The sequence below is a fragment of the Diabrotica virgifera genome, chromosome 3 (genome assembly GCF_917563875.1).
Source record: "Diabrotica virgifera virgifera chromosome 3, PGI_DIABVI_V3a".
Lineage (NCBI taxonomy): Eukaryota > Metazoa > Arthropoda > Insecta > Coleoptera > Chrysomelidae > Diabrotica > Diabrotica virgifera.
Window position 1 is genome coordinate 177,415,042 of NC_065445.1, and position 72,089 is coordinate 177,487,130.

The window sequence follows — 72,089 nt, forward strand, 5'->3', positions numbered from 1 at the left end:
ATATATACCACAGCTTTGACCAACTAATATTCTTTATAATTAATGTTTTTAATTTTAATTTTAAATGAATCACTTTGACATTTATGTCTTTCCGGTAAACGTTTACAGACTTGTCACTATACTGGCGCTCGCGAATTTATAAATATCCCCTCTACGTACGAGCCCACAGCGTATAATTATTTAATATTATATTATTAGCGCCATCTATTGACAACTAGATTAAATGTTATGTCACCGACGAAATGTAATCAACGACGTGCGTTTTTTCTGTCACATACAATTTAATGCGTTAGAGAGAAATCGAAAAACTGTGACGCACTGACCCTAACAACACACAACATTCCAGGAATGTACTACCAAAGTTCTATCAATATTTGAATGTCCTGGACATTTAGGGAACATTCGGTGAACATCTGTTTAAATTATTCCTGGAATGTTACCATAAGACATTCTGTGAACATACTACCAATGTTCCTATATTTTAAGTTGCGAAATAATACATACGTGTAACAGATACAACATTACTTATAACATACCAGACAAACTAAGTGACACTTTAGGCCTACAGTGCAATAATATGTCAAATTTAAAGAGTTTCCCAAGTTCAATTAATACAATATTATAAACATACAAATGTAATAAAAATTATTGTTCGCGAATATTCAATTTGGAATGCGATTTTGTTAATAAAAAAAATACTTATAACTTATGCAAAACCCAAGAGAGGCATTTATATTTATTTCTTTTGCGTTCATTTTCAAATTCGCCGTGCATATATTTTTGTGCATGGCGCTTGAGAGGGCATCACGTGACTAAAAACGACCAACCAACGACCTCGCTTCGGCCATCTTGGCATCTTCATCTTGGCCACCTTGCTTTGCCGTGGGTGGATCGTTGTTTGATTGTTTGTATTATTTGTGCTTTTTAAGAATATTTTTTTAATTCGGATACTTTTATAATAGCTTTAATAGTATTATTAACATAGTGAATAAAATGGTGTCCTGTTTTTAACGCAGTTGGAGTAGCAGAAACAAATGTAGATAAAAAAATCTGCAGGAATAACGTTTCAATTATGACAGAAGCTCCAAACAAATGACTGCGAATGAAAAGGTTAGTATGCAAATATGTAAACGAAGGCATGCCCTGTATTTCAGAAAATAAATTAATACTATTAATACCCTAATAATACTATTCATAAAAAATCTTTTAAGTAACCTAGATATAACAAAGTGAATAAAAGGCATAAATCAGAAGAATTATTATTTTATTTTATAAGTTAATAATTGGTCATATCCATTTATTATTTTAATAATAATTGTGAATAAGCCACAAACTTCGCTTATTCCTAACTAAAATAGTAAATAGAGATAATAACAATAGGATTTGTAAAACTAAAGTAATTCTTTTTGCGTTTTTGCTAATGTATGCCTTTATAAATAGGATGGTAGACCACACACTATAATATGCAGTACCAACTAATGAATACACAGAATATTATAGTCGATTTGCTAAACTCAGTCTCAGTACTACTGAGTCTCAGACACAACTGGCTAGTGATTTTAGTAAATAATTTTGCCAATTTGGTAAAATTGGCAAAAAAAAAATAACTAAATAGTTAATAATTACTGTAATTTTGGCAAAATTGGCCAAAAACAAAAAAAAATTACCTACTAAAATCACTAGCCAGTTGTGTCAGAGTTTGGGGAACCGACTATACTAATAAACAATTTCTAAGCTGTTTTATAATATTTTGTGAGTCCATTAATCATATTTTTTATTTAAAACTAAAATTTGTTAATAATGCTTAGTAATGCATATATTTTGTATTTTTAGCTTTCCAGAAGATCCTGCGAAGAAGACATGAAGTATAGATCAGATTTGTTAATAGAGGAGTATGTTCAAAACACTTTTTAGAAAAAGATATTGACAGAACTTCACTTTCATCTGTTCGTTTAAGAGACTGTGCTGTTCCAATAGCTTATGTCACACAGGTATATGCATTTTTTTTCTTGGTTTTAACATCTTTAAACGCGAAATACGCAATAGCTTATCGAATTGATGCCATGTTATTTTTCTTTATTAAGGTCTTTGTTTATTATTGTGTATGTGTATTAACAACAGAAACATTTTTGGTTATTCTTTATTTTATTTTATATTTTGTCATCAAGTGTTCAGTCAATGTATGTAGTTTTCTTATGTACACCTTTATGGGTTTATACCTGGTATATTTCAATAAATAAATAAATAAATAACCTAATTAATAATACAGTCTGTACAATATAGATACTGTTGTAATTCATTATCTACATCGGAGATCTAAGTTGACATGGTTGCCCAACTGCAAAAAATTTTTGAATTCATTTTAAGTCAAATATATCACATAATTATTGCGAAGTAGATTATACAACAAAACAGATTAATATTCAATGTAAATAAATAAAAACATCAGAAATAGAAAACAAGAATTAAGGTATAATCTTATGTTACAGTTATTAAGGTACCAAGGGTATTATAAGGATAATAACGCTTGAGGTCAATGGTGTTTTTAACAAGGGCCTGAGGGATATACGTTGACCGAAAGCGTTATTATTATAATACCTGTGGTGCCTTCAACGTTTAATGTCTGACTAAATTATTCTTTATATGCGAAAAATTTGAATGAATTTTGAATTGATTAGTTTTTAAATAAGTACATTTACCAGTAACAGTAGTAACATAATTGTGGTAACCATAGTTTTACTTAGGTTGATATTTGTCAACTTGACAGTATCTAAGTCGTTATTTAAATTTAATGCCCAAGGGCGTTATACCGTACTTAACAGACTTAGAAATGTCATTATTTGTCAAATAATGTACCAGTAGGACATTAAAGTAAATAATAAAAACAATAAATATAATGAATACTAAATACTTATTTGTTTGTGAAAAATCTATTTCTTTGTGGCTTTTTTGTAATTAACTATTCTAATGAGGAAATAAGCCACAATTTACTTGAAAAAATAATTTTATTAAGGTTTCTACTTCCACGTCGGATGTCGTTGTCAAAATACAAAATGTTCATTATTATTATTTTATTTATTAAATATTATTTATTATTTATTTAAATATTATTTAATATTTATTTTTTTATTATTATTATTTATGCGTATTATTACCTGTAAATAATATTTCTTCTGATTGTTAATTGTAAAGGATAGAAAAATTACCTTTTATTTTATTTTCTTTTAGAATCAGCTGAGAGAAGTGGTCTACAAAAAACCAGAAAGGAAACGGAATATGTGGCTACGAAAAGCAAAAGAAAGGTTTACAAAGCAAATGTGAGACATTTTTTTATAATATTTAGGAATGTCAGTAAATTACATTAAAAAATGTATGTAAAGATTTTTTGCAATAAAAATGTTTATATTTATCAAGGATGTATTATTTGGTATGGCCACATATCGTCAGTGATGTGACAATACCTCCTATCTGTTTTTTTCAAGAGATTTGTAAGATAGACTAAAAACTTGTTTCAGCCACCTCCTGTTTTCATATATTTTTTGACTTGTTTTGCAGTAAATTCAACTATCTATTTACTACAAAAAAGTCAGAATACGTACGAAAACAGAAAGTGACCTTAAAAAATGTTTTTCGTCTCCTGCAAACCTCATGAAAAAACATATAGGAGGTATTGTCACATTACTGACGATATATTTCAGTGAATGTCTAAAAAATATACTGTGAATGTTCAAAGAACGTTCGTAGACATTCATGGAATGTTCTAACAAGACATTCAGTCTAAAAATATACTGTGAATGTCCAAAGAACATTCATGGAATGTTCCAACAAGACATTCAGTCTAAAAAATAGACTGTGAATGTCCAAAGAACATTCGTAGACATTCATGGAATGTTCCAACAGAACATTCTAAGAATATTTAAAATGCTGACACAGCACTTTCCTGGGACTTTCCAGGGACATTCGTGTGCATTTGGGGACATTCCAGGAATGTTTTCAATGTCCTGTGTGTACATTCTAGGAACATTCATGGAATGTTTTGTGTTATTAGGGGAAAAATGCGCATGAAAAGAACCATACGTTCTCTAAAGCTTTTCCTTTAACGTAGATTGTTTTGTCTTCATTCTTGTGCTTACTGACAATCACGAGTTTTGTTTTTTTTTGTTCAGAGCCATTTCATACTTCTCACAGTATTGTGCAGTGCGATAAACCAAACTTTGCAGCCCTTCTCTGCTGTCCGCAAAGAGTATTGTATCATCGTCTACATGTCTGACTGAATACTACCTAAGGTTTGTTCCAACACGACCAAGAACCGTCACATTGACGTTTCGTTAATAGATAATTATCGTTCCATGGGATCGAAATAATACGTTCCATGCTACTGTGCAGGACGGTGACGGTGATCGTTACATGGGTTACATGTACGGTTCTCAGTCGTGTTGGAACAGACCTCTAGTAGTGCAAGCACCGTGTTAGTGTTAACATCTGGGGGAGAGTTTCGGGCGCCATCTGGTGGATGGACCCAGCCGGCGGGAAATTCAATAAATTTCTTCTGCGAACGTTGGCTATTCAAAAAGAATTTAGGCAGCAAATTCAAAAATTGTTTTGAATTTTAGTTAAGAGCGCCCCCTGGTGAGTGGGCTGGTATACAGCCAACTGAGTGGGCCAGTATGAGCGCCAAATTCAAAAATTAGGATCTGAATTTTTGACAGTAAATTCAAAAAGTATGTTTTGAATGTGAATGAAAAATATAGTTGTAAAATAACAAATAAAAACATTCTATGCCAAAAAATATATTCTCTGACCAAAAGTATATGCACTTATGCATTATAAAAAAATTATGTTCTGAATTTTAGTTTAGAGCGCCCCTGGTGAATGGGCTGGTATATAGCCAACTGAGTGGGCCAGTATGGAAGCCAAATTCAAAAATTAGTATCTTAACTTTCGGCAGTAAATTCAAAAAGTATGTTTTGAATGTGAATGAAAAATATAGTCGTAAATTTAACAAATAAAACTTATTCTATACCAGAAAATATATTCTTTGGCCAAAAATATAGTATACACAATATAAAGAACATTTTGCATTTTTATAATATAAAAATGCATAAGTGTATTATTCTATATTTTTGGTGAGAGAGAATATTTTATATTTTTTGGCCTAAAATAAGTTTTTACTTGTTATTTTACGACTACATTTATTTTTCATTCACATTCAAAACATACTTTTTAATTTACAGCCGAAAACATTTACATTTATATTGTAACAAAATAATTATTGACCTACCCTCGTATACCAGCTCCCGTCTCCGGACAGACAGAACACTATCGATGTTTCGAGATACGCCGATGCAGCGACGATGACGTGCAAGCGGTCACATGGACATAGCTGGAGATATATAGATATTTCTGGAATATCTGTATCGCATATATAAATAGGACATATTTGTAAATAGAGTTAGTCTTAAGCTAAAGTTTGTAAAGTAAACTTGTATAAATAAATAATAAAGTCGTAAATAAATTACGAACCGCTAGTTTGATTGTAATTAGAAGTAATTACACTGATAACCGCTACAGTTGGTGTTAACGGTGTGGAGTGTAAATAAATGAAAAGTGAAAAAAAAAGACTTTTGAACTTTATTCGTCGGAAATAATCGGAGTGCGTTAATTTTCGGAAAGACTTTTGAACTTTATTCGTCGGGAATAATTGAAGTGCGTTGATTGTTCGGTATTCGGAAAGACTTAGACATTTTGAAAAGTACGTGTGTGCCGACCAAAGATGTTGCTACAAGAACTGACCATAAAACAGCTCCGTGAACAATTAGAAGAGTACGAATTAGACAGCAGTGGGTGCAAGATAGTCCTACAAGCACGACTCAAGGATGTCCTCACGAAGAACGGAGATGACCCAGAGACGTTCCACTTCCAGTCAGCAGAACAAGTAATCTTATCGAAATTAAAAACTGTTTCTGAAACGATCGATGAAACTAGTAGACAGAACAACGAGAAACTTGAAGAAGTTAGTAGACAGAACAACGAGAAATTTGAAAGTGTTTCTCAAAAGATCGATGAAACTTCTAGAAAAAGCGACGATAAATTCGAAAATGTTGCTAAAAGATTTGACGAGACTTCTCAAGTAATTAAAGAAGTTTGTAGACAGAGCAACGAGAAATTTGAAAGTGTTTCTCAAGTAATTAAAGACGTTTGTAGACAGAACGACGAGAAATTTGAAGAGGTTTCTAGAACATTCGATAAGATACAGAAAAGCGTAGACGACAGTAAAGAAATGTTAGAAGATAAGATCAAACAACTAGAGACTATGGTAACCAATACGAAAGTGCTACCTTCAGTTAATGCAGTAGTTTTGGCCGTAGAAGAGAAGATCAAAGAATTAGAGAGCATGATAACCGATACAAAAGTGCAACCGTCAGTTCATGCAGTAGCTTTAGATCCTGTAGTGAAAGATGAACTACCGAGAGAAGAAATGTCGCATAATATGAGATTCAAATTACCACCATTTGATGGAAAGTCCTCTTGGTCCATATATCTTAGACAGTTTGAAGCTATTGCGACCGCCAATCATTGGACCGAACAAGAAAAGGCTGTTTCCTTGACTGCTGCTTTACGAGGTGATGCTGCAGATATATTAAGGTCAATTCCCAAGGGTCAAGAAAATTGTTACCAGACCTTGTTCACTCGTCTAGAAAAACGCTATGGAGATGCCCATCTACAACAAGTATACAAAGCACAACTGCGAAGTAGAAGTCAACGAGCAAGTGAGAATCTGCAAGAATTTGAAGCAGATGTGGCTCGTGTGGTGCGGTTGGCTTATCCAGAGGTGCCAGACAGCGTTTTAGAAGAAATTGCAGTAGATACCTTCGTCAATGGGCTGAAAGATAATGAACTACAGAAAGCTTTACGACTAGCAAGACCGAAAGTTTTAGATGAAGCACTTGCTATTGCATTGGAACACGAAACGGCTAGTCAAACTTCACGAGGCCATAGAGTAAGAACCATTGAAGAAAGTGACGAACACAACGATGAACGTCTGGAGGAAATGATACGGAGAGTATTAAGTAATCAGATGCCAAAGAGACGCGAGCCTAGATGTTGGAATTGTGGAGACGTAGGCCACATTCGTCGTAATTGTAAGAAGATCGTACAGCCGTCGGAAAACTAGAGCGGGTCGACACCAAGGGGCAACTGCCGACCTCGAGAACTAGAGCCCCCATAGTAACTGTCAACCTTACGTCCTCCGGTGGAATCCACAACTTATACATCGAAGGTCGTATCAGTAATAGATGTAGATCATTTTTGGTGGATACAGGTGCAACGAGAACTATCGCACGTCCAGATGTAGTACGAGACCATAATAAATTATCACCTGCAACAGTAAAGCTTAGAACAGCGACTGGTGAGCTAATTAATACATATGGCGAGGCTAATATGTCAGTATCCATTGGCCAGACCACAGTTGAACATCAAGTATTAATTGCCGAGATCTCCGACGAGTTCATATTGGGGATGGACGTACTACGAAAAGTGGGGGCAATATTGGATGTTCAAAATGGAGTTCTCAGGATCAACGGTGAAGAGTTGCCCTTTCACGACGACAAAGAAGATGTCATCCGCTTACTAACTACATGCGACGTAACCATACCCGGTAATAGTGAGAAAATTCTGATGACCATGCTTGATGGACACTGCCGAGAGGGAAGTTTAAGGATGGTCGAAGATGTAGAAAATGTCGAGTTCCTAACGGCGAAAACTTTGGTAAAAGTTCGAGATGTCATCCCTGTAAGAGTTATGAATTTAAGGGAAACTGCTATTAAGTTAAGTAGAGGAGCTTTGATCGGACAGTGTGTTCCCGTGGCTTCAATTTGCTCTATGAATACCAATGAGAAATCATCAAAGTCAAAGTATCCAAAAGACCTTGTCGAGATGATCATTGAAAGATGCCAAGACCTTGACTATGAACGAACGGAAAAAGTAAGGTCTATGCTGATAGAGTATCAAGATGTTTTTGCTATTGATAAGAAGGATAAGGGCAAAACAAGCATAGTAACGCATAAAATAAATACCGGAGACGCTCAGCCAATCAGACAACGGCCTAGACGACTTCCATTTGCGAAAAGAGATGAAGCCGAAGAGATTATCAAGGATATGGACAAACAAGGGGTAATTGAACCATCGAACAGTCCATGGACATCACCAGTAGTTCTGGTAAAGAAGAAAGATGGTTCAACGCGTTTTTGTATCGACTACCGCCAGCTCAATGCGGTAACAAAAAAAGATAGTTATCCTTTGCCCAGAATAGACGATACATTGGATACTCTCTCCGGTTCTCGTTGGTTTTCCACACTCGATTTAAAAAGTGGATATTGGCAAGTAGACATGGAGCCAGCCGATCGGGAGAAAACCGCATTTTCGATAGGATCAGGGCTTTGGCAGTTTACGGCTATGCCGTTTGGTTTATGTAATGCCCCTGCCACATTTGAAAGATTAATGGAGGCAGTTTTAAGAGGTCTAACATGGAAAACATGCCTGGTTTACTTGGATGATGTAATTGTGGTTGGAAGGTCCTTTGATGAACATGCCAAGAATCTAATAGAAGTCTTTCAACGATTGAGGGCAGCGAACTTGAAGTTAAGTCCGAAGAAATGTCACATGTTTCGACGAGAAGTTAAGTATTTGGGACATATTGTATCGAGTAATGGTGTAACAGCTGATCCCGAAAAGATTGAAGCAATTAAAGATTGGCCAGTACCAAAAGATAAACATGAAATTAGAAGTTTCCTTGGCCTATGTACATATTACCGACGATTTGTCAAAGGATTTGCCAATATCTCCAAGCCCCTAACAAAGTTGACGGAGGAGGGCAAAGAATATACATGGAGTGAAGAGTGCCAAAAAGCTTTCGAACAACTACAAATGGCTCTGATCAGTGCACCGATATTAAGCTACCCGGGACAGGCAGGAAAATTTGTTTTGGATACCGATGCTAGCAACAGTGCTATAGGAGCTGTTCTCTCCCAAATCCAGGACGGACAGGAAAAAGTCATCGCTTATTTCAGCAAAGTCCTGTCGAAACCGGAAAGAAACTATTGCGTTACCAGAAGAGAACTGCTGGGTGTAGTGAAGGCTTGCGAACATTTCCATAAATACTTGTATGGCAGAAAGTTCCTTCTTCGCACCGATCACGCTGCTCTAAAATGGCTCATACAATTCCGTAATCCAGAGGGCCAGATGGCAAGATGGTTAGAACGATTACAAGAATATGATTACGAGATAGAACACAGGGCCGGAAGAGTTCACTCAAATGCTGATGCCCTTTCGAGACGACCATGCAGTGCGAATTGTAATCACTGTGCCAAATTAGAGGAACGATTTTGCCCCGTGAGACGAACCACCGTAATTAATGAGCAATGGCAGCCCCAACAGTTACAAGAAGCCCAAGAAGACGATCCATGTATAAAAAGAGTATTGGATTGGATGCGTCGAGGTGAGAGACCTAGTTGGCAAAACATTAGTGCATGTAGTCCGGAAGTCAAGGCCTACTGGAGCCAATGGAATTGCCTGATACTAATAGATGATCTTCTGTACAGAACCTTTGAGAACGATGATGGTACAGAATCTAAGCTTCAGTTGATTGTACCTAAAAGTAAAGTGTCAGAAGTATTGCGTCAGTTGCATGACGGTACATCAGGTGGACACTTTGGTATTACGAAGACTCTGCAAAAGGTTCGAGAACGGTTCTATTGGGTGAACTGTAAAGATGATGTAAGAAGATGGTGCCGAAAATGTGAACTGTGTGCATCCGGTAATGGTCCGGTTGGTAAAAAGAGAGCACCCATGAGACAGTACAATGTTGGAAGTCCTATGGAAAGAGTAGCTATCGACATTGCAGGTCCATTTCCAGAAACCGATGCTGGAAATAAATACATCCTGGTAGCCATGGATTATTTTACAAAATGGACTGAGGCCTATGCATTACCAAATCAAGAAGCTGCTACCGTTGCAGAGGTACTTGTTAAAGAATTCTTTAGCCGATTTGGTGTTCCCTTGGAGATCCACTCCGACCAAGGGCGAAACTTTGAGTCAGCTCTTTTCCAAAACGTTTGTAAATTGATTGGTGCCAATAAGACCAGAACAACACCCCTGCATCCTCAATCAGATGGGATGGTCGAGAGGATGAACCGAACGATGGGTAAACACTTGTCCAAAGTTGTATCTGAACATCAGCGAGATTGGGACCAACACATTCATTTATTCCTGATGGCCTACCGCTCGGCCGTAAATGAAACTACAGGTCAAACACCAACCTGCCTGATGTTGGGTCGTGAAGTTCGGTTGCCCTGCGACCTAGAGTTTGGCTGCGGACCTTCCGAGGAACATGTTGCAGGCGAAGACTACGTTGACCGCCTGAAATTACGAATGAACAACATTCATGAACTTGCCCGACAACACATTCAGATAGCCAGTGACAGAATGAAAGATCAATATGATTCTCGATGCAAGAATGAAAGCTTCGAAGTAGGTGATCTTGTCTGGCTTTATAATCCGCAACGTCGTCGAGGCTTGTGTCCTAAACTGCAAAGACAATGGGAAGGTCCGTATGAAGTTAAGAAGAAAATAAATGACGTAATATATAGAATTAAGAAGTTGCCAAACGGTAAACCAAAAGTTATTCACATAAATCGTCTTGCACCATATGCTGGCTCAAATGAAACAGAAGAAGCACGAGTCCTCCAACAGGAGATGAAAGATGTCGCACAGCCAAGTTTTAATCAATTTATGTCAAATTACGCAGAAAGAAAGAGTGCTAGATTCGGCGTGACCACAGAAGTTCAGCAAGATCTGTTTGGTGTTCCAGAAAACGTCTCTCTAGCCCACTGTGTTGCACAAGACCTCGAGATGACTAAAGGAATCTCGTCCGTATTCAATAGAAAGTTCGGCCGCCTGGACGAGTTAAGGAATCAACAACCTAAAATTGGAAGAGTATTGCGATTGGAAGATGGTCCTCGATCTTTGCTGTATATAGTGACCAGGAAGTCTTATACGGACACGCCAAGCTACGAGAACATATGGCGTGCTCTAACTAATTTGAAGAAAATGGTCTGTAATTATGACATCAAAGATTTGGCTTTACCAAAAATTGGCCATGCAGTAGAAAATCTGGATTGGAAGATTGTGAGAAGCATGCTGGAAGTGATCTTCAGAGAAACTGGCGTACGGATTACTGTGTGTTGCATGAACCCGAAGATGTCATACCCTTCAAAGACAGTAGACTGTTACTTCTTTTCTAGGGGTGTATGCAGAGCCGGAGAATCCTGTAGATTCCGCCATCCTGGGCCATCTAGAGTTGCTGATCGGGACGCTCAGATCTTAAGAGGGGAGCAGTGTAACAAAATAATTATTGACCTACCCTCGTATACCAGCTCCCGTCTCCGGACAGACAGAACACTATCGATGTTTCGAGATACGCCGATGCAGCGACGATGACGTGCAAGCGGTCACATGGACATAGCTGGAGATATATAGATATTTCTGGAATATCTGTATCGCATATATAAATAGGACATATTTGTAAATAGAGTTAGTCTTAAGCTAAAGTTTGTAAAGTAAACTTGTATAAATAAATAATAAAGTCGTAAATAAATTACGAACCGCTAGTTTGATTGTAATTAGAAGTAATTACACTAGTCACGCTGCAATATATTATAAATAAAAATGTATCATAAGAGAGACGAGAGACTCATACGTTTTGGTACAGGATAAGTTTTTATTTTTATGGCTGTATCTGTCTTCCACTACATTAAAACACTTTTGTCCTTTTGAAAACAGAAAAATAAAACAGATATTCTTAAAAAGTTATTTATTTCTGTAAATTACTTTATAAAATTACTTGAGCAATCAAAATTTGTATGGAATTACAGAAGTATCATATCATAGATATATTTTATACGTGACTGCTACCATTCTGGTCTTCACGTATATCCTTGTGCAGGGATCCACGTTATACTCAATGGAAATGGGTCCCATTTTGAGCCTAGGCATCTATTGACTCTGACCTACTAAATGATAAATGGAATTACTCACGAGCAAGCAAGCAAAAAGTAAACACACCTGCAGAGACTTGCATGCCCATACCCTAATAGCACACGACGTCCTTTGGACGTCCAAAATACGTCCATTTTTGGTCCTTACGTCCATGGACTATAAACGGACGTCCTTTGGACGTCCCATTTTGGACGTCCTTCGGAAGGAATAAATATGGACGTCCTTTGGACGTCCGACGTTGGACGTCCTTCGGACGGAATAAATATGGACGTCCTTTGGACGTCCGACGTTGAACGTCCTTTGGACGTCCATACTGGACGAAATACGGACGTTTTATGAACGCTTATATATTATATTGGACACATTATACCAATTACGGGATCAAATAGCAAAATAATTCAATAAAATATTAACTTACGCGTTAACTTTACGTTAATGAAATACAGTCAAACCTGTCAGTAACGGCCACTAAAATGAAAGAACTATTGGCCGATATAGAAAGGTGGCCGTTATTGCCAGTTTTTGTAGTCTAGATATACAGTAAAACTTGTGTTACTGGCCACCTGTACTAACGGCCAGTTTAAATATTCCCCAAACCAATTATATCTAGACTACAAAAACTGGCAATACCGGTCACCTTTCTATATCGGCCAATAGCTTTTTCATTTTTAGTGGCCGTTACTGACAGGTTTTACTGTAATTGGTTTGGGGAATTTTTAAACTGACCGTTAGTACAGGTGGCCGGTGTTTGCAGGGGGCCGGTAACACAGGTTTTACTGTAGTTTAAATCGAAAAGATTAAATCTTAATTCAAAATTGTATATACAATTATTACAATTATAAACAAACTATATAGTTTAATATCCAAAAAATGTTTTTGATTTTATGTAATGTAATGAAAATCTTATTTGTAAATTATTGGTTACAATGTTTAACAATAGGAAATATTCAAGAATAAATAAAATAAAAGTTTAATCCTAACAACACAAAACATTCCAGGAATGTAGGTACTACCGTTCTATTCCGTGAACATCTATCTGATTAAATTATGGGTGGAAAGTTACCACACCACAAGATATTCTATGAACATAGTACAATGTCTTCCTGGAGGGGTAAAATTTTCCATTACAAGATTTTAAGAGAGGCTATTTATTGTACTGTTCAATTTGCGTTCATTTTCAAATTTGCCGCGCGAGTATCTATGTAGCGTCTCGTGGTCATTGGTCATCACATTTCATTTTCATAACTATGGAGACCAATGATGGAGACCTACACAGAGGAGAGGAATCGAGATAGGACGACCTTGAAATTTTTGTACACGATTTTGCCTGTTTGCTTGGTTTCTCGCTAGGGCGGCGGTGGCGTAGAGATAGATGCTACTTTTGCATTGGAGTAAATGTGAAAATTTCGAAAATAATTAATTATTCGTAGTTAATATAAGATTATTGGTTTTGGTGATTAATATTATTTAAATATGAGTGCCAAGAAAGCTTACACTAAAAGAACTTGCTTCGTACCGGGATTTATATCGAGTTATCGTTCCGATAAAAAATTCAAAAGGGAACTTAATGAAGTTAATAAAGACTTTTTATAAATATTTGTCTTTATGTTATTTATAACCTTCATGGATTATACCTATTCGTTTGTATGTTATTTCCTTCGGTGTAAATAAAATGTGTGCCTATTATTGGTTTTTATTTTAACCTGAAAATTATAGTGATAATAGTAGGAGGATCTTTGAAAGTTTTTCTGTCGAAACAATGCATTTTTTGAGACAAAATATTTCACAAAAATTAACATTAATTTTATAAAAGTCAGACTATCGTCTGCGTAGTTTATAGACATATATTTTTATTAACTAAATTTAAACATCTGATAGGTAAGCTTTCAGAATATAGATAAATGATAGTATTCAAAAGAAAAAGCAGTTTAAATTTTGATAAAAAGAATAATTAAAAAAAATTGATCAATAAACTTCAAATTATTTAAATAACTTTTTAAATTTTTTAAAAACAATTACGTACAGTTAAGTAAATTTTTTCAACTAACAAACTTTTTGATATCAATTACAAAGATATTAAAAAATTAATTTGCAGTTGAAATACCATTGATATATAAATGTGGCAGTTAGATAATGTGACAAAATATTTCCGCTTCAAAATAAGCTGTCCTACATATTAAAGTAATGACAAATTTAAATTTGATGTCACATCTCCATCTACAATGGTATAAAAAGAATACACTTTTTACCACACGTCGATATGTTATAAGGTTAAAATAATTTATTTTTGGCTTAAAACATATTCAGCTACAATCCACCAATAAATTAATTTCTAATTACGCTAAAAACAAAAATAAAATGAGTTAAATATTAAATATAATTCCATAAGAGCTAATGTATTTGTAGCACCTATTCGAACACTTGCGCCTCTAGCGGCGATTGCTGAAAGTTGAATTAGAGGTTGAAAAGTTAGCCCACAAACGATGCATTGCGTTTCCACTCCTTCTTACAGGTCTCCATATTCATAACATAACCGATAACCTAAAAATTTAGTAAAGTAAAAATTTTGATTGGAAAAAAATGCATCGATAAGGGGGTGTGGGAAATGGAAATTAGTGGCTTTTTTGCTGTACTGTCTGCTAGTTTTTGCTCTGGGCTCTGGCTAGATCTCTTGTTTAAACAATTTTGTAAGTATTATAAAATCCGTTTTCAATTTTCTTTATTCTTTATGAAACGAATCATTTATACATGCATATTATTACCTGTAAATAGGTACCTATTTCTTTTGATTTTTAATTGTAAAGAATAGAAAAATTACTGTTCATTTTAATTTTTTTTAGAATCAGCTGAAAGTGGCCTACAAAAAAAAACCAAGAAGGAAATGTATAGCCTTGTGGCTATGAAAGGCAAAAGAGAGATATAAAAAGTGTATTGGCTAGTTGGAAGAAAGTCCACATTGTCCATGCATAATAAGTTATTACTTTATCAACAAATATCAAGAAGATAGCAGGGTCACGAGCATCAACTTCATAAGTTCAAGAATATCGAGGAAATCCAGCTCCTCGATACTACTGGGCAAACTAGAAGATTGAAGAGGACAAATCCTTTTGAACTAGTTTGAGTGATAGGTGATAGTGAAAAACGGAGCATAGTGCTTGTGTGCTGTGCCTGTGTATGTTAGAATAGTGCACGATCTTGTTAGATTAGATAAGAGACGCTATGGGGTAAGCTCTTCATTTTAAGAAACAGTAGTAATTTAGGTTAAATTAAAATTGCTCATTGGTCAGTTATGACCAGATTGTTTTTTTATGTTTGGCAAAAAGGACTTAAGTCAGAATTGCACATTGATAATGTTTTGATGATTTCTGGACTAGAAAAAAACTGTTGTAGATGTAAACTGTATGTACAGTAGAATCTACTACAGTACTGTAGAAATCATCAAAACATTATCAATGTGCAATTCTGACTTAAGCCCTTTTTCCCAAACATCAGAGAATTGTAATGTACAATAATTCTCCTATCTGCTTTTTCATGAATTTTGTAGGAGACGAAAAACCATTTTTAGGATCATCTGCTTTCACATGTAAATTTTGACATGTTTTGTAGTAAATAGATAGTTGAATTTACTACAAAACATGTCAAAAAATATATGAAAACAGGAGGTGACTATAAAAAAAGTTTTTAGTCTCTCTTACAAAACCCATGAAAAAACAAATCGGAGGTATGTCACATCAGTGACTAAGAATGTCTAAAAAATATACTTCGATGTCCCAAGAACCAAATATAACCTACAGTCCATCTAATTTACTTACTGTTGCACGTCATTATCTACGCCAGAGATCTAAGTTGACATAGTTGCCAAAGTATAAAAAGATCCTGAATCCATTTTAAATCAAATATGTCACATAATTATTGTAAACGTGGATTATACAACAAAACAAATTAATATTCAATGTAAATAAGTAAAAACTTAAGAAATAGAGAACAAGAATTAAGTTATAATCTTTTAAGATTTGCAGTGCAAGAGTTTTTGCACTGCATTGTTAATAATTAAAAAACGGCTCCGAACTCTTGGCAAAAAGCCGGTAGGTTTCTTTGTATAAGTATGTCTACAATAACAACTAAAAAAGTTGTCAGATACCTCGATTATTCCAAGTCGTTATAAAATTAGGTGAAATTTATATTTTTATAGTAGAGGATCTTTTTATAGTAAAGTAAATAATAAAAACAGTAAATATAATAAATAAAACAGATACTTATAGTAAAGAATATAAACAAATATGAAGTGTCATCACCGTAACTGTCAAATAAATGTTACCAATTTATTCTAAAATGTCACCTTCGTTCGATTACAGTTACAGTGTGATCCGAACAAATCTGCTTCATAAAAACGCTTTATAATCCATTTATACAAATTAAATGAAACATATTATTGTGTATTTCTTTAGGTTAACATTAATAGAAATCTTCAAATATTATTTCTACGCGTATATAATAAAATATGTCTAGTGGCTGTAATTCCAGTGTACTCGGCAAAGTGATTCTAAAAAAGAACACACCTACCGCCTAAATATTTCGTGTTGGTATCATGCGACCTCACAGGCTACGACGCGGATGACGCGCAACAGTTAGTAAATTAGACGAAGTATGTAGATATATACAGGGTGTAACAAAAATACAGGTCATAAATTTAATCACATATTCTGGGACCAAAAATAGTTTGATTGGACCTAACTTACCTTAGTACAAATGTACACACAAGAAAAGTTACAGCCCTTTGAAGTTATATATATATATAATAGCACCAAGGGTCTTAGAGGCCCATGGCTTGAAAAGTTTGTTTTTTTTCTTCATTTTCACGTTTCTTTATGTACTGAGATCTTCTCTGGCTTGATATGTGATTTTTCTCCATTCCTTCCTGTTATTCATTTTTCTTTTCTGACCCTGTAGCACCATTCTTTCCAAATCTTTTTCGACCTCTTGCTTCCATCTATTTTTCGGCCTTCCTCTTCTCTTTCTTGAAGCTGTAGTGTAGTTTAGTACCATTTTTGGAGTCCTCGTGTTTGGCATCCTTTCAATGTGACCTCGCCATCTAAGTCTCTGTACCTTTATCACTCATTTGAAGTTACAAGATGAAGTGATTTTTTCCAATATATCGCAAACTATTAGAGATTTTTTATTGAAAATGGACATGTGGCATTATTATGGCAGCAGTATCTTACGAAAAAACTATAGTAAAATTTGGACACCCCATAAAAATTTTATGGGGGTTTTGTTCCTTTAAACCCCCCCAAACTTTTGTGCACGTTTCAATTTAATTATTATTGTAGTACCATTTAAACACAACGTTTTAAAAACTTTTTTGCCTCATTGCTTTTTCGAAAAGTCAATTTTTATCGAAATATTTTGAATATTTGTCAAATCCACCACATATTTGTATATGGTTAAGTACGATTATGGAGACTTGGTAATAATATGCAGACTTATTTATGCTTTACATTTTTAGGGATATTTTGAACCATATTAAAAAAGAAGCCAGATCTCGATAAAATGTGCCTTATCGAAAAAATACAAAGAGGCAAAAAAGTTTTAAAAACATTCTGTTTAACTAATGGTACCTCAGTAATAGTTTAATTGGAACGTACACAAACATTTGGGGGGTTTAAAGGAACAAAACCCCCATAAAATTTTTATGTAGACATGTTAAAAAAGAAGTCACAACTCGATAAAAACTGCCTTATCTGAAAAATACTAAGAAACAAAAATATTGAATTTAACTAATGGTACCACAATAATAAAATTGAATTGGAACATACACAAAAGTTTGGGAGGATCTAAGGGATCAAAACACCCATACAATTTTTATGGGGTGCACAAATTTCACCATAATTTTTCTTTAAGATATTCCTGCCATAATACTGCCACATGTCCATTTTCAATAAAAAATCGCTAATAGTTTTCGATATAATCGAAAAAATCGATTTTCATTTTGTAATTTCAAAGGGCTGTAACTTTTTTTATGTGCATATTTGTACTAAGGTAAGTTAGGTTCATTCAAACTATTTTTGGTCCCAGAATATGTGATTTAATTTATGACGTGTATTTTTGTTACACCCTGTATATACAGCCGATTACGCACCACCTTAAAAATTGGGCATTTTTGATGTCTCGAATTTCCTAAACATGTTGTTGCATCTAAGTGATTTTTTTATAATATTCTAGCCTAGGCCCTAGGCTATAGGTTAAGTACCTCCTTATGCTTGTCATGCACGGGGAGCTATACTGTAATATATATTATATCACATCGCACTCTATAGTAATGAGTGAGCCTGCACATATGGAACCATTTGTTTTCTGTCTGCAGGCTCACTCATTACTATAGAGAGCGATATGATATAATGTACATATATTACAGCATAGCTCCCTGTGCATGACAAGCTTAAGGAGGTAACCTATAGCCTAGGCTATAATATTATAAAAAAATCACTTAGATGAAACAACAGGTTTAGGAAATACGAGACATCAAAAATACCCCATATTTAAGGTGGTGCGTTAATTTCTTGGAGAAGTGTATTGTAATTTAATGTAAATAATGTAATATCCAATAATTGTAATTTAATATAAGATGTAATATAAGTTCCTTAAAAATATATTTTTTATTTCCCACGACATTAGATGGATGTTCGGCAGCAAGACATTGGACCAAACTGGGACGTCCTATGAAGGCCCAATTGACGTCCACCGAACGTCCCTTCGGATGTTAAGTGGACCTCCATTGGGCGTTTGGCAACGTGGCATTTGGACCAAAATTGGACGTCCTGTTAAGGTCCAATTCACGTCCCCTAGATCGTCCGGTTAAGGTCCAATTTACTTCCGATTAAGGTCCAATTTACGTCCGATTAAGGTCCCATTTACGTCCGATTAAGGTCCAATTTACGTCCTATTAAGGTCCAATTTACGTCCGATTAAGGTCCAATTTACGTCCGATTAAGGTCCAATTTACGTCCGATTAAGGTCCCATTTACGTCCGATTAAGGTCCAATTTACGTCCTATTAAAGTCCAATTTACGTCCGGTTAAGGTCCAATTTACGTCCGATTAAGGTCCCATTTACGTCCCATTAAGGTCCAATTTACGTCCTATTAAGGTCCAATTTACGTCCGATTAAGGTCCAATTTACGTCCGATTAAGGTCCAATTTATGTCCGATTAAGGTCCAATTTACGTCCGATTAAGGTCCAATTTATGTCCTATTTACGTCCGATTAAGGTCCAATTTACGTCCCCTAGGACGTCCGATCAAGGTCCAAATTACGTCCGATTAAGGTCCAATATACGTCCCCTCGGACCTTAGATGGACGTCCAATGGACGTTCGGTAGCGCGACATTTGGACCAAAATAGGACGTATAAAGGACGTTCCTCGGACGAAAACGGACGTCCCTAAAGTCCGTGAAGGACGTCCAATGGACGTCCTTGTGCTATTAGGGTATGGCCATTCAGGCATACAATTCATTGGGGTGAGAAGGATTGGTCTGAGTAAATCAGGGACCACTCCTTCGAGCTCCAATGCTCCCCAGGCTTTCCTCCACCCCTCCCACAACACGCTGATGCGCTATAAGGTTTGTTCCAACACGAGCAAGAACCGTCACATTACCGTTTCGTTACTAGATAATTAACGTTCCATGGGTTCCATGGGAACGAAATAATACGTTCCATGGTACTGCGCAGGACGGTGATCGTTATATGTACGGTTCTCAGTCGTGTTGGAACAGACCTATTGAATCGTCAAAATGATTGCCATGTGAGAGTGCAGGGATAAAGAACCCTCATATGAAATATTTACCGAATATTGCTGAACCGTGTGAGGCACTTTAGTCCAGCTCCACTTAACTGATGTATCATCGATTTGTTAGGCGCAAATTACCCAAATGTGTGTGTGTGTGTGTGTGTGTGTGTGTGTGTGTGTGTGTGTGTGTGTGTGTGTGGGGGGGGGGGGTGCGCGCGCGCGCGCCTTAACCCTTTCAGTTATGAGTTTTTGTTTGCAAAGATAAACATTTAAAACTTTGAGGTTGAAATATATGATGTTTTTAAAGATTTATAAACAAAAAATTTTACCCATAAACATTATTATGCCTAGCCTAGTACAACGTACAGAGACGATTACGGTGATTCAATGTAAAAAACGGGAATTAGCTATCGTATTGGGGCTTAAAAGTTGATGTTCATTTAAACGAACATGGTGACTGAAAGGGTGAATGTTATGAGCTTTATTTTTCATCTATATTATAATGTCATCATGTGTATAAAATCATCAACTTAAATAATAAAGAGAAAAGTAAAATATATAAGCATGCATAATAAAAGTGAACTATGTAACTATCTACAACAGAGAGTGAGATAAGGAGGCACCATTTCTCCCAAACTATTCCCCTTACTCTACAACTAGAAGATATTTTTAAGAAATTAAAATGGAAAAGGTGCATAAACATCAACGGATCATAATTAAACCATTTGAAAACATATTTTTATTAGAAACATGTCCAAGAACTAACTGAATGTTGAACATTATGTATACACAGGCCACGTCATCAGACTGTGAAAACCAAATCCAGATGCTGAAATTAGAAAAACACAACTGGGATGGGCCGCTTTTGGTGAACTAGAATGTATTTTAAACAACACCCCCATTTCTATAAACATAGCTGTATAACACATGCATACTACCAGTTTGTACATACGAATTGGAGACTGTATCAGGAATATCATGGAAGAAATTTAAAAAATGAAATGATGTTGGGCTGGTCACATAGTCAATTATAATGATAGCAGGTGGATAGAGAGAATTGTAGAATAGAGACCAAGCAAGACGAAATAAGCATGGGAAGACTCAAAAGAGATGGGTAGATGGCATAAGAACAGTGGCAGGCAAACAGTGGATCAGAATGGCGCAAGATAAAAAAGGATGAAGCAATTGTGAGAGACCTAAATTTGGGAGTTGATGGAAAATGGTTGGCAAAGAAGGAAATATGTAAAACAATAAAAATAATGATTGAGATTCATACGAGTCCAGTAAATGAAAAACACAATTTTATTTGCTAAAAACAAAATGAAAATATTAGCTGTAAATTGAAATTATTTAAAAAATGCAGACACACTTTTTGTAAAAAATGTAGGCAAAAAATATGATAAGCATAAAATTTTATGCTATAAATTCGATTTTACTTATACAGTGAGGACATTTGAGTTGGAATAAATTAATTTTCCCGGTGGGAAATTTCTAACGCCATCCATCTGAGCATAATAACGTAATCATTGAATTTTTTAAATGGAAATAGGGGTCGCGTGATAACTCATTCGAAAGGCTAATCAATTCTATATTCACTAATATAAACATTAACATAATTGTTTATACAGTGTGCCCAAATTTTTTTTAATTACATAAATTAATTGAGACAAAATGAAGAATGTTTACAATTTATTTAATTCAAAATACATTTTACTGTTGCCCTAAAGCAGAGAAAATATGTTTATTTGATAAATAAATATTGTTTTTCGCTTAAATTAAACATTCAAACTACCAAAAGGCAGGTGGTTGGCACTTTAATATTTAATTTAAGCGATAAACAATATTTATTTATCAAATAAACATTTTTTCCTGTTTTTGGAAATAGTAAAATGTACCTATTTCGAATTAAATAAATTGTAAACATTCTTCTTTTTATCTCAATTAATTTAATTCAAAAAAAATTTGTTTGACATTATAAATAATTATATTAATGTTTATATTAGTGAATAGAGCATTGGAGAACCTTTCGAATGAACTCTCACACGACCCCTATTCTCATTAAAAAAAAAATAGTCAATTACGTCATCACGCCCAGACGGATGACGTCACGGGGATTATGATAAATGATAAAAAAATACAATTTAAAAATAAAAATCGACCATCGAAATAATTCGAAAAGGTTTCCGGATTTACCTCCATAGTCAGCCATTCTCGAGAAAATTAATTTATTCCAACTCAAACGTCCTCACTGTATACAGAAAAACAGAAAATCATAAAAGTACAAAAAATCTTCAAATTGTGGACAATCCCGCTTTTGTTCTTTAGGACCTCCTAATGTTTAATGAAAGAATTTAATATAAATTCATACTATAATGTTTTAGATTCTTAATTACAATATCTTTAAGTTTTTGTGTCATTTCATTTGTTTTTATGTAAAGAAAAAATGTATTAAACAAAAATGTTATATTTAATGTTTTGTTTTATTTTTAAATACTTTTGATATGCATTTGCATAGAGTAAAACCTCTGTTAACCGAAATAATCGGGGGGAGGCTGTTTCAGATAACAAGAATTTCGGTTAAAAATAAGTGTTTTTGTATTCTTCTTATATCAAATTACATAGTATTCTTGGTCACAGTTGACATTAAAAAATACTATGAGGTGATTTTGTAATATTTTCTTTACTATGTAAATTCAGAATAATACTTTACTAAGTACTACAGAATAGTACTTTTTTGTTTATTTTAACTGATTTGTGTAATAGATGTAATATGTGTAATGGATAACTATTAATATTTCGTTTTTGTTTAATGTGTAATTAAGATTTATTTTACTCTAGTTTAGTAGATATTACATATATTGATTTTATACTGTATGTTTTGTAATGGGGGTAATCACACCCGGGTGTCTGCGTAACTTGGAACCATATGGGAAACTTTTTTAATATCAATTTTACGAAAAAAGTCATTCTTTATAAAGTGCTCTGCATAGTGTAAAACCTAAGATGCAATCATCAGGTATGTCAAAAAATATTAATTTCGCTCAAGAGCAAACTACCTTTATATTTCAAAATATCAAAAAATTTTATTATGAAAAGTTATTTATAATTAAAAACCATATTCAAATATGCAATAACAGCCTTCTACGTGAAAAAAAAATTCTGAGATTTTCTTAAATTACCGATTCCGAACATCATTTTTATTTATTAGACATGTAATAACTCTTTTATTAAAAATTTTAGGAAAAAACTTATTCTTCATAAAAATCTCTGCATGGTCTAAACCTCAAGATAAAACCATCAGTTTTCCAAGTTTGTTAGTTTTATACGAGGTGTGTCAAATACTATGAATTTAGAAAGAATATAGAAAGAATTCTTTCTAAAGTCATATTATTTGACACACCTTGTATAAAATTAACAAACTTGGATAACTGATGGTTGCATCTTGAGGTTTAGACCATGCACATATTTTTATGAAGAATAACTTTTTTTCCTAAAATTATTAATAAAAGAGTTATTACAGGTCTAATAAATAAAAATGATGTTTGGAATCAGTAATTTAGGAAAATCTCAGAATTTTTTTTTCATGTAGAAGGCTGTTATTGCATATTTGAGTATGGTTTTTAATTACAAATAACTTTCCATAATAAAATTTTTTGATATTTTGAAATATAAAGGTAGTTTGCTCTTGAGCGATATTAATATTTTTTGACATACCTCGTATATTATTGATAAAATTTGATTTCTGATGATTGCATCGTAGGTTTTAGACTATGCAGAGCACTTTATAAAGAATGACTTTTTTTCGTAAAATTGATATTAAAAAAGTTTCCCATATGGTTCCAAGTTAAGCAGGCACCCTGTATAAATAAATAAATAAATTGCATATTTTAGTTGTATGAAAGCAATGTTGACAAATTAACATTGAATTATTTCTGTTTTGATATAAAAATTTACCTTTTATTGACGTAATTATTGAAACTGTAACTATTGACCCATTTCGGTTAAGCAATGTTTCAGTTAACAGAGGATTTACTGTATTTATCACAAATAAACTTTTTTCATGATTTAGAAAAGACGTTTGTAATTTGGTGAGGAATTAACCTAATAATTGTTTTCATTACTTTATAGTTCAATTATTGATATATACGTTTGTTTTGATGAGGTTAATTCCTCACCAAATTACTTAAGTGGAACGTTTTCTCTACTTCCTGAAAAAAGTTGATTTGTGGGTTAAAATTTTTACCTTTCAGTACAGTGGATAATATCATTATATGAGCATAATACATATTATAATATTATAAGAACTATAAAAATATACCTCACCTACATTCTCAATTGTCATAATAGGGCTTTTCCGAGGGCTTTTCATTCACAGTCATTTATTTCGAGCTTCTGTCATATGTCCTATAATTCATGTATATTAATATTATACACAGATTATATTAATATTATATGAGATTCCTATGATGGATGCTCCAAACTAAGCTTCCGCCATAGGAATCTCATATAATACTAATATAATCTGTGTAAAATGTTAATATACATGGATTATAGGACATATGACAGAAGCTCGAAATAAATGACTGTGAATGAAAAGCAAAATTATTACAATTTAGAATGTAGGTAAGGTATATTTTTATAGTTCTTCCACTCTGACTTTTCACATGCGTTGATATCAAAAAATAAAGCGAAACATACATTGATGTGTGGCATTGATATGTACTACTCTCAGAGTGTCTGTGAGTTAAAAAGAGACCTTGTATGAATAGTAGTTCGTCAATAATTTCGTGCATGGGAAAAGTTAGAGTGGAAGTACTTTATAACATATTACCATGCATGTCAATAAATTGAGATTCTTCAGTAGCCTTTTCATCCTGATAATCTGAAATTTAAATACAATAATTATAAAACATGACAAATAAATAAATCTATTTGAGTAAAACATAAATATCTGGACCTTTTATTATTATCAGAAATGAACTCAAATAAGTAATATATTGCGGAGAAATCCCAACAAAATTTCTAATAATGGAATAGTAGTATTACAATAATTATCTTCAAAATGTCAGTCTAGACGGTCCAGTTGGCAAAGGCGCAGTCGATTGACAAGTATAGTGGTTTGCGATCGATGGTTCAAGCCTCAGCCAGGTCAAGAAATTATTAAAAGGCCGACGCCGTAGTATAAAACTCGATAGAGTCTACGGCTTGGTCTGGAATAAACTGGCATCTGATCGGCCTATGGAGAAGCGGTACGGCAAGGGATAAGGGCTTGCGGCTTGGTGATACTCCTCCATAGATCCCTACCGAAGGGCGTTGACGCCTAAGAACGGTGTATATACGGTAAGAACAGTGTATATATATCTTCAAAATAGTTGTATTAAAAATAAGACAGATTTTAGGAATATAATTACTAAGGCAGATTTTAGGAACACAATTACTAAAAGTCAAGTAAGAGATTTGATGATTTTAAAACGTCGATTCGCTAATCTGAGACACAACTATCTACATTAAAATTACAATAAAAATGTACTATACAGTAGAACCCCAATTATCCGTGCTCCTCAGGCTAGAGGTGGCACGGATAATCCAAACATGTATTTCCTATGTATAATACATATCTGTATGCCAGAGGTAAAGGGCATTATGTCACAAATTTGTAATTTTACAGAAGCGTAATTTTACAGGATGTACTTATGCTAATACACATTATTTATTTATTTATTTATTTATTTATTTACGGGATTACCCCCATTACAACACATACAGTATAAAATCAATCTCTGTAATATCTACTAAACTAGAGTAAAATAAATCTTAATTACATACTTATTAAACAAAAACGAAATATTAATAGTTATCCATTACACATATTACATCTATTACACAAATCAGTTCAAATAAACAAAAAGTACCTGCCAAGCTCTTTTAATCCGATTCTTAAAACCAGCCAAGGAGACACCAAACATTTCCAAGTTATTCTCGTTTATAATTTTTAGTGTTCACATTATGTCACAACATTATATAAACCGAAGTTTTTTATTTCTGTATAAGTTTTTTAACTGTGGTACACAGCCAATCACTGGGACTTTATAATTTGGTTATTCGAAAGGTTATTCAATTCTCTATTCAGTAGTATAAGCATTACCATTATTAGAAAGGACTAACTTTTCAATCTAATAGCACATAAAATAACATCAAAAATATTACTCTATATCCCACCAGATTGAAAACAATGGAAACATTACCCTTATTATTTATACAGAGTGACCAAATTTTTTTTAAATAAATTAATTTACAAAAAAATATAATGTATGTAATTTATTTAATTCACAATATACCTATTTTACTTTCAGAAAACGGAAAAAAATGTTTATTCGAAAAATAAACATTACTTTTCACTTAAATAAAATGTTCAAACTTCAAAGAGGCGGGTGGCTGGCAGGAGCTGGCTTGAACATTGAATTTAAGGGAAAAGCAATGTTTATATCTCAAACATTTTCTTCTGTTTTATAACAGCAGTAAAATATATTTTGAAGTAAATACATTACTTAAATTCTTCTTTTTATGTCAATTAATTTAATTCAAATTTTTTTTGGTCACCCTGTATAAATAATTGTGTTAGTGTTTATATTAATGAATAAAGAACTGAATATCCTTTGAAATGAGTTGCCACACGACCCATATATTCTCATTTAAAAAATCATCGATTACGTCATCACGCCCAGATGGATGACGTCACTCGTATCACACTCGACCCGTTTCGGTATTTTTCCGAAAGTCGCCAGTTTACGAAATAACGAATTTATTCCTTTCTTTGCACCATGCTGTATGTTAATTTGAATTTTGTAATTTCATGATTGTGTAGTAACTTTTCAAAAATTAATTTATTAATCCCTTTAAACACTCTGCACTCTTTAGGTTGCACTATTTAATCAACTAAGTAATTCAAATAATTTAATAATTATTTATTTAAATAATAATTCCTCATTAACGTTTAATAAAAATATTATTTTTTTTTATTTTTTTTTTATTTTTTAATCAAAACAAAACCATAGATTTTCTTATTTTATTATTTTAAAAATATTTTTATTACGTAAGTAGTTAGTGGCTTCGACGGCGGGTACTTGAGGACTGGTTTATCCTGAGTTTTTTCCAAAAACGTGGCTAGAAGCGCTTCCTTGCGTACGGCACCAAAGTGGCGAGTTTTTAACCTTAGCGAGCTTTGAAAATCACAACCGCAACAAGCATTTTTATAAAGGGGCAACATTTTCTATCGAATACTACAAAAATTTTATTTTTTAAACGTTAAAACGTTAAAAAAATTAATTTATTGATTTTTTTTATAAGCCTATGGCAGAGTACCCTTAATGGGACGATATTATTATATATGAAATTCAAACAATCGTGCAAAACAAAAAAATAATTTATTTAAGTATTAATTGTCTTACATTCTATGGAAAACAACAAAATTTTAATTTTTTAAACGTTAAAAGAATTTTTTTTACTGATTTCTATTTGTAAAAACGCCGAAAATCGGGGTTTTTAAGCATGCCGTAGGAAAAAAATAAGTTCTAATAGCTGATTTTGATTGTAAATGTAACAATACATATAAAAATGTAAATGATGATTAATTCCACTGTATGTTGTTGAGTTTATGAGTCAATGAGAATGCCAAAAAAACAGTTTTTTCGATTTTTAGGTATTTTCCACGTCGAAAATGATAATTATGCCTATGCCATTCGAAAGAATGGAAAAAAATACACAAAATAACAATATTTTAAAGTTGGCGAAAAATTTACAACATAACCTAAATTTTTTTTTAAAATTTCAAAAATTTTTCCTGCCCTCAATTTTAAAGCTAAAAATCTGAAAAAAATCAGGCAGCTTTGTGTTATTAAGATACGCATTCATTAATTTTTTCAGATTTTTTGCAGCAATCCAGCGTCTGGAAAAAATGTTTTCTAAAAATCACGTTTTTTTCCATAGCGGACCCCCCGGTGCACCTAGGGACTTGAAAATTTGGCTGAGTGAGTTTTCAATTATATATTTTCGAATGGCTAAACCCAAAACTGAATCGAGCCTGGTGCAATTTTGATCATCTTATCCCGCTATAGCCTTTAAGTAAATAATCGTTTCTACTGATACATATTATAATTAGGTATCTAATATAATTATTAATAAAAAAAATCCATTAAAAACAATGTTAAAAACTTTAATAATTATATTATAATAATAATTATTATACTATAATATACATAATATATGCAGCTTTTAATATTGCTAATACATATTATTAAAGTTTATAACATTCTTTTTTATTTACAAATAAGTATACAGGGTGTTTCATTAATAATTGTCCATATAATAACTGGGCAAACCTTAGCACAAAATACGAAGATTTAACCTAAAACACTTAAATAAAATGTGATTCCTTACTGAGTTACAGGGTGTTTTATCTAAAAAGTTAAAATCTATTTTGGTTCAGAATTTTAAAACTATTCGACGTATCCTTTTCATACTTGGCAGGAAGTATAGGTACTGTACAAACTACTAAATTATGTTAAAGAAACGTTTCTGGCTATTACCAGAGGCGTACGACGGGGGAAAGTGAATGGTTGACCCTTTCCAAATTCTACGCCACTGGCGAAATTGCTATTTTAATTCAATTTTTGGATTCTCCAATACTTTCTAAGAAAATAATATACTCTTCATTCGCAACGATAAAGTCATTACTTTTCGAGATCTTTGAAGTTTAAAATGAAACGACACCCCTAATAGCACAAGGACGTCCAATGGACGTCCATTGGACGTCCTTCACGGACTTTAGGGACGTCCTTTGGACGTCCGTTTTCGTCCGAGGAACGTCCTTTATACGTCCTATTTTGGTCCAAATGTCGCGCTACCGAACGTCCATTGGACGTCCATCTAAGGTCCGAGGGGACGTATATTGGAACTTAATCGGACGCAAATTGGACCTTAATCGGACGTCCTAGGGGACGTAAATTGGACCTTAATCGGACGTAAATTGGACCTTAATCGGACATAAATTGGACCTTAATCGGACGTCCTAGGGGACGTAAATTGGACCTTAATCGGACGTAAATTGGACCTTAATCGGACGTAAATTGGACCTTAATCGGACATAAATTGGACCTTAATAGGACGTAAATTTGACCTTAATCGGACGTAAATTGGACCTTAGTCGGACGTAAATTGGACCTTAATCGGACGTAAATTGGACCTTAATCGGACGTAAATTGGACTTTAATCGGACGTAAATGGGACCTTAAGCGGACGTAAATTGTACCTTAATCGGACGTAAATTGGACCTTAATCGGACGTCCTAGGGGACGTGAATTGGACCTTAATCGGACGTCCTAGGGGACGTGAATTGGACCTTAACAGGACGTCCAATTTTGGTCCAAAGGCCAAGTTGTTAAACGTCCAATGGAGGTCCACCTAACGTCGGAGGGGACGTTCGGTGGACGTCATTTGGGCATTCATAGGATGTCCCAGTTTGGTCCAATGTCTTGCTGCTGAACATCCATCTAACGTCCTGGAAGGTCATTCGGTGGGCGTCTAGCGACGATATTTAGACCTGTGGAGAATGTATTGTGGGAAATAAAAAATATATTTTTTAAGGAACTTATATTTCATCTTATATCAAATTACAATTATTGGATATTACAGTATTTACATTAAATTACAATACACTTCTCCAAGAAATTAACGCACCACCTTAAATATGGGGTATATTTGATGTCTCGTATTTCCTAAACCTGTTGTCCCATCTAAGTGATGTTTTTATAATATTATAGCCTAGGCTATAGGTTACCTCCTTAAGCTTGTCATGCTGTAATATATGTATATTATATCATATCGCTCTCTATAGTAATGTGATATAATATATATTACAGTATAGCTCCCTGTGCATGACAAGCATAAGGAGGTAACATATTCTAGGGCCTAGGCTAGAATATTATAAAAAAAATCACCTAGATGCAACAACAGGTTTAGGAAATTCGAGACATCAAAAATGCCCAATTTTTAAGGTGGTGCGTAATGGGCTGTATATACAGGGTGTAACAAAAATACAGGTCATAAATTAAATCACATTATTCTGGGACCAAAAATAGTTCAAATGAACCTAACTTACCTTGTACAAATATGCACATAAAAAGTTACAGCCCTTTGAAATTACAAAATGAAAATGGATTTTTTCGATTATATCGAAAACTATTAGCGATTTTTTATTGAAAATGGACATGTGACATGTGGCATTATTATGGCAGGAATATCTTAAAGAAAAATTATGGTGAAATTTGTGCACCCCATAAAAATTTTATGGGGGTTTTGATCCCTTAAATCCTCCCAAACTTTTGTGTATGTTCCAATTCAATTTTATTATTGTGGTACCATTAGTTAAATTCAATATTTTTGTTTCTTAGTATTTTTCAGATAAGGCAGTTTTTATCGAGTTGCGACTTCTTTTTTAATATGTCCACGTAAAAATTTTATGGGGGTTTTGTTCCTTTAAACCCCCCAAATGTTGTATGTTCCAATTAAACTATTACTGAGGTACCATTAGTTAAACAGAGTGTTTTCAAAACTTTTTTGCCTCTTTGTATTTTTTCGATAAGGCACGTTTTATCGAGTCTGGCTTCTTTTTTAATATGGTTCAAAATATACCTAAAAATGTAAAGCATAAATAAGTTTGCATATTATTACCAAGTCTCCATAATCGTACTTAACCATATACAAATATGTGGTGGATTTGACAAATATTCACAATATTTCGATAAAACCCTAATAGCACAAGGACGTCCAATGGACGTCCATTGGACGTCCTTCACGGACTTTAGGGACGTCCTTTGGACGTCCGTTTTCGTCCGAGGAACGTCCTTTATACGTCCTATTTTGGTCCAAATGTCGCGCTACCGAACGTCCATTGGACGTCCATCTAAGGTCCGAGGGGACGTATATTGGAACTTAATCGGACGCAAATTGGACCTTAATCGGACGTCCTAGGGGACGTAAATTGGACCTTAATCGGACGTAAATTGGACCTTAATCGGACATAAATTGGACCTTAATCGGACGTCCTAGGGGACGTAAATTGGACCTTAATCGGACGTAAATTGGACCTTAATCGGACGTAAATTGGGACCTTAATCGGACATAAATTGGACCTTAATAGGACGTAAATTTGACCTTAATCGGACGTAAATTGGACCTTAATCGGACGTAAATTGGACCTTAATCGGACCTTAATCGGACGTAAATTGGACTTTAATCGGACGTAAATGGGACCTTAAGCGGACGTAAATTGTACCTTAATCGGACGTAAATTGGATCTTAATCGGACGTCCTAGGGGACGTGAATTGGACCTTAATCGGACGTCCTAGGGGACGTGAATTGGACCTTAACAGGACGTCCAATTTTGGTCCAAAGGCCAAGTTGTTAAACGTCCAATGGAGGTCCACCTAACGTCGGAGGGGACGTTCGGTGGACGTCATTTGGGCATTCATAGGATGTCCCAGTTTGGTCCAATGTCTTGCTGCTGAACATCCATCTAACGTCCTGGAAGGTCATTCGGTGGACGTCTAGCGACGATATTTAGACCTGTGGAGAATGTATTGTGGGAAATAAAAAATATATTTTTTAAGGAACTTATATTTCATCTTATATCAAATTACAATTATTGGATATTACAGTATTTACATTAAATTACAATACACTTCTCCAAGAAATTAACGCACCACCTTAAATATGGGGTATATTTGATGTCTCGTATTTCCTAAACCTGTTGTCCCATCTAAGTGATGTTTTTATAATATTATAGCCTAGGCTATAGGTTACCTCCTTAAGCTTGTCATGCTGTAATATATGTATATTATATCATATCGCTCTCTATAGTAATGTGATATAATATATATTACAGTATAGCTCCCTGTGCATGACAAGCATAAGGAGGTAACATATTCTAGGGCCTAGGCTAGAATATTATAAAAAAAATCACTTAGATGCAACAACAGGTTTAGGAAATTCGAGACATCAAAAATGCCCAATTTTTAAGGTGGTGCGTAATCGGCTGTATATACAGGGTGTAACAAAAATACACGTCATAAATTAAATCACATATTCTGGGACCAAAAATAGTTTTGAATGAACCTAACTTACCTTAGTACAAATATGCACATAAAAAAAGTTACAGCCCTTTGAAATTACAAAATGAAAATCGATTTTTTCGATTATATCGAAAACTATTAGCGATTTTTTATTGAAAATGGACATGTGGCAGTATTTATGGCAGGAATATCTTAAAGAAAAATTATGGTGAAATTTGTGCACCCCATAAAAATTTTATGGGGGTTTTGATCCCTTAGATCCTCCCAAACTTTTGTGTATGTTCCAATTCAATTTTATTATTGTGGTACCATTAGTTAAATTCAATATTTTTGTTTCTTAGTATTTTTCAGATAAGGCAGTTTTTATCGAGTTGCGACTTCTTTTTTAATATGTCCACGTAAAAATTTTATGGGGGTTTTGTTCCTTTAAACCCCCCAAATGTTGTATGTTCCAATTAAACTATTACTGAGGTACCATTAGTTAAACAGAGTGTTTTCAAAACTTTTTTGCCTCTTTGTATTTTTTTCGATAAGGCACGTTTTATCGAGTCTGGCTTCTTTTTTAATATGGTTCAAAATATACCTAAAAATGTAAAGCATAAATAAGTTTGCATATTATTACCAAGTCTCCATAATCGTACTTAACCATATACAAATATGTGGTGGATTTGACAAATATTCACAATATTTCGATAAAAATTGACTTTTCGAAAAAGCAATAAGAGGCAAAAAAGTTTTTAAAACGTTGTTTAAATGGTAGGTACTACAATAATAATTAAATTGAAACGTGCACAAAAGCACATTGTTTTCGATACATTGGAAAAAATCACTTTTCATTTTGTAACTTCAAATGAGTGATAAAGGCACAGAGACTTAGATCACGAGGTCACATTGAAAGGATGCCAAAAACGAGGACTCCGAAAAGGGTACTAAACTACACTATAGCTTCAAGAAAGAGAAGAGGAAGACCGGAAAATAGATGGAAGCAAGAGGTCGAAAAAGATTTGGAAAGAATGGTGTTACAGGGTCAGAAAAGAAAAATGAATAAGAGGAAGGAATGGAGAAAAATCACATATCAAGCCAGAGAAGATCTCAGTACATAAAGAAACGTGAAAATGAAGAAAAAACAAACTTTTCAAGCCATGGGCCTCTAAGGCCCTTGGTGCTATTAATATATAACTTCAAAGGGCTGTAACTTTTCTTTTGTGCACATTTGTACTAAGGTAAGTTAGGTCCAATCAAACTATTTTTGGTCCCAGGATATGTGATTAAATTTATGACCTGTATTTTTGTTACACCCTGTATATAGTCACTGATGTGACATACCTCCGATTTGTTTTTTCATGAGTTTTGTAAGAGAGACTAAAAACTTTTTTATGGTTACCTCCTGTTTTCATATATTTTTTGACATGTTTTGTAGTAAATTCAACTATCTATTTACTACAAGACATGTCAAAATTTACATGTGAAAGCAGGAGATAATCCTAAAAATGGTTTTTCGTCTCCTACAAAATTCATGAAAAATCAGATAGGAGAATTTGTACATTACAATTCTCTGATGTTTGGGAAAAAGGGCTTAAGTCAGAAATGCACATCGATAATGTTTTGATGATTTCTGGACCAGAAAAATCGGCTCTTTTTATTGGTACATACAGTTTACGTCTACAACAGTTTTTTGCTGGTCCAGAAATCATCAAAACATTAGCAATGTGCAATTCTGACTTACGCCCTTTTTGCCAAACATAAAAAAAGCAATCTGGTCATAACTGACCAATGAGCAATTTTAATTTAACCTAAATTACTAATGTTTCTTAAAATGAAGAGCTTACCCGATAGCGTCTCTTATCTAATCTAACAAGATCGTGCACTATTCTAACATACACAGCCACATCACGCACTATGCTCTGCTTTTCACTATCACCTATCACTCAAACTAGTTCAAAAGGCTTTGTCCTCTTCAATCTTCTAGTTTGCCCAGTAGTATCGAGGAGGATTTCCTCAATATTCTTGTACTTATTTAAGTTGTTTGTCGGGATTCCTGCTATCTTCTTGATGATTATATCCAGGTTCCATTCCTAGGTATTAATATTTGTTTATAAAGTAATAACTTATTATGCATGGACAATGTTGTTTCTTCCAATTAGCCAATACACTTTTTATATCTTTATTTTGGTTATATCTGGTTTTTTGTAGACCACTTTCAGCTGATTCTAAAAAAAATTAAAATGAACGGTAATTTTTCTATTCTTTACAATTAAAAATCAAAATATTTACAGGTAATACATGCATAAATGATTCGTTTCATAAAGAAAATTGAAAACGGATTTTATAATACTTACATAATTGTTTAACAGATCCAGCCATAGCCAAAACTAGCATACTAAACAGTACAGTTGAGTACAGCAAAAAAAGCCACTAATTTCCATTTTTCACCCCCTTATCGATGCATTTTTTTCCAATCAAAATTTTTACTAAATTTTTAGGTTATCTTATGATGAAAATGAAATAATTGATGACTTGATGACCAATGACCACGCGACGCTACATAGATACTCGCGCGGCAAATTTGAAAATGAACGCAAATTGAATAGTAAATGGCCTCTCTTTAGAGTATGGAAAATTTTACCCCTCCAGGAGGACATTGTACTCTTTTCATAGAATATCTTGTGGTAACTTTCCAGCCATAATTTAATCAGATGTTCACGGAATAGAACTTTGATAGTAGAATTCCTGGAATGTTTTGTTGTTAGGGGAAACTTTTATTTTATTTATTCTTGAATATTTCCTGTTGTTAAACATTGTAACCAATAATTTACAAATAAGATTTTCATTACATTACATGAAATCAAAACATGTTTTGGATATTAAACTATATAGTTTTATAATTGTAATAATTTAATATACAATTTTGAATTAAGATTTAATCTTTCGATCTAATCGATTTAAACTACAGTAAAACTTGTGTTACCGGCCCCCTGCCAACACCGGCCACCTGTACTAACGGCCAGTTTAAAAATTCCCCACACTAATTACAGTAAAACCTGTCAGTAACGGCCGCTAAAAATGAAAAAGCTATTGGCCGATATAGAAAGGTGACCGGTATTGCCAGTTTTTGTAGTCTAGATATAATTGGTTTGGGGAATTTTTAAACTGGCCGTTAGTACAGGTGGCCAGTAACACAGGTTGTACTGTATATCTAGGCTACAAAAACTGGCAATAACGACCACTTTTCTATATCGGCCAATAGTTCTTTCATTTTAGTGGCCGTTAGTGACAGGTTTGACTGTATTTCATTAACGTAAAGTTAACGCAAGTTAATATTTTATTGAATTATTTTGCTATTTGATCTCGTAATTGGTATAATGTGTCCAATATAAGCGTTCATAAAACGTCCGTATTTCGTCCAGTATGGACGTCCAAAGTCGGACGTCCAAAGGACGTCCATATTTATTCCGTCCGAAGGACGTCCATATTTATTCCTTCCGAAGGACGTCCAACATGGGACGTCCGTTTATAGTCCATGGACGTTAGGACCAAAAATGGACCTATTTTGGACGTCCAAATGACGTCGTGTGCTATTAGGGAATTGTCCGTATTTCGTCCAGTATATATACGTCCATATTTGTCCCATCCGAAGGACGTCCAACGTCGGACGTCCATTTTTATTCCGTCCGAAGAATGTCCAACGTCGGACGTCCAAAGGACGTCCATATTTATTCCTTCCGAAGGACGTCCAACGTCGGACGTCCATATTTATTCCTTCCGAAGGACGTCCAACGTCGGACGTCCAAAGGACGTCCATTTTTATTCCGTCCGAAGGACGTCCAACGTCGGACGTCCAAAGGACGTCCATATTTATTCCTTCCGAAGGACGTCCAACGTCGGACGTCCAAAGGACGTCCATTTTTATTCCGTCCGAAGGACGTCCAACGTCGGACGTCCAAAGGACGTCCATATTTATTCCTTCCGAAGGACGTCCAACATGGGACGTCCATTTATAGTCCATGGACGTTAGGACCAAAAATGGACCTATTTTGGACGTCCATTGGACGTCGTGTGCTATTAGGGAAATTGACTTTTCGAAAAAGCAATAAGCGGCAAAAAAGTTTTTAAAACGTTTAAATGGTAGGTACTACAATAATAATTAAATTGAAACGTGCACAAAAGCACATTGTTTTCGATACATTGGAAAAAATCACTTTTCATTTTGTAACTTCAAATGAGTGATAAAGGCACAGAGACTTAGATCACGAGGTCACATTGAAAGGATGCCAAAAACGAGGACTCCGAAAAGGGTACTAAACTACACTATAGCTTCAAGAAAGAGAAGAGGAAGACCGGAAAATAGATGGAAGCAAGAGGTCGAAAAAGATTTGGAAAGAATGGTGTTACAGGGTCAGAAAAGAAAAATGAATAAGAGGAAGGAATGGAGAAAAATCACATATCAAGCCAGAGAAGATCTCAGTACATAAAGAAACGTGAAAATGAAGAAAAAACAAACTTTTCAAGCCATGGGCCTCTAAGGCCCTTGGTGCTATTAATATATAACTTCAAAGGGCTGTAACTTTTCTTTTGTGCACATTTGTACTAAGGTAAGTTAGGTCCAATCAAACTATTTTTGGTCCCAGGATATGTGATTAAATTTATGACCTGTATTTTTGTTACACCCTGTATATATATAAAGGTTATATTTGGTTCTTGGGACATCAAAGTATATTTTTTAGACATTCCCTGGATATAGTCACTGATGTGACATACCTCCGATTTGTTTTTTCATGAGTTTTGTAAGAGAGACTAAAAACTTTTTTATGGTTACCTCCTGTTTTCATATATTTTTTTGACATGTTTTGTAGTAAATTCAACTATCTATTTACTACAAGACATGTCAAAATTTACATGTGAAAGCAGGAGATGATCCTAAAAATGGTTTTTCGTCTCCTACAAAATTCATGAAAAATCAGATAGGAGAATTTGTACATTACAATTCTCTGATGTTTGGGAAAAAGGGCTTAAGTCAGAAATGCACATCGATAATGTTTTGATGATTTCTGGACCAGAAAAATCGGCTCTTTTTATTGGTACATACAGTTTACGTCTACAACAGTTTTTTGCTGGTCCAGAAATCATCAAAACATTAGCAATGTGCAATTCTGACTTACGCCCTTTTTGCCAAACATAAAAAAAGCAATCTGGTCATAACTGACCAATGAGCAATTTTAATTTAACCTAAATTACTAATGTTTCTTAAAATGAAGAGCTTACCCGATAGCGTCTCTTATCTAATCTAACAAGATCGTGCACTATTCTAACATACACAGCCACATCACGCACTATGCCCAGATAGCACAAGTACGTTTTATGGACATCCAATGGACGTACATCTGTGTACATTGGAACGTCCAATGGACGTCCCGCTAAGGTACAATGGACATCCGATGGACGTCCAACGAATGTCCAGAGTTCACAAAATTGGACGTCCATAGAACGTCCGCTACAAACGTACATTGTACGTTGTATTGGAGCTTTCAGTGTACACCTTATGTACATTCAATGTACGTCTTATGGACATTTGTAGGGCACTTTTCAGAAAGCAATCTAGTATCCATAATTTTGTGAATACATAGCAAAAAGCTTTTATAGGAAATAGTTCCTTATAATACTAAACTTATAGATACTTAAAAATATTACACAAAAGACCTTTTTTATTTCTCTTTACTATATGTAACTTCATTATAAATATACTTTATTATAGGAACTTCATTAATGCACGACTGCGCTTGCACGATAAACAGAAAACACAAATATATCACAGGATGTATTTTCATAAAGACGAGATTCAGATAATGACGCCCTAGGAAGCATGCACATTAAAAGAGGTTTAATCCTCTGTTCTGTTTCTGTTCCAAACTATTTTTAGAGTCAGTACCGTATTGTTGTATATTACAAGCGCGTTTGCCATTCTGTGAATTATCATAAATAAACCATCCTTCAGTATTCCACAACAATTAACAGCGATAATCCCCTAAAAGTACCTACACCTTTCACGACCGATAGCGCGAAGAGCGACAACGTTGTCAAGAAGATTCTCATTTAGTTTGTATTGGGACTTAATATAATAGTCGCGTTTTGTGTAAAATATCCATGGACCACAAATGGATGTCCAATGTACGTTGAAATCAAACGTCCAATGGACGTCCCGTAATGTACGTACATAGTACGTCCAGTTTTGGTCCATGGACGTTTGGACTTTAAATGTACGTTATATGGACGTACATCGGACGTTGTGTGCTATATGGGTGCTCTGCTTTTCACTATCACCTATCACTCAAACTAGTTCAAAAGGCTTTGTCCTCTTCAATCTTCTAGTTTGCCCAGTAGTATCGAGGAGGATTTCCTCAATATTCTTGTACTTATTTAAGTTGTTTGTCGGGATTCCTGCTATCTTCTTGATGATTATATCCAGGTTCCATTCCTAGGTATTAATATTTGTTTATAAAGTAATACTTATTATGCATGGACAATGTTGTTTCTTCCAATTAGCCAATACACTTTTTATATCTTTATTTTGGTTATATCTGGTTTTTTGTAGACCACTTTCAGCTGATTCTAAAAAAAATTAAAATGAACGGTAATTTTTCTATTCTTTACAATTAAAAATCAAAATATTTACAGGTAATACATGCATAAATGATTCGTTTCATAAAGAAAATTGAAAACGGATTTTATAATACTTACATAATTGTTTAAGAGATCCAGCCATAGCCAAAACTAGCATACTAAACAGTACAGTTGAGTACAGCAAAAAAAACCACTAATTTCCATTTTTCACCCCCTTATCGATGCATTTTTTTTCCAATCAAAATTTTTACTAAATTTTTAGGTTATCTTATGATGAAAATGAAATAATTGATGACTTGATGACCAATGACCACGCGACGCTACATAGATACTCGCGCGGCAAATTTGAAAATGAACGCAAATTGAATAGTAAATGGCCTCTCTTTAGAGTATGGAAAATTTTACCCCTCCAGGAGGACATTGTACTCTTTTCATAGAATATCTTGTGGTAACTTTCCAGCCATAATTTAATCAGATGTTCACGGAATAGAACTTTGATAGTAGAATTCCTGGAATATTTTGTTGTTAGGGGAAACTTTTATTTTATTTATTCTTGAATATTTCCTGTTGTTAAACATTGTAACCAATAATTTACAAATAAGATTTTCATTACATTACATGAAATCAAAACATGTTTTGGATATTAAACTATATAGTTTTATAATTGTAATAATTTAATATACAATTTTGATTTAAGATTTAATCTTTCGATCTAATCGATTTAAACTACAGTAAAACTTGTGTTACCGGCCCCCTGCCAACACCGGCCACCTGTACTAACGGCCAGTTTAAAAATTCCCCACACTAATTACAGTAAAACCTGTCAGTAACGGCCGCTAAAAATGAAAAAGCTATTGGCCGATATAGAAAGGTGACCGGTATTGCCAGTTTTTGTAGTCTAGATATAATTGGTTTGGGGAATTTTTAAACTGGCCGTTAGTACAGGTGGCCAGTAACACAGGTTGTACTGTATATCTAGGCTACAAAAACTGGCAATAACGACCACTTTTCTATATCGGCCAATAGTTCTTTCATTTTAGTGGCCGTTAGTGACAGGTTTGACTGTATTTCATTAACGTAAAGTTAACGCAAGTTAATATTTTATTGAATTATTTTGCTATTTGATCTCGTAATTGGTATAATGTGTCCAATATAAGCGTTCATAAAACGTCCGTATTTCGTCCAGTATGGACGTCCAAAGTCGGACGTCCAAAGGACGTCCATATTTATTCCGTCCGAAGGACGTCCATATTTATTCCTTCCGAAGGACGTCCAACATGGGACGTCCGTTTATAGTCCATGGACGTTAGGACCAAAAATGGACCTATTTTGGACGTCCAAATGACGTCGTGTGCTATTAGGGAATTGTCCGTATTTCGTCCAGTATATATACGTCCATATTTGTTCCATCCGAAGGACGTCCAACGTCGGATGTCCATATTTATTCCGTCCGAAGAATGTCCAACGTCGGACGTCCAAAGGACGTCCATATTTATTCCTTCCGAAGGACGTCCAACGTCGGACGTCCATATTTATTCCTTCCGAAGGACGTCCAACGTCGGACGTCCAAAGGACGTCCATTTTTATTCCGTCCGAAGGACGTCCAACGTCGGACGTCCAAAGGACGTCCATATTTATTCCTTCCGAAGGACGTCCAACGTCGGACGTCCAAAGGACGTCCATTTTTATTCCGTCGGAAGGACGTCCAACGTCGGACGTCCATATTTATTCCTTCCGAAGGACGTCCAACATGGGACGTCCAAAGGACGTCCATTTATAGTCCATGGACGTTAGGACCAAAAATGGACCTATTTTGGACGTCCATTGGACGTCGTGTGCTATTAGGGACGGTTATTTTGATTAATGTATTGTGTCGCTTCATTCAAATATCTCGAAAACTAATCATTTTATCGTTACGAATGAAGGGTATATTATTTACATAAAAATTATTGCAAAATCAAAAAATTACACTAAAATAACAATTTTGTCAGTGGTGTAGAATTTGGGAAGGGTCAACCAGCCACTATCCCCTGTCGTACGCCTCTGGTACTCTGGTAGTAGCTAGAAACGTTTATTTATCTTAATTTAGTAGGGTGTACAGTATCTACACTTTCCGCCAAGTATGATAAGGATACGCCAAATAGTCTTAAAGTACTGGGTACAAATAATTTTTAAATTTTAATCATTATGAATCATATAAATTAATCAAAATAACTGTGCCGTTTCATATTTAACTTCAAATATCTCGAAAACTCATGACTTTATCGTTACCAATGAAGAGTATATTATTTACGTAGAAAGTATTAGAGAATATAAAAATGGCACTAAAATAGTAATTCCTCCAGTGGCGTAGAATTTGAGAAGGGTCAACCATTCACCATACCCTGTCGTACGCCTCTGGTAGTAGCTAGAAACGTTTGTTTATCATTATTTAGTAGGATGTCTAGTATTCGCACTTTCTGCCAATTATGAAAATGATACGTCGTATAGTTTTAAAATGCTGAGCAAAAATAGTTTTTAAATTTTTAGATAAAAACCCTGTAACTCAGTAAGGAACCATCCCAGCAAACAGACTTGAGCCCAATTACGTGATAATTACGTTAAATTTACGGCAAATTTCAACAAATACGTAACTCGGTGATTTATGACGGGAAAAAAACGTATTTCAGTGCCAAATCATTCACCTATATATTTGTGCTTTCTTTATACATGTTTGACATTAGAATAATATAAAATTATAATGACGAATATAGTACATGTTTTTTTATAATATTTGTGAATTTTGGTTACATCGCAAAGGTACGTTTATTTCACGTAATAATCACGAAACAGAAATAACTTCCTTTGGTTAAATTTTGAGAAATATTTTGGAAACAAAAATTTTACAACGCTGTTGGTTAAATACGTATCGCTTGAATTTTACTCATTGTATTTTATGGACGTCGAAAAATTAGATGTATTTCACGTAAAAGTAATGTAAATAATACCAATATTTAAACAAAAAGTTTATGATTTCGCTTTTTAAGATCATTTAGCATAACTATTTAAATCCAACCTTGATTTGAAGCTATTTTTTTCTTTAAAAATATTTAGGAGCTAAAATGATGGAGTCTTATTTTCAAATCGCGCGCGGTGATGAAGTACTACCAAACCTTTCTCCTCCTTTAAATACCATCACGTGACTAACATAGTTGGTTCGAAAACTAAATTAATCGATTTATCGAATAATAGATACGTTTCGATAGGATTATTTTTTATATTATTCTGGTATTTAAATAGATTTTTAGTAAGACCAATTACCCTAATAGCACACGACGTCCAATGGACGTCCAAAATAGGTCCATTTTTGGTCCTAACGTCCATGGACTATAAATGGACGTCCTTTGGACGTCCCATGTTGGACGTCCTTCGGAAGGAATAAATATGGACGTCCTTTGGACGTCCGACGTTGGACGTCCTTCGGACGGAATAAAAATGGACGTCCTTTGGACGTCCGACGTTGGACGTCCTTCGGAAGGAATAAATATGGACGTCCTTTGGACGTCCGACGTTGGACGTCCTTCGGACGGAATAAAAATGGACGTCCTTTGGACGTCCGGCGTTGGACGTCCTTCGGAAGGAATAAATATGGACGTCCGACGTTGGACGTCCTTCGGAAGGAATAAATATGGACGTCCTTTGGACGTCCGACGTTGGACATTCTTCGGACGGAATAAAAATGGACGTCCGACGTTGGACGTCCTTCGGATGGAACAAATATGGACGTATATATACTGGACGAAATACGGACAATTCCCTAATAGCACACGACGTCATTTGGACGTCCAAAATAGGTCCATTTTTGGTCCTAACGTCCATGGACTATAAACGGACGTCCCATGTTGGACGTCCTTCGGAAGGAATAAATATGGACGTCCTTCGGACGGAATAAATATGGACGTCCTTTGGACGTCCGACTTTGGACGTCCATACTGGACGAAATACGGACGTTTTATGAACGCTTATATTGGACACATTATACCAATTACGAGATCAAATAGCAAAATAATTCAATAAAATATTAACTTGCGTTAACTTTACGTTAATGAAATACAGTCAAACCTGTCACTAACGGCCACTAAAATGAAAGAACTATTGGCCGATATAGAAAAGTGGTCGTTATTGCCAGTTTTTGTAGCCTAGATATACAGTACAACCTGTGTTACTGGCCACCTGTACTAACGGCCAGTTTAAAAATTCCCCAAACCAATTATATCTAGACTACAAAAACTGGCAATACCGGTCACCTTTCTATATCGGCCAATAGCTTTTTCATTTTTAGCGGCCGTTACTGACAGGTTTTACTGTAATTAGTGTGGGGAATTTTTAAACTGGCCGTTAGTACAGGTGGCCGGTGTTGGCAGGGGGCCGGTAACACAAGTTTTACTGTAGTTTAAATCGATTAGATCGAAAGATTAAATCTTAATTCAAAATTGTATATTAAATTATTACAATTATAAAACTATATAGTTTAATATCCAAAACATGTTTTGATTTCATGTAATGTAATGAAAATCTTATTTGTAAATTATTGGTTACAATGTTTAACAACAGGAAATATTCAAGAATAAATAAAATAAAAGTTTCCCCTAACAACAAAACATTCCAGGAATTCTACTATCAAAGTTCTATTCCGTGAACATCTGATTAAATTATGGCTGGAAAGTTACCACAAGATATTCTATGAAAAGAGTACAATGTCCTCCTGGAGGGGTAAAATTTTCCATACTCTAAAGAGAGGCCATTTACTATTCAATTTGCGTTCATTTTCAAATTTGCCGCGCGAGTATCTATGTAGCGTCGCGTGGTCATTGGTCATCAAGTCATCAATTATTTCATTTTCATCATAAGATAACCTAAAAATTTAGTAAAAATTTTGATTGGAAAAAAATGCATCGATAAGGGGGTGAAAAATGGAAATTAGTGGCTTTTTTTGCTGTACTCAACTGTACTGTTTAATATGCTAGTTTTGGCTATGGCTGGATCTCTTAAACAATTATGTAAGTATTATAAAATCCGTTTTCAATTTTCTTTATGAAACGAATTATTTATGCATGTATTACCTGTAAATATTTTGATTTTTAATTGTAAAGAATAGAAAAATTACCGTTCATTTTAATTTTTTTTAGAATCAGCTGAAAGTGGTCTACAAAAAACCAGATATAACCAAAATAAAGATATAAAAAGTGTATTGGCTAATTGGAAGAAACAACATTGTCCATGCATAATAAGTTATTACTTTATAAACAAATATTAATACCTAGGAATGGAACCTGGATATAATCATCAAGAAGATAGCAGGAATCCCGACAAACAACTTAAATAAGTACAAGAATATTGAGGAAATCCTCCTCGATACTACTGGGCAAACTAGAAGATTGAAGAGGACAAAGCCTTTTGAACTAGTTTGAGTGATAGGTGATAGTGAAAAGCAGAGCATAGTGCGTGATGTGGCTGTGTATGTTAGAATAGTGCACGATCTTGTTAGATTAGATAAGAGACGCTATCGGGTAAGCTCTTCATTTTAAGAAACATTAGTAATTTAGGTTAAATTAAAATTGCTCATTGGTCAGTTATGACCAGATTGCTTTTTTTATGTTTGGCAAAAAGGGCGTAAGTCAGAATTGCACATTGCTAATGTTTTGATGATTTCTGGACCAGCAAAAAACTGTTGTAGACGTAAACTGTATGTACCAATAAAAAGAGCCGATTTTTCTGGTCCAGAAATCATCAAAACATTATCGATGTGCATTTCTGACTTAAGCCCTTTTTCCCAAACATCAGAGAATTGTAATGTACAAATTCTCCTATCTGATTTTTCATGAATTTTGTAGGAGACGAAAAACCATTTTTAGGATCATCTCCTGCTTTCACATGTAAATTTTGACATGTCTTGTAGTAAATAGATAGTTGAATTTACTACAAAACATGTCAAAAAATATATGAAAACAGGAGGTAACCATAAAAAAGTTTTTAGTCTCTCTTACAAAACTCATGAAAAAACAAATCGGAGGTATGTCACATCAGTGACTATATCCAGGGAATGTCTAAAAAATATACTTTGATGTCCCAAGAACCAAATATAACCTTTATATATATACAGGGTGTAACAAAAATACAGGTCATAAATTTAATCACATATCCTGGGACCAAAAATAGTTTGATTGGACCTAACTTACCTTAGTACAAATGTGCACAAAAGAAAAGTTACAGCCCTTTGAAGTTATATATTAATAGCACCAAGGGCCTTAGAGGCCCATGGCTTGAAAAGTTTGTTTTTTCTTCATTTTCACGTTTCTTTATGTACTGAGATCTTCTCGGGCTTGATATGTGATTTTTCTCCATTCCTTCCTCTTATTCATTTTTCTTTTCTGACCCTGTAACACCATTCTTTCCAAATCTTTTTCGACCTCTTGCTTCCATCTATTTTCCGGTCTTCCTCTTCTCTTTCTTGAAGCTATAGTGTAGTTTAGTACCCTTTTCGGAGTCCTCGTTTTTGGCATCCTTTCAATGTGACCTCGTGATCTAAGTCTCTGTGCCTTTATCACTCATTTGAAGTTACAAAATGAAAAGTGATTTTTTCCAATGTATCGAAAACAATGTGCTTTTGTGCACGTTTCAATTTAATTATTATTGTAGTACCTACCATTTAAACAACGTTTTAAAAACTTTTTTGCCTCTTATTGCTTTTTCGAAAAGTCAATTTTTATCGAAATATTGTGAATATTTGTCAAATCCACCACATATTTGTATATGGTTAAGTACGATTATGGAGACTTGGTAATAATATGCAAACTTATTTATGCTTTACATTTTTAGGTATATTTTGAACCATATTAAAAAAGAAGCCAGACTCGATAAAACGTGCCTTATCGAAAAAATACAAAGAGGCAAAAAAGTTTTGAAAACACTCTGTTTAACTAATGGTACCTCAGTAATAGTTTAATTGGAACATACAACATTTGGGGGGTTTAAAGGAACAAAACCCCCATAAAATTTTTACGTGGACATATTAAAAAAGAAGTCGCAACTCGATAAAAACTGCCTTATCTGAAAAATACTAAGAAACAGAAATATTGAATTTAACTAATGGTACCACAATAATAAAATTGAATTGGAACATACACAAAAGTTTGGGAGGATTTAAGGGATCAAAACCCCCATAAAATTTTTATGGGGTGCACAAATTTCACCATAATTTTTCTTTAAGATATTCCTGCCATAATAATGCCACATGTCACATGTCCATTTTCAATAAAAAATCGCTAATAGTTTTCGATATAATCGAAAAAATCCATTTTCATTTTGTAATTTCAAAGGGCTGTAACTTTTTATGTGCATATTTGTACAAGGTAAGTTAGGTTCATTTGAACTATTTTTGGTCCCAGAATAATGTGATTTAATTTATGACCTGTATTTTTGTTACACCCTGTATATACAGCCCATTACGCACCACCTTAAAAATTGGGCATTTTTGATGTCTCGAATTTCCTAAACCTGTTGTTGCATCTAGGTGATTTTTTTTATAATATTCTAGCCTAGGCCCTAGAATATGTTACCTCCTTATGCTTGTCATGCACAGGGAGCTATACTGTAATATATATTATATCACATTACTATAGAGAGCGATATGATATAATATACATATATTACAGCATGACAAGCTTAAGGAGGTAACCTATAGCCTAGGCTATAATATTATAAAAACATCACTTAGATGGGACAACAGGTTTAGGAAATACGAGACATCAAATATACCCCATATTTAAGGTGGTGCGTTAATTTCTTGGAGAAGTGTATTGTAATTTAATGTAAATACTGTAATATCCAATAATTGTAATTTGATATAAGATGAAATATAAGTTCCTTAAAAAATATATTTTTTATTTCCCACAATACATTCTCCACAGGTCTAAATATCGTCGCTAGACGTCCACCGAATGACCTTCCAGGACGTTAGATGGATGTTCAGCAGCAAGACATTGGACCAAACTGGGACATCCTATGAATGCCCAAATGACGTCCACCGAACGTCCCCTCCGACGTTAGGTGGACCTCCATTGGACGTTTAACAACTTGGCCTTTGGACCAAAATTGGACGTCCTGTTAAGGTCCAATTCACGTCCCCTAGGACGTCCGATTAAGGTCCAATTCACGTCCCCTAGGACGTCCGATTAAGGTCCAATTTACGTCCGATTAAGGTACAATTTACGTCCGCTTAAGGTCCCATTTACGTCCGATTAAAGTCCAATTTACGTCCGATTAAGGTCCAATTTACGTCCGATTAAGGTCCAATTTACGTCCGATTAAGGTCCAATTTACGTCCGATTAAGGTCAAATTTACGTCCTATTAAGGTCCATTTATGTCCGATTAAGGTCCAATTTACGTCCGATTAAGGTCCAATTTACGTCCGATTAAGGTCCAATTTACGTCCCCTAGGACGTCCGATTAAGGTCCAATTTATGTCCGATTAAGGTCCAATTTACGTCCGATTAAGGTCCAATTTACGTCCGATTAAGGTCCAATTTACGTCCCCTAGGACGTCCGATTAAGGTCCAATTTGCGTCCGATTAAGTTCCAATATACGTCCCCTCGGACCTTAGATGGACGTCCAATGGACGTTCGGTAGCGCGACATTTGGACCAAAATAGGACGTATAAAGGACGTTCCTCGGACGAAAACGGACGTCCAAAGGACGTCCCTAAAGTCCGTGAAGGACGTCCAATGGACGTCCATTGGACGTCCTTGTGCTATTAGGGTAGTTAATAGTAGAAGAAATTTAAAAACAAAAAGAAAATTCGTAACACTAATTTAAGGTAAGTACAATAGTTTAACTATAATTTAAAAATAATCGATTTTTATAATCGATGATCATTACCTCTAACATCAGCTTTCTGGCTTCTCACAACAAAAAGTGAAACGTGAAGAGCAAGAGCTTTATTTCCCTCGTTTTATTTTAGGCGGGTTTATTTATAATTTTATAGTATAATGTCTTTCGTATTAACGTTTACCTCACTGCTCGAGGGTTGAAGTGCCATGATGCAATTAGAAAAAACAAGAAAGTGTCGAAGTGTCCTCCTCGAAATAAAAAGTGACCTGTGTTGTGTTTTGTATTGGCAAATTTTTTAATGTGTCTTTAGGTCGGTATTTTTTGGTTCATTATTTTATATAATAATTATACAGGACAAATGTTGTAAAGTCTCTAAATTCTACTAAATAAATACATTGTTAATACTTTATATGCTTGTTTTATTTATATCATATGGATAATAATTGTTGTGTATAACGGAACCCACCTTGCGAGTCGTGACAGATGACAGATGTCGAGGATGAAAGGCAGAAAAGCGCGCTTACTTCTTGGTTTTTAGGTTAAGAACCATGTATCTCTTGTAATCTAAAATAAAGTCAATTTCACCATAGTACGCTATTTAATTCAATACATATCATATTGGCGACGAATCGGAAAGAACACCACGTTGGTATAAGTCAATAAGTCATTGCAAATTTTGTGTTCAGGGCAGTAGTCAATATGCCAAAGTTCGACGAGTTTAATGCTGTGAAGGAATCGTTTGAAGCCTGGGAAGAGCGCTTGCAGCAGTATTTCATAGTGAACGACACTGAAAATGAAAAAAAGGTAGCAAATTTAATAACATTTATGGGTGCGAAAACGTATGATACGTTGAAAACATATTTATTCCCAGATACCCCTGCAATGAAAACATACGATCAGTTAGTAACGATACTTAAAGCCAGATATGCACCAGCTACAAGTGTAATCTATGAAAGATACAGATTTCATAGTAGAAACCAACAAGCAGAAGAATCGTTAGAGCAGTATGTAAAAGAAGTAAAAGCACTGTCAAAGTCTTGTAAATTTGAGAAATTCCTCGATCAAGCCCTACGAGACAGGTTAGTTTGCGGTATTAGTAATACTAATATTCGGACTAAGTTACTTAGCGAAGCTGAGACCCTAACGTTTGAAGATGCTTGTAAGAAAGCCTTAAGTCAAGAAGCAGCTGAATGTCAAAGCAAGCTTGTTCAAGGGGTGGCAGCAGTATCAGTAGGCAAACTACAAATGTCTAGTAAGCAATATCGTAGTCAGTCAAAAAGTCAGTCAGAGTCCAGGAACCAGTCAGTGTTGAAACCATGCTTTCGATGTGGAAGACGACATCAACCAGAAACATGCCCAGCAGTTAATTGGGAATGTTTTTTCTGTCAAAAAGTGGGACACACCAGTAGAGTCTGTAAAAGAAAAAAAGTTAATCAGGTAGAAGTGACCGAAGAGGAAGAGAGCAGTGAATTGTTGCAATTAGGCCATATTGCAGCCCTCACAACGGGTATGGAAAAGCCCTGGAAAGTGAATGTGCAAGTTGAAGGTGTGCCCTTGGTTATGGAAATCGATAGTGGTGCATGTAAGTCAGTCATCCACGTAAGTGATTTTTCAAAATATTTTAGTAAATGCAAGATGAACAGTACTAATGTTAAGTTAAGAGCAGTTACTGGCAATAACATTTCAGTTGTAGGTCAAATTTATGTAAATGTCTTGTATAAAAGCCAGTTAACCTTGTTGCCATTATTAGTTATTGAAAGCTCCAATAGGTTTTTGCCTTTGATAGGAAGGAATTGGCTAAATGTTTTCAATCCTTCTTGGAAGACAGCCTTGTTTAATCAGTTAACACTTGATTATAGTGTATCAAGCAGTGAAAATAATGGAAGTAAGAATAATTTAAATTTAATGGGTATAGATCAGAATTTGTTAAAGTCAGACATGCAATCAAAACTAAATTATGTTGTAAATGATTGTAGTTGTAATCAGCATAAAAGTCACCTTATATCCGAGTTGAAGTCACAGTATTCCAATGTATTTAAAGATGACCCCAACTCCCATATAAGAAATATTAAAGTTGAATTTAAATTAAAAGATAATGTACGTCCTATTTTTCATAGAGCATATGATATGCCATATGCCCTTAAGTCTAAGGTAGAGGAGGAGTTGAATCGGATGGTAGAGTCAGGAATTTTAACTAAAACTAGAATTAGTTCGTGGGCCAGTCCTATAGTGGTTGTTCCAAAGAGAGAGAAAACATCTTTTAGAATATGTGTAGATTTCAAGAAAACAGTAAATCAGGTTATTGAGTCAGATCACTGTGTATTACCTCTACCAGAGGACATATTTTCAGAATTGTCAGGAAATAAATTTTTTACAGTCTTAGACTTAAAGGGAGCTTATCAGCAACTAGAAGTTAGTGAAAAATCAAGAGAATTACTTACCATCAACACACATTTAGGGTTGTTTACTTTTAATCGATTAACATATGGCATTAGGTCAGCACCTGGAATTTTCCAGACAGTAATGGAAAATATTCTTGCAGGTATACCAAACACCAAATGCTATATCGATGACATATTAATTTATGGTAAATCTCTTGAAAATTGTCATAATAATGTAATTAATGTTCTTTCACGTCTAGAAGAATTTAATGTAAAAATTAATGAAGGAAAATGTAAATTTTTTGAAACAAGTGTTGAATTTTTGGGCCATAGAATTGATGAGTCAGGGGTACACCCTACGGAAGAAAAAGTAGAGTGTATTAAGAAAGCTAAACCCCCACATAACTTAACGGAACTTAAATCATATTTAGGTCTTCTTAACTATTATTCTAAATTTCTGCCTATGCTGTCCTGTGAACTAGGTCCGTTATACAAGTTATGTAGGTCGAATGTTTCTTTTGTATGGTCAACAGATTGTCAGAAGGTTTTTGACAGCAGTAAGGTACTGCTTTTGTCAAACCAAGTACTCACCTTATATAACCCTTTACTTCCAATATATGTCATTTGTGATAGTAGTGGTTTTGGAGTAGGAGCTGTACTGAGTCACAGAGTAGATGGGGAGGATAGGCCTGTTTGTTTTGCCTCGGGAACCTTATCATCAGCAGAACAAAAGTATTCAAATATAGAGAGGGAAGCATTAGCTATAATGTTTGCTCTTCGTAAGTTTCATAAATATTTATATGGTCGGAAGTTCACCCTTGTCAGTGATCATCAGCCTTTGCAGTACATTTTTGGAGCTAACAGAGGCATTCCAGTAACAGTCGCGTCAAGAATAACTAGATGGGCCCTTACATTGTCAGCATATGATTATACCATAGAATATAAGAAGGGAAGTTCAATTTCCAATGCAGATTCCCTTTCCCGTTTACCTTGTAAGGATAGTACTAAGGTGTCTGGTGAAATATTTTCATTTAACATGTTAAGTGAAGTCCCTTTGGACTTCGAAGATGTAGCCAAAGCAACCAAGCAGGATAATTTATTGTCCAAAGTAGTTGAGTTAACCCTGTCTGGTTGGCCAAACTATGTACAGGGAGATGATTTAAAACCATATTTTAAACTTAGAAATAACTTTTCGGTTGAACAAGATTGTTTGGTTTTAGGTACTAAAGTAGTAATTCCATTCTCACTCAGGGTTAGAGTACTTAATTTGTTCCATGAACAACATACAGGCATAGTAAGACTAAAAATGTTAATGCGATCCTATTGCTGGTGGCCTGGAATGAATGAAAGTATTGAGAAGTTTGTTCAATCGTGTAATGTTTGTCAGTCTACTCAGAATTTTCCTAATAGGTCAAATGGCATACCATGGGCATTAGCACCCCATAATTTTTATAGGGTAAATGTTGATTTTTTGCAGAAGCAAAATTTTACCTTCCTTATTTTAGTAGACAATAAGTCTAAATGGATAGAAGTCAGGTTAATGGAAAATGGTACAGTAGCTAGGGAGGTCATAATGGTACTAAGGGATGTTTTCGCCATTTTTGGATTACCAGTAGAGCTAGTTTCTGATAATGGGCCTCCGTTCAATTCAGCAGAGTTTGTTTCCTTCTGTCAGAGTAATGGAATAAAACCAATTAAATCCCCACCATATCATCCACAATCAAATGGACTAGCAGAGAGAGGGGTCCAAACAGTAAAGAAAGCATTAGAGCGCAATTTATTTTCATGTTCAGAAAATATAACATTAGCAGTTGTGAAAATTAAGTTAACTAATTTCCTCTTCACCTACCGCAATACTCCTTCTACTACAACAGGCATTTCTCCAGCCCAGTGTATGTTTAAAATCAGACCTCGAACCAGGTATGATTTATTAAGACCATCTGAAAATGGTAATTTTGTAAACTCTGATCAACCAGTTCGAAATATTAAATTGTATAATACAAATGACCAAGTATATGTCAAAAATACTCGTACACATGTATGGGACTTGGGAAATGTAGTTAAAGTTTTAAGTTATTGTACTTACCTTGTGAATGTTAATAATGTTATAAAATTTGTGCATGCTGACAGCATACGTCTAGCTAAGGAAAAACCTAGAAGTGAAGTGAGTGAGAGTGCAGTGATTCAAAAAGCTCCTTTAAATGTTGATGAGAGCACATCTGCACCCACCCGCCTGCCTAATATTGATGTAAGTGATGACATGGACCTTCAGGTGGAGGAAAATAATACTGCAATTCCACATTCTAGTAATAATGACACTGTTACTAGTAGTTCACCTAGGCATAGTCAAATTTATGCGACATCTAGAAGCCCTGTTTCCCCTCTTCTAGAATCTGAGCAGACACCTTTGCCAGTGGTTACCAGATATGGGAGAGCTGTGAAACCACCCAACAAGCTTTCTTTATAGAAGGGGAGAAATGTTGTGTATAACGGAACCCACCTTGCGAGTCGTGACAGATGACAGATGTCGAGGATGAAAGGCAGAAAAGCGCGCTTACTTCTTGGTTTTTAGGTTAAGAACCATGTATCTCTTGTAATCTAAAATAAAGTCAATTTCACCATAGTACGCTATTTAATTCAATACATATCAATAATTACGTGATTCATAAGTTAATTAAGGTCGAATTATTTACGTGAACCGAGGACGTGTCTTTCACGTGAATACTAATATATACATTTCCTAAAAGATACGTTAATCAACACGTATTTGCAACGTGAATTTCCCGAAAGATTGTATTGCTATTTAAGGTAAATAACACGTCTATTAAAGACGAGTTATTCACGTAATTTAAAGACGTATTTTCAACGTGACATTCCAACCAAATTTTCACGTGAAATTCACGTAAACTTTTACGTATATTGGTGACAAATGTACCCAAAATTCACGTAATTAACACGTCGGTCTGTTTGCTGGGATATTTTATTTAAGTGTTTTAGGTTAAATCTTCGTATTTTGTGCTAAGGTTTCTCCAGTTACTATATGGACAATTATTAATGAAACACCCTGTATAAATACCAAGTCACCTAGGGCTCGATAACATGGAAAGGAAAGAGTCGCACCAGAGCTCAATCCTTTTAATACCTTAGGTATCTGGGATGAGTCAATTTTCCCCTTTAGTCCGTTCTTTAACGGTAAAATATTGCAAAACCTCTAAATTTTAAAGAACCGCTTGGATTACCATGAAATTTAGCATACACATAGCTAACAAGTCAAACAAAAAAAGTGATATTGTGCCGATATGTGCTTTTGCCCTGGGGGTGGTTTTCACCCCCTCTTGGGGGTGAAAAAATATTCGTCCAAAGAAAGTCAGGAAATGGATAAACTGGCTAATTTTAAGTAACTTTTGTTCTATAGAGTTTTTTCACTAAGTCAATACTTTTCGAGTTATCTGGCAGTGAATATGTTCATTTTTTCAACAAAATAACCACGCTTTTAGACGGTTTTTCAAAAATAACTCAAATAGTAAGTATTTTGTCGAAAAAACATATTCAGCAAAAATATAGCCTGTAAAAAATTTTAAAAAATGGTGTATATATATCACGTCTATACACCTAGTAGAAGCAGAGTTATAGCTAATGAAAAATAGGTTCATATTCGTCATAAATTCCAAATGCAATACTTTAACGTGAAATAACCAAAAATGAAGCACATTTCGGGGAAAACTCATTTCAACTTATTTAAAGAGTTTAAAAAAAGCTTCATTTTTGTTTTATAAAAAAAATTTCTAGCATCAAAATTAAACAAGTAACGCTCAAATAAATAAGTTAGTCCCTTTTGGTTTTGGTAAAAAAATCGAGAAAATCACCCCCTAATTAGTATCTTAAATGAACTTAATCTTTACGACTTCACAATGTGTAACGTCCCTGGTTTTACGGCCGTCAGCCTGGTGCCTGTATTGTTGGTCGCGGTAACAGATTCTTTCCGTGTAAAAGGAGGTGTTTTTCGTCGGCGGCTGAGAATGGAAATGTTTATGACACGCGATAGGAGCAGGTGCATTTTGGAGGATAGTAAAAGGGATTTATGATTTCGTTTGTTGGGTGTTGAAACTTCTAAGAGACGAGAGAAAAACAGATTCGAGGATTTTATGGCAGTGTTATTTTGTTCTTTGGGGAGTGCGCTGCGAAGAACGGTCAAAATAAAAGACGATTGGAATGTTTTGTTTTGCTCGGCGTGTGTGTAAGCGAACGAAGGGTAATTTTTTTTCTTGTTACGGATTAATTCCTTGAGGAAAGGGGTGCGATCGGAACTACTAGTGATCGGCGGAAAAAAATACGAATTCGCGTAATACCGTACTAACTATGTCCGAAGTTGTCGTCTAGGGTGTAGACTTGGAACACTAAATGGCGGATTAGCTGGGACCCGGGAGCAGTAAGACAGTGGCGGATACTAGAGGTGGTGTCTCATCGCCATCGCAGAGGACGTCAACCAGTTCGTGTGTTTTCTGAGACTTCGGAAGTCGTAGATTTAAGGTAATTGACTTTTCTTATTTCTTAGTAGGACCTTAGAACATTATAGACGGTTCGATACAATGGTGGCAGCGGTGGGATAGATTAGTTATTAGTTGTCGTGGACATTGGGCTGTCTACTCGGGGTATAGGTGTGACGAGAACCAAGCGAAAGGCACGGTGCCGACGGGTGTAAGACTGGGGTTTTGTTTTGCCTCTAAAAACCATGGCGGAAGTTGGTGACGAGGTAGATAGATTGAAACAAGAGTTAGAAAAGGCGAGAGAGGAAGTATGCAAGTTACAAGATGAGAGACAGAGAGTCGCCCAAAATGAACTAAACTATTTGAGAAAGGAGATGGAAGAACTGAGAATGGCCGGAAGTAGGAGGGCGGAAATGATAGGTGCTAGAGAGGTAAAAGAATGGTGTGGAAGCGAAGGAGAGATGGGTGTAGAGGAGTTTGTTGAGAGAGTAGAGATGTTGCAGCAAATTAATGGGTGGACTGAGCAGAACACAGCTGATTTGGTGAGACGAAGGATGATTGGCGAGGCGGCGGAATTTTTGCGAAATGCGACGAGTGAGAAGCAAGAGGGATGGACATGGAAGGAGATAAAAGGACTGCTATTGCAGCGGTTTGGGGTGAAGAAAGACAGAGTGGATGAAATGGTGAAACTAATGAACATCCGACGGAAGGAGGGGGAAAATTATCGGAGATTCGCTGATAGGTGTAGGACAGCGGCGCGCTATGTTGTGAAAGAATATGAGAAAGAAGAGGAAAAGAAAGTAGCGAATGAGATTCGAGAGGAAATGATCTTGGGAGTATTCATGGAGGGTTTAAATAGCGAGGTACGACGTGTGGTGAAGGCTAGGAAGGGAGTAAATACCCTGACGGCAGTATTAGATATGTTGAAGGACATAGGAGAGGAAGGTGACCGGAAAAGAGTAAGGAAGGTGAGGAAGGAACTAGAGGAAGAAGAAGCAAACAGCAGCGATTCTGAGAAGAGCTTTGCGACGGTAGCAAGCAATAGCAGCGAGCGAAGAGGAATTCGGCGGATAGAAGGTGAGAAGAAGGAAGGATTTGTAAAGATGGACCGTGCAGAGGTTATAGTAGCGGCCGGAAGTAAATGGCATGATAGGGCGAATCCGGCTGGAGAAGTGCAAGGAGAGCGGCAGAGATCACTGCGCAGGGTACCGTATACCCCATGTAGGAGGTGTGGACAGGTTGGTCACTGGACACGGGAGTGCACGATACATCTGTACAACCAGAAGAGTGGGGATTCACGTTGGAAACCGGAAGAACGAACACGGTTGGGGAAAAGGGCGAGCAACGAAGAATTCTTTCAGTGTGGGCGACCGGGCCATTTTATAAACACATGTCCACAGACCATATGCGATAATTGTGGATATGGCGGTCACGTGTGGAGACAGTGCCAAAATACTGGAACATCCGCGAGGAGGGGTTCATTTTCGCGGCGACAACGGTCATGGGAATCAGATAAGTCAGACAGGGAGGTGGAAGATTATGCGAGCCTAGCCGGAAGACGGGCTGAAAGCCGTAGCGTTTCCCCAAACTAGGTAGCCCTCCAGGTTCCCCTAGCTTGGAGATGGCCCAGAAAACTGGAGGGGGATATATTGGGAAAGCGACCGTAACCGCAGGGGGAGTAACATCCTTGATAATTACGGCCGATTTTCAAGGGGCTAATAGAAAAGTTTTAGTGGATACGGGAGCCGATGTAACCTTACTGCGAGAAGCTGTGGAGGGTGTACCAGTCATCACCGGCCGAAGCGAGACCATTACGGGGGTGACGGGGGTATGTCAACGCATCCAGGGTAAGCAGAAGCTAAACGTAACCATCGGTGATACCGCAGCCATACATGAGGTATGGATAGTCGATGTGGACTGTGGAGCTGAAGGTATATTGGGACTCGATCTGATGAAACGACTTGGACTGGTAATCGACGTTAATAGAAATGAATTGCGGCCGAAGCAGGCCATGATACCTGTTATACGGAAAGTCACTCACGAGATACTGGGAGATAAAAGGAGAAAAGTAACATTTGATTTACAGCGAAACGAAATCAAGGAGTATCATGTGGAGACAACAATGAAAAAGCTAGGAAATAGCGGTAGTGGGGTTAACCGTAAGGAAACTTCTGCTCGGCGAACATTAGTGATCGCAGCGGATAGTCATGGACGCTTTCTGAAACCACTTCTTCAGCGATGGATTGGAGATGAATGGGAAATCGAGGAAATGGTTTGGCCAGGTCATGGCACTGTAGATATTATTAATGGGGTACAGCAACGGACGAGTACACTTGGAACTAATGATTGTCTCGTTTTGCTAACGGGCACCAACGATATTCGGCGGAAACAACAAGAGCAAGCAAATGATGCAAGAGCGAGGTTATTTGTGAAGACAGAAAAACCTAAGATTATTCTCTGCAATCTACCAAAACGATTCGACGTAGTATCAAGTTCTACTGTTGTTGAAGACGTCCGTCAACATAATTTGGACTTGTTAATGGTGATGCAGATACATATGAATGTAGATCTGGTCGATATATACAGCGGCACAAGGAGAAGCGATTATACCAAGCAGGGATTCCATTTTAACCTTAAGGGAAAGATTAAGTTAGCAGAAAGGATTCGAGAGGTCTTGCAACCCGACAAGAGATGCTGTGAGATGCAAGCATTGACAGAATATGTAATGCGGGATAAATATTGGGAAGTAATCAAAGAAATGATGGAAGAAAATGCACAGCAGCGTACAGCGAGCAAAAGCAAAACGAATAGGGAGCGAAAGAAAACGATAAAGCGTACATCTGATGAAAGTGGGATACGTGGTGGAATAGAATTGAAGAATCGCTTTAAGTTATTTGAGGCAGAGGAGGGAAATATCCCCATTATTTTGCACCAAAGCGAAGAGCATAGAGAGAACCAGAAGAAACATGTCGAGTTTATACGGGATTATTTCAAAAAAATACGTTCTCACCTAAACAACGAGCATAGAAAGAACCAAAAGAAACATGTCGCGTTTGTACGGGAATATTTCAAAGAAACAAGGAAAAATGGAAGGAGCAAGGGAGACGAATTTGTGTGTTTGCAGAGGATTCAGATTCAGGGAGATCATATGGATGAAGGAGAGTATTTTAAAGTAATAGATGGCGAGATTCAGCGGGCACCAAAGGATCGGCGAATAAGAGCAATTTGCGGCGGAGTCTGTCAGAAAAATTGGGGGCCAGCTGAAGTGGTACTAAAAAGTAGGGCCCACCTGCCAGCCTGGAGCGAAACTATACTAAAAGCCAAAATTAGAGGAACGAACCAACCGGAGGAAATAATTGTCGAGCAGTTTGGACACCTACCATCAGGTGTTAGAGTGAACCGAGTGATGGCAACGCGAATGGGAGATAATGTATGGGTGAAGTTCATAAATTGTAACCAGGAACCCGTGGAGCTAAGTTCGGGAAGAGTCGTAGGAAAGACGGCAATAATCGCTCGAGATAATACGAAGATGGTGAGACAGGTGAGAGCTGAATCTCAAGGGTCCGACTTCACAGAGGAAATTCACAAGAAGTTGGCCCACTTGTCAGTGGGGCAGGAAAAAAATATAGGGGAGATATTGCTTGAATACCGCGATGTGATGGATGCAGAGACGGAGGGGGAATTCTCATGTACTAATCAGGTGCAACATAAGATCGTCACGGGGGATGCTGCCCCGATAGCTAAATCGGCTTATAGAGTACCTTTCCGTTTGCAGGACGAGATGAGACGGCAAATACAGGATCTTCTGGACAAGGGTATAATTGCACCGTCGACTTCACCGTGGGCAGCGCCAGTGGTGTTGGTAAAGAAAAAGGCTATGGAGGGGGAGGAGGCAAAGTACAGGTTTTGTACTGATTTTAGGGGGTTGAACGCGGTGACAAGGGCGGACACCTATCCCCTTCCCAACATAAATGAAACATTGGATCGGTTGGGAAAATGCAAGTGGTACACGACCATTGATTTAGCCAGCGGGTACCATCAGATTGAGATCAGACCAGAGGACCGAGAGAAGACTGGGTTCAATACGATTGATGGACACTATGAATATAACCGGATGGCGTTTGGACTGTCAGGAGCACCAGCAACGTTCCAGAGATTCATTGACGCGGTACTAATGGGAATAAAGGGGACGGAGTGCTATGTTTACTTGGACGACGTAGTGATCTTTGCAGCGGATGAGACGGAACACAATAGGCGGTTGCGAAATGTTTTACAGCGGCTACGTGAAGTAGGTGTTAAAGCGAACCTTAAGAAATGTCAGTTCATGATGAGTGAACTAATATATTTGGGTCATTTAGTCACCAGCGCAGGTGTAAAACCTGACCCACAGAAGGTTGTAGCAATACGCACATATCCGCGGCCGAAGACTGAGCGAGAAGTACGCGCCTTTCTGGGGTTGACGGGATATTATCGGCGATTCATAAAAGGGTATGCGGAAATAGCTAAGCCGCTAACAGAACTAATAAAAGTGGAAACTACGTTTGAGTGGACCCCAACTAGAGTGGAAGCGTTCGACCGACTAAGAGAGAGTTTGTCGAAACACCCCGTATTGCGCTATCCAGATTTTGAACTGCCATTCATTCTAGCGACTGATGCGTCGGGACTAGCTTTGGGTGCGGTTTTGTCACAGCGACTTGAAGGAGAAGAGCATCCGATAGCCTACGCTTCAAGGCAACTCAACACGGCGGAAAGAAACTACTCGGTAACGGAGAAGGAACTTTTAGCGATGGTTTGGGGAATCGGTCAGTTTAGGTGCTACTTATACGGGCGGAGGTTTAGCGTAATCACCGATCATGCGCCGTTACGTTGGACGTTGCAGGTGAAAGATCCGTCGTCTAGACTAGCGAGATGGCAAATGAAACTGGCCGAGTACGAGTATGAGGTAGTGTATAAGCCGGGAAAGAGACACGTAAACGCGGACGCTTTAAGTAGAGCCGTAGCAAATGTTAGGCGCGATGAAGATTACTCAATAGATCGGGAGTGGATCAAAAGAACTCAAGAGTCTGATAACGAGTGCCAGCGTTATGTCAACAGTGGGAGCGAGGAATATCGAAAGGATTTGGACGGCATACTATACAAAGTGACGGACGGTAGGTGGCGAGTCGTAGTACCCGTGAAAATGAGAAATCGGGTGTTGAAGCGGACACATGATGAACCGAGTGCGGGACATTGTGGGGTACAGCGGTCACTTCAGCGGGCGGAGTCACAGTTTTACTGGAAAACCATGCAAAAGGACGTAAGAAAGCATGTTGAGGACTGTAGAGAATGTGGACGGACGAAAAGTGTAAATAGGGTGCCCATTTGTGAACCATACCATACGTCTAGACCTCTCGAAATGGTAGGAATGGATATAGTGGGTCCTTTGCCACAAACGCAGAGAGGTAATAAATATCTCTTGACGTACGTAGACCACTTTACGCGATATGCTGAGGCGATACCCATAAAAGACTTATCGGCCGAAACTGTGGCGCGTGTTTTTGTGAACGAGGTCGTTCTTCGGCATGGAGCGCCGGAGCGGTTACTGACGGATCAAGGGACAAATTTTGTTTCGGAGCTAATGAAAGAAGTTTGTAGACTATTGGGAATCAAGAAGATTCAAACCACGGCGTATCGGCCCCAAGTAAATGGACGGGTGGAGCGATTGCACCGAACACTTATTGGAATGGTGAAGCATTATGTGAACAGTAAGGCACGGGACTGGGACGAACATATAGGACTGGCGCTAATGGCTTACCGGAGTGCGAAACATAATGCTACGGGGTTCACCCCAAATTGGTTAACCTTTGGGAGGGAAGTACATATTCCTTTTGACTGTGACGTGGGACCGAGAATAGATGACCGAGGAGAGTTAAGCTACCCAGCGGAACTGCGAAGGCGACTGGACGAGGCTTATATATTAGCAGCAGAACAAGCGCGGAGACTAGAACAAACTAATGCCGAGAGAATGAATCGGGGAAGGCACGAGAGAAATTTAAAGGAGGGTGATTATGTATATATTCAAAATCCGATCGTGCCCAGCGGAGTCAGTAAGAAGTTTTTCAAACCATGGAGTGGGCCATACAAAATCATAGAAAAACGCGGGGCTGTGAACTACGTGGTAGATAAGGGCGACGGTAAGACCCAAACTTACCACATAGATCGGCTAAAATATTATAAAGCCTGGGAAGATCCAGACGTATCGGAAGAACAAATCGGCAACCAAGCAAAACCTACGTTATCCCTTCCGCGAATAATAGAAGATGGAGTAGAGGAGAGACCCAGGATGACCGACGACGAGGGAAGCGACGAGGAAGGAGAGATTGTATGGGGTTATGCAAGAGAGCCAGAGGTTGACGACGATGACTTAGGGGGTACGGCAGATATTGGAGACGTTCCGGACGAATCGAGAGTGATAGCCCCAAGAACGAGAAGGCCTCCACAGCGATACACTCCAACCTCCGATGGAATTGGCGAGAGTGAGTTCTGGACAGATGACTCCGGTCTCAGTGAAGAACTGCGGGACTTGCAGCAGCTTGCGGACACCAGCAGTGAAGAAGAGCAGATGGTAGCGGCAGAAGTAGGGGAAAGTTCGGGTGACGAGGAAATCCTAGACATAATTAACGAAGCAACCGTGGAGGAACCTGGGTTATCAAGAGGAGGCCGGCCTCGGCGAGAGAGGCGAAAACCCCTTAGATATCGTATAGAGGATTGAAAAGGATTGCCCTTGGGGCAATCTTTTTATGTGGAGGGGTGTGATGTAACGTCCCTGGTTTTACGGCCGTCAGCCTGGTGCCTGTATTGTTGGTCGCGGTAACAGATTCTTTCCGTGTAAAAGGAGGTGTTTTTCGTCGGCGGCTGAGAATGGAAATGTTTATGACACGCGATAGGAGCAGGTGCATTTTGGAGGATAGTAAAAGGGATTTATGATTTCGTTTGTTGGGTGTTGAAACTTCTAAGAGACGAGAGAAAAACAGATTCGAGGATTTTATGGCAGTGTTATTTTGTTCTTTGGGGAGTGCGCTGCGAAGAACGGTCAAAATAAAAGACGATTGGAATGTTTTGTTTTGCTCGGCGTGTGTGTAAGCGAACGAAGGGTAATTTTTTTTCTTGTTACGGATTAATTCCTTGAGGAAAGGGGTGCGATCGGAACTACTAGTGATCGGCGGAAAAAAATACGAATTCGCGTAATACCGTACTAACTATGTCCGAAGTTGTCGTCTAGGGTGTAGACTTGGAACACTAAATGGCGGATTAGCTGGGACCCGGGAGCAGTAAGACAGTGGCGGATACTAGAGGTGGTGTCTCATCGCCATCGCAGAGGACGTCAACCAGTTCGTGTGTTTGCTGAGACTTCGGAAGTCGTAGATTTAAGGTAATTGACTTTTCTTATTTCTTAGTAGGACCTTAGAACATTATAGACGGTTCGATACACAATGTAAGTTGCTTCTCTGTTTTGTGGACTTGGAAAAAGCATTTGATCGGGCGCCACGTAACAAGATCTGGGAAATATTAAACCGTAGAAATGTGAAAGTTAATCCAAGCAATAAAGAGTATAAACAAGAGTATATATTGTATAAATGTACACGTAATAATGTAAGAATGAACAATCACCCATCTCTAGAATTCTACACAAGGACAGGTGTAAGACAAGGTGGTGTTCCGAGTCCTTTGTTATTCATCACTCCAATGGAGGAAATTGCAAAAGAATGCAGGGGTAAGGTAAAAACAACTAGGGTTGGGGTGTATAAACTTCAACAAGTTTACGTGTCAGAGTTGATATATGCCGATGACCTGGTAATTGTGACAAAATCAAAAAAAGTGAATGTGAATGTTTGGAATGAAGCCTCTAAGAAATTTGGGATGAAAATAAATATTGAAAAAACAGAAGCTTTAGTAATATCGAAAACTCAAGAAAATATAAATGTAAAGCTGAATAATGAGACCATTACACAAGTAGAGGACTTCAAGTATCTAGGATCAACAATGGGCAAGGAAATATAGAACCAGAAATAAACAGCAGGTTAATGAGTGCAACAAAATTATACTATGCACTAAATAAAAGTTTTATTAGGAAGAAAGAAGTAAGCCTGAAAACAAAAATGAAAGTATTTCAACTACGGTAGTGAAACGTGGACAGTGAACGACAACATCCGTAGTAAAATTCAAGCATGCGAAATGCGATATTTACGTACGGTATCCGGGGTGACCAGACGTGATCGTATAAGAAATGAAGACATACGTGAAAGGTGCGGTGTTGGAAGGACCTTAGACAGACTTGAAACGAAACAGTTATCGTGGTTCGGACATATGGCGAGAATGAGTGAAGGTAGAACTGTAAAGAGGGTATGGAAAGCGGCATCTGACAACAAACGACGAAGAGGCAGGCCAGCAAGAACGTGGAACGCAAATATTGGAAAGGCTTGCGTAAAAAGAAATATTGGGTGGAAAGAAGCAGAAGACTAGCTACTGACCGAAAGGCATGGAGACGTTTGATTTCTAAACTTACCTCGACACCGTAAAGGCCCCGTCTCACCATCAAATAATTGACAGTTATTTGATCAAACTTGACAGTTAAAGGCCCCGTCTCACCATCAAATAATTGACAGTTATTTGATCAAACTTGACAGTTAGTGACACAAAGTGAAAGTTAGTGACGTCACATCCTGAACATCTGATTCAAGGCATAATTCAAGGTCAGTTTGCTCAAACTCGACAAATGACAATCAGCTGTTAGACATAACATGATGGAATTTTAATTTTTAGTAAATAAATTAATATTCAAACAAATGAGAAGCGTTGAAAAGTCCTATTTTATGAACAATAATATTATTATATTACTGATTCTGATTACTACAACACCTAGAGTGACTCACAGCTTAAATTCTGAAATGATGCAGTCACTAGCTCAATATTGATTAGAAAATAATTACATACTGATACTGAAAGTAAGTTACTATACGTCTTCTAACATAGCACAAGCTATATGTTTTGGGTTTTTAATGTACCATACTTAAATACCTTGAATTATTTTATGTATGATTTTGATATCAGCTAAAATGATAAAGCAAACTTTTAAATAAGAATGAGAAAATAAACACAAGGCAGTGAACTATGATTGCTAATATTTTATACATTCTTCTTTATTATCAGTTACAGTTGGGGTACTATTTATGTTATTTTTTAATGTCACAAATTTTCAATAACATTCAAATCTGGTGACTGGACTGGTGTTTTAATGACATTTCAGCACTTATAAAGCAACCAAATATGAACCCGATATAACATAACATATCGATACATTTTTGGCAAAGTAATGTAAGTGACATTTTATGTTTTTCCATTAAACTAAAGCTATTATTGTTTAGAAGGTACTGCCAAAGTGTAATAAGCCTAGAATTAATTCAAACATAATATGTCTAGGCTTACAACACTCCGGCAGTACCTTCTAAGCAATAAGAGCGTTTGTTTAATGGAAAAACATGATTCGCCAAAAATGTCACTTACGTTACTTTGCCAAAAATGTATCGATATATGTTTTGAAAATCCACAAGGAAGAACTTCCTGTAGTTGGCTGTATACCATTAATTACAAGTGAAATTTAATAAAAAATTTTCTTCTTGGTAAATGGTATATTAGTTTAAAAAGCCCTAAAGGGCTACAAACATGTGAACAAAACATTTTCGCTCTGTAACAAGAGCATCATTAGTGTTACAAGAACATGGTGAGCCAACCAAAAAAAAAAAAATACAAATGTCAAAGCCCTTTAAAAAGGAGACAAAAGTCTTATATAAATAACTACATTTGAAAAATCCAAAGGATGGATAGAAATTCCTAAGGATACGGCCCTAAAGCAACATATGACTCCCACACGTTGTAAGTGGGTCAAAAGGTAATTAGGTCATTATGTTATATTGTTGCCTGCCACCTCTTAACTATGCTGATGATGCTCTTGTTACAGAGCGAAAACGTTTTGTTCACATGTTTGTAGCCCTTTAGGGCTTTTTAAACTAATATACCTTTTACCAAGAAGAAAATTTTTTATTAAATTTCACATATATGTTTTGGATCAATGTCCTGATAAAATGGGTAATTATCATCGATACGTAATTTTTGAGCACTAGCAGTGAGACGATGTGTTAGTATATCCAAATATATGTATTGGTTCATATTACTGTTAATAAAATGCATGTTACGTACTCCTGCAGACAACATACACCCCCACATCATCACTCCACCTCCTACGTGCTTTCATTTTTTTTAGTTTTAGTTCTTTAGTCTATCGGACCCAAACAAGTTTATTTTCATCAGCAAATATTACTGAATTCCAAAAGTTACAATCTTTGTTAATATGCTCCCTAGTGAACACAAATAATGTAATATGCCCATTTCTTTGGCTGATAGAAGATTTATTTCTTGCAGTTCATGTAGATTATTCTTTTGTAATATCCTAAATAATTAAATTTATTTCAAAGGTTTATTAATATTTATGTATGGTATACTTGAAACCCAAAACAGCTTATGCTATTTTAAAAGACTTATACTAACTTACTTTCAGTATGTAATTTTTTTCTAATACATATTGAGCAACTGACACAAGCTAGTTTTATAGAGCTTTTCATTCACAGTCATTTGTTTCGAGCGTCTGTCATATGTTGAATAATCCCTGTATATTAATATTATACAACATATGACAGAAGCTCGAAACAAATGACAATTGATGAAAAGCCCTATTGAGTAGTGACTGCATCATTTAAGCTGTGAGACACTGTATATCAGTGGTGGCTTCGCTACATATTAAAATTGTTTTGTTGATCTTTCCTTCCTTGATTTCCTTCTTTGCTTTCTTTAGCGTGCATACTAAACAAGTTATTTATGTACAGCAGCTTTTGTAGCCAATGGTTACTCTTGTTTGTTTTCTAGATTTTTTCTCATCAGGACTTCTGATTGCTTTTTGGTTTGTTACTTTCTACCTTCTACAATTCAGAGACAGAGTTTGGGGCTTATTATTCGTCCAAGTGTTGGAATGCTTGTGGGTTTTGATATATATGTACCAACTACCTACTAGGTTTAGGTTGAAAGGCTAAGGATTTGGTTGTGATAAATATTGTGGGATAATTGATTGCATTTGTGTGGATAAACCTGGCATCTGTTGATTTTGATCTTGGTAGTCCATCTTGAGCTGTGCCATTAGCACTAGGAAATAACTTTGTTGATATGACATATATCATTTACTTGATATCCAGTTTAAAAATACAGCACACCATTTTTAAATCCCTTTTTAACATCACTGCACTAGTAGTAGGATTGTTTCTGGTTTGTTAGTCGAAATAAAACACTTGTTTTATTTATTTTGGCCACTCATAATATTAATAAAACTAATTATATTAATTATCAGTGTAATAATAATTGTAAATCTTCAAATATACAATAAGGTTTAACTAAAAACGCACTAAAATAATTTACATTTTAAACTTATTCACAGCCGAATGTTGCTAACTGCACCAATAGCTATTAAAAAATCTGAAATTCAAATCTGATATATTTGGATCATTTCTTCTTATATCTGCAATAAGAAATTGACCATCTGCATAATATAATACAGCAAAAAGTAATGGCTGTCAGTTCCTTTATAATTTCTATAGTATCCCTTCTGAGAGGTTGAAAGTTCACCATGTTTCCATCCATAGCTTCTAGACAATGTGAAAACTGCCATTTGCTATTAAATTTATTGCTAATTTAGAAAAATTATATGCAATTGTCGTGGAAAAGCTTACCCTTTTTAATGTGAGCCCTGTGCCTACATAGCGTAAAGCAACAATTAATCTGTAAAGAACAATATTGTTTAAACATAAATACATAGGTTAATTTAATTGATTAACTACTGTTAATTCAATCTTTGATTCGTACCTGTTCGCACTGTTGATGCTTTCACTCATATATGTATTTTTCCCAATGTCTTCTTGTACACAATTTAGTTTTTATTAGGGCTTTCATTTCATGGAAAAAGTCCAGCTAGCCTACATTCTTTCTTTTCTATTTTTTCTGCCTGATATGCTCGAACAGTGGTAAAATAGGTCCCTACTTAGTACTTGACAACAAAGTAAAGTCACAACTCCCTTCAGCACTCCTCACTCCAGCCTTTTCATTTCATTTTCAATTTTCATTGTGGATTAGATTAAGTTCAAACAAGTTAGACAACTCTTAATACAGAAAATTTGATCAAACTAGACTGATCGTGCGATTTTTAGAATTTCAACAAACTGCAATTGTGACGTCACTTTGACGTACTTCCTCTCGTACGTCAAGTTTGCTCAAACTGTTTGATCAAATTATTTGATCAAACTTGACAGTCAAATTTGACTAGTGACACAAACTATACATACTAACTGTCACTTTGTGTCACTAACTGTCAAGTTTGATCAAATAACTGTCAATTATTTGATGGTGAGACGGGGCCTTTAGTGACACAAAGTGACAGTTAGTATGTATAGTTTGTGTCACTAGTCAAGTTTGATCAAATAACTGTCAATTATTTGATGGTGAGACGGGGCCTTAAGGTACAAGAGGACGGCTTAAGTATGTGTTAAGGCCGCGTCTCACCATCAAATAATTTGATCAAACAGTTTGAGCAAACTTGACGTACGAGAGGAAGTACGTCAAAGTGACGTCACAATTGCAGTTTGTTGAAATTCTAAAAATCGGTGTTCTCACGATCAGTCTAGTTTGATCAAATTTTCTGTATTAAGAGTTGTCTAACTTGTTTGAACTTAATCTAATCCACAATGAAAATTGAAAATGAAATGAAAAGGCTGGAGTGAGGAGTGCTGAAGGGAGTTGTGACTTTACTTTGTTGTCAAGTACTAAGTAGGGCACCTATTACCACTGTTCCAGCATATCAGGCAGAAAAAATAGAAAAGAAAGAATGTAGGCTAGCTGGACTTTTTCCATGAAATGAAAGCCCTAATAAAAACTAAATTGTGTACAAGAAGACATTGGGAAAAATACATCTATGAGTGAAAGCATCAACAGTGCGAACAGGTACGAATCAAAGATTGAATTAACAGTAGTTAATCAATTAAATTAACCTATGTATTTATATTTAAACAATATTGTTCTTTACAGATTAATTGTTGCTTTACGCTATGTAGGCACAGGGCTCACATTAAAAAGGGTAAGCTTTTCCACGACAATTGCATATAATTTTTCTAATAGCCACTTTACACGATGCAAGTAATTGCGCAATTAATTGCACAATTTCTTGCGCAAGAACTTGTGCAATAAGTTGCAACTAACTTTCTGCAATAAAGTGATTACACGGTGCAAACGACATGAAATAGACAGAAACTTTGACAAAATAGCATAAATTTTAGGTTATGTTTGTTTTTACAAATTAAATGTAATTTTTTGAGTAGAATTATCAGATATTAGATTAAAGATGTTAGATTATAATTTGAGAAAATTATAATATTATGTATTAAGTATAACAAAATCAATTAATACCTAATCCAAGTATGTAATACATATTATTCATTTACAAAAGGAAACAAGTTGTAAGAAATAAAATAGTTTTTTTTTAATCCCTATGTTGCATAATTAAAGTTATTCACCTGAATAATATTATCTGTGAAGCGTGAAATTGGTAAAAAGTTCCTCTAGTTTTGTTAATAAATTGTTTGGTTTGAAATTTAAGATGACAGAAGTTCAATGTCATCAAAATCTTTTATTTGTTGACAGCAGAAAAGTAAAAACAAACACTGTAGCCTTAAAAGTTACTAAAAATATAACCAAATTGCAGAAAAAATTGCATGAAAAATAGGACATGTTCTATTTAGCTGCAACTTATTCTTGCAGCAAGGAGTTGCAGCTTTTCTGTGCAATTCGCGTATGACACGATGCAATTTCTATTGCTGCAAGAAATTGTGCAATTAATTGCGCAATTAGTTGCATGGTGTAAAGTGGCTATAAATTAGCAATAAATTTAATAGCAAATGGCAGTTTTCACATTGTCTAGAAGCTATGGATGGAAACATGGTGAACTTTCAACCTCTCAGAAGGGATACTATAGAAATTATAAAGGAACTGACAGCCATTACTTTTTGCTGTATTATATTATGCAGATGGTCAATTTCTTATTGCAGATATAAGAAGAAATGATCCAAATATATCAGATTTGAATTTCAGATTTTTTAATAGCTATTGGTGCAGTTAGCAACATTCGGCTGTGAATAAGTTTAAAATGTAAATTATTTTAGTGCGTTTTTAGTTAAACCTTATTGTATATTTGAAGATTTACAATTATTATTACACTGATAATTAATATAATTAGTTTTATTAATATTATGAGTGGCCAAAATAAATAAAACAAGTGTTTTATTTCGACTAACAAACCAGAAACAATCCTACTACTAGTGCAGTGATGTTAAAAAGGGATTTAAAAATGGTGTGCTGTATTTTTAAACTGGATATCAAGTAAATGATATATGTCATATCAACAAAGTTATTTCCTAGTGCTAATGGCACAGCTCAAGATGGACTACCAAGATCAAAATCAACAGATGCCAGGTTTATCCACACAAATGCAATCAATTATCCCACAATATTTATCACAACCAAATCCTTAGCCTTTCGACCTAAACCTAGTAGGTAGTTGGTACATATATATATCAAAACCCACAAGCATTCCAACACTTGGACGAATAATAAGCCCCAAACTCTGTCTCTGAATTGTAGAAGGTAGAAAGTAACAAACCAAAAAGCAATCAGAAGTCCTGATGAGAAAAAATCTAGAAAACAAACAAGAGTAACCATTGGCTACAAAAGCTGCTGTACATAAATAACTTGTTTAGTATGCACGCTAAAGAAAGCAAAGAAGGAAATCAAGGAAGGAAAGATCAACAAAACAATTTTAATATGTAGCGAAGCCACCACTGATATACAGTGTCTCACAGCTTAAATGATGCAGTCACTACTCAATAGGGCTTTTCATCAATTGTCATTTGTTTCGAGCTTCTGTCATATGTTGTATAATATTAATATACAGGGATTATTCAACATATGACAGACGCTCGAAACAAATGACTGTGAATGAAAAGCTCTAAAAAACTAGCTTGTGTCAGTTGCTCAATATGTATTAGAAAAAAATTACATACTGAAAGTAAGTTAGTATAAGTCTTTTAAAATAGCATAAGCTGTTTTGGGTTTCAAGTATACCATACATAAATATTAATAAACCTTTGAAATAAATTTAATTATTTAGGATATTACAAAAGAATAATCTACATGAACTGCAAGAAATAAATCTTCTATCAGCCAAAGAAATGGGCATATTACATTATTTGTGTTCACTAGGGAGCATATTAACAAAGATTGTAACTTTTGGAATTCAGTAATATTTGCTGATGAAAATAAACTTGTTTGGGTCCGATAGACTAAAGAACTAAAACTAAAAAAAATGAAAGCACGTAGGAGGTGGAGTGATGATGTGGGGGTGTATGTTGTCTGCAGGAGTACGTAACATGCATTTTATTAACAGTAATATGAACCAATACATATATTTGGATATACTAACACATCGTCTCACTGCTAGTGCTCAAAAATTACGTATCGATGATAATTACCCATTTTATCAGGACATTGATCCAAAACATATATGTGAAATTTAATAAAAAATTTTCTTCTTGGTAAAAGGTATATTACTTTAAAAAGCCCTAAAGGGCTACAAACATGTGAACAAAACGTTTTCGCTCTGTAACAAGAGCATCATCAGCATAGTTAAGAGGTGGCAGGCAACAATATAACATAATGACCTAATTACCTTTTGACCCACTTACAACGTGTGGTAGTCATATGTTGCTTTAGGGCTGTATCCTTAGGAATTTCTATCCATCCTTTGGATTTTTCAAATGTAGTTATTTATATAAGACTTTTGTCTCCTTTTTAAAGGGCTTTGACCTTTGTATTTTTTTTTTGGTTGGCTCACCATGTTCTTGTAACACTGATGATGCTCTTGTTACAGAGCGAAAATGTTTTGTTCACATGTTTGTAGCCCTTTAGGGCTTTTTAAACTAATATACCATTTACCAAGAAGAAAATTTTTTATTAAATTTCACTTGTAATTAATGGTATACAGCCAACTACAGGAAGTTCTTCCTTGTGGATTTTCAAAACATATATCGATACATTTTTGGCAAAGTAACGTAAGTGACATTTTTGGCGAATCATGTTTTTCCATTAAACAAACGCTCTTATTGTTTAGAAGGTACTGCCGGAGTGTTGTAAGCCTAGACATATTATGTTTGAATTAATTCTAGGCTTATTACACTTTGGCAGTACCTTCTAAACAATAATAGCTTTAGTTTAATGGAAAAACATAAAATGTCACTTACATTACTTTGCCAAAAATGTATCGATATGTTATGTTATATCGGGTTCATATTTGGTTGCTTTATAAGTGCTGAAATGTCATTAAAACACCAGCCCAGTCACCAGATTTGAATGTTATTGAAAATTTGTGACATTAAAAAATAACATAAATAGTACCCCAACTGTAACTGATAATAAAGAAGGATGTATAAAATATTAGCAATCATAGTTCACTGCCTTGTGTTTATTTTCTCATTCTTATTTAAAAGTTTGCTTTATCATTTTAGCTGATATCAAAATCATACATAAAATAATTCAAGGTATTTAAGTATGGTACATTAAAAACCCAAAACATATAGCTTGTGCTATGTTAGAAGACGTATAGTAACTTACTTTCAGTATCAGTATGTAATTATTTTCTAATCAATATTGAGCTAGTGACTGCATCATTTCAGAATTTAAGCTGTGAGTCACTCTAGGTGTTGTAGTAATCAGAATCAGTAATATAATATATTATTGTTCATAAAATAGGACTTTTCAACGCTTCTCATTTGTTTGAATATTAATTTATTTACTAAAAATTAAAATTCCATCATGTTATGTCTAACAGCTGATTGTCATTTGTCGAGTTTGAGCAAACTGACCTTGAATTATGCCTTGAATCAGATGTTCAGGATGTGACGTCACTAACTTTCACTTTGTGTCACTAACTGTCAAGTTTGATCAAATAACTGTCAATTATTTGATGGTGAGACGGGGCCTTTATATTTTTTTACAATGCAATTTGAGATGAGATTTCAAAGTACATATTTGGATAAACTGCTTGAAACAAATTTGACACTCGTGAGGTTTTTCTCCAGTGTGTATCATTAAATGGGATTTTAAAATACGATTTTGAGTAAACTGCTTAAAGCATGAGTAAATTGCCTGAAACAAATGTCGCACTTGACAGGTTTTTCCTGTGTGTTACCAAATTAAATTTTAAGTGTTGTGCAAGAGGAAACTGCTTAAAACAAAGTTAACATTTGTACGGTTCTTCTGCAGTGTGCACTATCAATTGTCTTTTCAAATAATCTGAACGTTTTCTTATTAAGATGGATTCCTCAAGTATACTCCCAGTAGTGTTTGTATGGCTATTCAATACATAATTCGGCCTCCAAGTATTTTTTTGCTTTGAGTCTCAGGACAGAAATAATAATACCGCCGAAAAACATAATTCCAGCAGAAGAAGACCTGTGATAGCCTCTAATAAAGCCGTTTCTGTACTATTCAAGGCTCCTGTTATATTTAGAAGCGCTGGTCTTTGTAGAGTGGTGACAGTGGTCATACAAGTTTGCAAAGCCGTCGTTTTCCACCACAGTTCTG

At 35.6% G+C, this 72,089-nt stretch overlaps 3 long non-coding RNA genes across 3 annotated transcripts; 2 read left to right on the forward strand and 1 right to left on the reverse strand.

Annotated features, from left to right (window-relative positions):
• The first annotated feature begins 322 nt into the window (after positions 1-322).
• Positions 323-3,409, forward strand: LOC126881417 (uncharacterized). Its single transcript, XR_007696841.1, has 2 exons — positions 323-1,991; positions 3,229-3,409. It is a non-coding gene; the product is annotated as an uncharacterized LOC126881417 (long non-coding RNA).
• Positions 3,410-11,854: 8,445 nt separating this feature from the next.
• Positions 11,855-24,794, reverse strand: LOC126881419 (uncharacterized). The gene is made up of 2 exons (XR_007696843.1): positions 24,670-24,794; positions 11,855-12,068 (listed from the first exon to the last, which is right to left on the reverse strand). It is a non-coding gene; the product is annotated as an uncharacterized LOC126881419 (long non-coding RNA).
• LOC126881418 (uncharacterized) lies at positions 14,573-19,336 on the forward strand. The gene is made up of 3 exons (XR_007696842.1): positions 14,573-14,741; positions 14,895-19,288; positions 19,322-19,336. It is a non-coding gene; the product is annotated as an uncharacterized LOC126881418 (long non-coding RNA).
• Positions 24,795-72,089: the final 47,295 nt, after the last annotated feature.